The sequence below is a fragment of the Microchirus variegatus genome (assembly GCF_963457635.1).
Source record: "Microchirus variegatus genome assembly, chromosome: 1".
Lineage (NCBI taxonomy): Eukaryota > Metazoa > Chordata > Actinopteri > Pleuronectiformes > Soleidae > Microchirus > Microchirus variegatus.
Window position 1 is genome coordinate 12,155,507 of NC_139802.1, and position 58,877 is coordinate 12,214,383.

The 58,877-nt window shown below is 40.0% G+C and overlaps 3 protein-coding genes across 3 annotated transcripts; all 3 read right to left on the reverse strand.

Annotated features, from left to right (window-relative positions):
* Positions 1–3,222: 3,222 nt before the first annotated feature.
* sult2st3 (sulfotransferase family 2, cytosolic sulfotransferase 3) lies at positions 3,223–8,155 on the reverse strand (the record flags this gene model as incomplete). The annotated part of the gene is made up of 6 exons (XM_083892056.1): positions 3,223–3,338; positions 3,584–3,764; positions 3,940–4,034; positions 4,892–5,018; positions 5,127–5,335; positions 8,020–8,155. 6 exons carry the CDS (start codon positions 8,153–8,155, stop codon positions 3,223–3,225), a joined length of 864 nt encoding a protein of 287 aa, XP_083748182.1.
* A 2,581-nt stretch (positions 8,156–10,736) lies between these two features.
* Positions 10,737–14,948, reverse strand: tmem147 (transmembrane protein 147). The gene is made up of 8 exons (XM_083890856.1): positions 14,871–14,948; positions 13,711–13,812; positions 13,230–13,299; positions 12,757–12,822; positions 12,503–12,639; positions 12,323–12,407; positions 11,943–12,064; positions 10,737–11,307 (listed from the first exon to the last, which is right to left on the reverse strand). Exons 2-8 carry the CDS (start codon positions 13,785–13,787, stop codon positions 11,187–11,189), a joined length of 678 nt encoding a protein of 225 aa, XP_083746982.1. The 5' UTR covers positions 13,788–13,812; positions 14,871–14,948; the 3' UTR covers positions 10,737–11,186.
* Positions 14,949–20,704: 5,756 nt separating this feature from the next.
* Positions 20,705–32,425, reverse strand: gapdhs (glyceraldehyde-3-phosphate dehydrogenase, spermatogenic). Its single transcript, XM_083887846.1, has 11 exons — positions 32,405–32,425; positions 24,972–25,034; positions 24,093–24,189; positions 23,820–23,926; positions 22,907–22,997; positions 22,686–22,804; positions 22,106–22,187; positions 21,843–21,994; positions 21,592–21,754; positions 21,291–21,388; positions 20,705–21,170 (listed from the first exon to the last, which is right to left on the reverse strand). Exons 2-11 carry the CDS (start codon positions 24,998–25,000, stop codon positions 21,101–21,103), a joined length of 1,008 nt encoding a protein of 335 aa, XP_083743972.1. The 5' UTR covers positions 25,001–25,034; positions 32,405–32,425; the 3' UTR covers positions 20,705–21,100.
* Between the last annotated feature and the right edge of the window lie 26,452 nt (positions 32,426–58,877).

Below are 58,877 nucleotides of genomic sequence, written 5' to 3' on the forward strand. Positions count from 1 at the left end.
TGTACGAGGGCGCTGGTGCGTCGCTGCTCCTGACGACTATGTAAAGGGAGGAGGGGATGTTTACATGTGGTACTGTATGTTATCACTGGTCTATCAGCAAATGTCTACAGCTGGCTATATGACCCTGGAGACTGTCCAACACAGACATCAAGCATGGACAATTTAACTACGCAAATGACACAGAAGCATGATGGATAAAAAAAAGTTACTCTTAACTCTTGCTACAAGTTTAAGGAGAGACGATGGATCATATATTGATACCTTACATGAACTATATTACATACAGTTATACAAGGTGTTTTGTGCTGTGCAGGTACTTTGTTACAAGCAACACAGACATGAGAAACTCTATTTCTATGTCCACATTACCGTAAAGGCCCACTGTGTATGGATTAGTGAAATCTGATGGTGAGACTGCAGATAACTCCATTCACCACTCCCTTTCCCATCTGTGGCTGGTTTGGCCTGCTGTAAAATCAAAGAGGTAATAAATGGCAGCCTCCAAAACACTAGATCCTTGCCTAAAGTACGTACAAAAGGCTTAATCGGATGAAAGGAAGCAAAATGTTTCTCTATTAAAGCAAGAAAGCATATCAGTGTGGACTAATCTTATGTCTTTAATCCAAAGAGAGGACATGTGGAAAGAGATCACTTCACAAACGAAAAAAAAGAACATAGGTTCACACGATTGGTGGAGTGCAGGGTTTCTCACTCCTGGTCCTGGGGAGCCAGCGCCCCCCGAGACCTTCATGTGGAGGATGAAGCTGCAGAAGATAAGGGTTTATGACGCAGCCCATGGGTTTACTTTCAAGTGGGAGCTGACCTTAACTGCTTCAAATCCAGTCCAAAATGGACTACATTGTCAAAAGAACTAAATTAGGTTAGCGGATAAAGAGGCCAAATAGAGATGCTCCCAGGTTGGAATTCATGTGGTAGAAAATGTCGGATATCCTTTCCCCTTCCTGCCTGGTCCTAAGCAGCTAATTACAAACATTGCAACTGACCAAAAACATTTCAATGAGGCTTCATCGGATAAATGTGGGCATTGGTCTGGGAAAAGGAAGTCTACGGACTCGAGAAGACTTGGCTCACTGAATGTTGCACACTTTAGAAAGATTACAGGATCTTCTGAGGAGTTATTGGCATATCTAAATGTGTGTGTGTGTGTCCCTCCCATGCCTCCATCCCCCTGAGTTCTGACACTAGTCCAATTATACGGTGGCCTCTTGTGCCCAGAGGAGCGTATATGTATATGTGTGTGTGTGTGTGTGTGTGTGTGTGTGTGTGTATCAGTGCAGGCAGACGATGTGGTGCCTGCTCCAGGACACCCACCTCGTTGCTGTCTTGTGCCCATTGGTCCTGCCCTGGGCTGCCCACAGGATGCTAGTCTGCTTTGATGCACTCCTCTGGTCAACATTCTGTAGACACACACACGCACATGCACACGCACATGCACACGCACGAACATGCACACACGCACACGCACAAACACACACACACACACACACACACACACGTTTCTGCAGCTATTCTTAGGTCACCTAACCACAATTCACATCTGAACCCTAAACTCAGAAACCAGGTTTTGGTCCCCATGAGGACTACTGTTCCTGACAAGGTCCGTGTTTATGAAAGAAAGGGACCTAAAGAGAGGTTACAATAACTAACAAACACACAGACACTTGCCTTAGCGTCTTCAACATTAATCGGTGAAGTTTAAAATTCATGAACATGATGTTTTATTCAAATTTATAATCAGTGAAATGTATCTTTAAATCCACAGCTTTTCCCAACTCCTCAAATATCAGAGTGTGAGTACAGGGCACAAATTAATTTACAATTCAATTTTAGTATGAATGAGTTTCGTTTTGTCTTACTAGGCTGAATCTGCAAAATAGTTAGATGTTGATGCAGTTTAATTGGAATTCAAGAGCAAAATGTTGTTCAAATTGGGAGATGCAATCAGACTAAATTATTATTTATTCATCCCCCTTCTGTATCAATGAGCGAGCCCTGCCAGTACAGTCTGTATCTGCTGGCCTGTCTTTATCCTGTCCTGAGATGACTATGTTTGTGTTGGCGATGGAAAGTGAAGCACAGTCGAGATGAAATTTTGCTGCCACCTAATGGTTGAATAAATCATATCAACTTCAAGATCCTCAGGTTTTTTCAGCCACTTCCCCATTCCTGTCTGCAGGGAAGACAGAGAGCGAGGTTACATGTTTGAACATATCATATACACATACCTCGTCTGAACGTGCCCTGTTCAAAGACAGAGGAATGATCCGGCTCCACAATCGTTCATGTAACAACCGCTGCAAATTTGTGTCTCCAAAGGAATTCTGTTTTCTTAGACCGCCGAGGGCCATAAAAACAACACTTCAGCTGATGTATCATCGTCATTAAATTCTTATTCTCTTTTATTAATTTTTTTTTTAGGTAGATGTGTTATTAGAATGCCATTGTTATGCAACAAAATCTATCAGCACTGCATCTGATAACAGTGTCAAGTATTCAAAAAGACAATATAATTAGTAATAAGTACCAAAAACACCTAAAACTATAATAAGTACTCGCAAGGCAGTCATGCAGCAGGTGATTAGTCATTTTCAAAAGCATGTAGAGAACATATTTTTCCGGCCTTTCTGCAACAGCAGGAATGTAAAAATGAGCATGAGGTAAAAATCAAAAGAGGATCAAAATGTATAAGGCTGAATGTTTGTGGAAACAGCATCCACTATCTGGGTAAACCAAATATTAAACAGTATCTAATCAATACCTTTAAAAAATTATCTGTTATATAAAAAAATTAACATTTTATATATTAATACATAACGAGTTAATGCCTCGAATTGCTAACTGGCTTTGAGGATGTCGTGTATGTCAGAAAAGGCACCAGCCTCAAGGTCACACTCTCCCCTCCCAAAACAAAAGGTACTTCTGGTCTCTGGGTGATCAAGGTACCGAACCCCCACCGCTCACAAGCACAGATGTATGCTATGTTTATTTATTCCCATATGGTGTGTGTAAAGACGGGTTACGTGGTTTACGTAAATTCACTATCGGTCAATGATTGGTGTGTGTGCAAAGATAAGAAATTTTAAGTGCTTTGTAGTTATATGATTTAAAGGTCCAGGACCTTTTAAAATTTCACAAATATTGATTGAATTAGCACCAGTTGCCACCATCTTTCAGCCTCTCTGTATTTCCTCAGGTCGTTGGTCAGTCCAGACTCCACGGCAGAGAGAAGCTCTCACCCTCCATCTCTTTGCGAATGACGGATGTGAATCCGGCGAGTTGCTCTGAGGTGAAATGGTTTTTCCAGTCTCCAGAAACACCTGTCATCACAACACACACACACACCAAGGTATTTTGGAACCTGATTATAGGAGATCAACCTCAACCAGGTTGACATTTAAATACGATATAAAGCAATCTGTAGATACATTTCTGTTGATGCAGTTTATATTTCCAGATTTAACCCAGAAAAGTATCAGGGACCAGTCATAGTGTTTACATCAACACAAGCACAAATAGAAAAATGATTATCATTATTAAATCCAAAGCTGCCCTACGGCCCTACCTTTCCTCAAGAAGGGAGATTTGGTTGAGTCCATGTACTGCTTCGGGACCAGACTGAAGTTGGACATGTTGTTGGCCTTCATGCTCTTCAGCGAGCAATGCTCGGCTATCTTCTGAATAGTTTCTTTGTTCAGGTTACAGCCAAGGAAATCTGAAAATCGTCTGAGAACTGCGGGCAGGTCCTAGAAGTTAACACCAACAAATAAAAAACACCATGAACCAAGGAGCCTCTAATTTTTCCCAAACACATGGTTTATTTGAACATTTAATGTTTAGAGTAAACCAGTGAATGCTAAAACAGTAATATATCACCATTAACATTACTTGCAAGAGTCCAAGGACGGGCCTTTTTTTTACCTGAGCCATTTCTTCATATGTGATGTACATGATTCTGTCTCCAAGCTCTGTGTGTCTCCAGCTCTTCACATGGTCTGTCCATTTTCCAAACATCACTGCAAATGACACAGACTTTGGAATACAGTGGGCTATATAAATACAGTAGGCTACATAAATACAGTAGGCTATATAAATACAGTAGGTTACGTAAATACAGTGGGCTAAATAAATACAGTAGGCTACATAAATACAGTATGCTATATAAATACAGTAGGCTACATAAATACAGTAGGCTACGTAAATACAGTGGGCTACATAAATACAGTAGGCTACATAAATACAGTAGGCTACATAAATACAGTGGGCTACGTAAATACAGTAGGCTACGTAAATACAGTAGGCTACATAAATACAGTAGGCTACATAAATACAGTGGGCTATATAAATACAGTAGGCTACATAAATACAGTGGGCTATATAAAGACAGTAGACTACATAAATACAGTGGGCTACATACATACAGTGGGCTATATAAATACAGTAGGCTACATAAATACAGTAGGCTACATAAATACAGTGGGCAACACAAATACAGTAGGCTACATAAATACAGTGGGCTATATAAATACAGTATGCACAATAAATGCAGTAGGCTAGATAAATATAGTGGGCTGTATAAATACTGTAGGCTACATAAATACAGTAGGCTACATAAATACAGTGGGCTATATAAATAGAGTGGGCTATATAAATACAGTGGGCTATATAAATACTGTAGGTTATATAAATATAGTGGGCTATATGAATACAGTAGGCAACATAAATACAGTGGGCTATATAAATACAGTGGGCTATATAGAGAAGAGCAGTATGTGTGTGTGTGTGTGTGTCACTTAACGTTAACACGTGTTTTCAGTAAGGTGGTGGAGTAAGTTGCATTTAAAATGTACACTTCTCTTGGTAATACTCTGACCTTTGCCTGTCAGGAATTTCTCCATGAACTCATCAAAAGTTCCTGGATCCTCGAGGAATGCGGCCATCTGGTGAAAGTAGTACGATGAAACCATGACATCCTTTGGGTTCCTTAAGACATTGATGACCTATAGAGCAGGCGCACAAGTCAGACAATAACATGATGTTTATTACATGTTTATTAGATAATAACTGTAAGGGATGCACACATGGGAATATAGCACACACTTATTTACCTTGGCCTTGGACTTGAGAAAGGACAGGGGCATGAGGTGGTAGGGGAAATGGGTGACTAACGCTCGCGGAGATGTCAACTGATCCACGACTACCGCTAATCTTTTCTCCTCCAGCCAGGGAACCCGGTCCCAGTTAGGAATGGTTTGGATTGGCGTCAGATCGCCGCCATTCAGCACCAGTGGGAGGATCTCCTGCATCCAGACTGTACCTGTGGAAAAACAAATTACATATCACAACAATAACTCCCATTGACTTCCCTTGAATGACAATGACCTCAGTAATCCATAATATGGGCCTAAACTAAGATAATACAATGGTTTTCATCATTTTTATATCTCTATTAACAACGAAAATACTTAATTTGTATCGCACTCGCTTCGCTGCTTTCGACGCCAACTTTCTTACGTGAAAACACGCAATGCATTCTGGGTAGCCCTTGCTCCCAAGGGTGGTCTCGGAAAATCTCAATATTGAGGGCGATACAGCCCTTAAACTCGCCCCTCAACTTAAATTTTCTGAGAATCGGGACAGCACTTGCACTAGAGGGAGCGTGCATTTTTGAGATTGAGGGTTAAGCAAGGAATTGGAATTCACCCTTGCAGTCTGCAAAATATTTTTTTAATGCAAACATTTTTGGCTGTACTGTTGTTGTTGGTGAGTTCAGTATGTTATATAAAGATTATTCCTGAGTCTCTGTGACATATTAGGAGGACTTTATGGCCAGTTGCTCTAGATGTATTACATAATGCACCTTTGAATTTTATAAGTTCAGTGACATATATACATACACATATAAAATAAGTATAAAAGAAGAAAAAAACAGCTTCTACAGGTTACAGTGTCAAGTTTTCTGTCTCTAATCTGAAGAACCCTGTTTGATGTGATCCTGTTTGTCCTGTGAAAAAGGTGTATTACACCAGGTTTAGTCAAGAACTAATTGAACTCATTTGCTCGTTTTCTACTTCCTCATACTTTCAGTCACATCATTCAAATCCAAACACCAAAGCAGGTACCTGAGCTCACGATTACACTACACATTAATACTGTGTCAAATACACACTCTCGCACAGTCCAACAACGACTGCACCTTCTTATAAACAAATCTGTACCTTTGTTTGCCTTTTTTAAGTTGAATTTATGTGTTCAGTGTTGTTGTTTAAGCAGTTTCAAAGTCCCGTGACTCATGTGTGGTCAGTGTAAAGCCGATCCTGCTCCAGACGCAGAGCACAGTGCGCGAGTGTACAATAAACAAGTCCGGCCTCTGCAGGACAGACATTCAAATAGCAATCGCAACTTTGATTGATATTCGGCGAAGCGTGTGGCTCGTGAAGTTCAGAGACACCGACCTGACTTTGGGTACGTGACAGCTACGACGTCATCGTCTTGGAAAGCGAACTCCTGCGCAAACTTGAAGCTCTCTGCGCCGTGAGTCTCCGTGGGAAACAGCAATCCACGATCGAGAAGGTACAGCTCTTTAATGGCAGGCATTGCGCTGAGGATTCGAGGCGGTTTCGAGGTCTGTTTGTGCAGATGAGGTCACTCCGCCAGTGTATGGAGGACCAAAGAGGCTCCGATCACTGTGTGCACTGTGTGGATGACGCTGCAACACTGGTCTGTCTCCACCAGGGGCGTTTCATATAGCAGGAGGTTTGATATTCGCTGGATATTCGTTTTCAAAAAACATTTTCTCAATCAACAAATAGACATTTTCCCATTCTGATTACTGTAGTAGATGCCAATGGTAGACAGCTAGTTACTACAGGTGGTTTTGTTGATATGTGCCATTATTGTGAAACAGTATGAAATTAAATATTTAAAAAAATCAACAAAAATCTACAAAAAGACATTTTCTCATTCTGATCGCTGTAGTAGTTGCCAATGGTAGGAAACTATTCAACGAAATTACATTTCCATTGTAGCCGGCTTGTTGCCAATGGTAGGCTGCTACTTAAGGTGACTTTCAGTGAATAATTCTGAAAAACACACCAAAGGCATCGTCAACAAGTATTTTTTTTCCATTACAGAGTATTTCAGAAGAATAATATTTATAATAATTAATTTCATACCGTTTCACAATAATGGCACATATCAACAAAACTTCACCTCTTGTAAGTAGCTGCCTACCATTGCATTGGCAACTACTACAGAAATCAGAATGAGAAAAAAATATTTTTGTAGATTTTGGTGATTTTTAAAAATATTTTATTTCATACCGTTTCACAATAATGGCAGATATCCACAAAACTTCACCTGTAGTAACTACCTGCCTACCATTGGCAACTACTACAGCAATCAGAATGGGAACATTTCTATTTGTTGATTGAGAAAATGTCTTTCGAAAACGAATATCCAGCGAATATCAAACCTCCTGCTAACTTATTGGCACTCTTACTTTTTCGACAACCTGAAGTATGAGAGTGAAGAGCCCCTAAAGACCTGGAGGGGGTTCTTTATTTATTTATTTAGTAATTAATTCATTCAAATCTTGTGCACACCATGCCTAATGGTAAAGCAATAAAAACAACAACAAAAAAGGAGTTGAGTAGTCTGTCTTTTTTTTTTTAAATGGTAAATTATTTGTTTTTATATAGAGCTTTTCTAGTCATGATGACCACATAAAACGCATGGCTTTACACTGCAGTGTCACCATTCACTCACACTTTCACACCCATTCACATGCTGTAAAAAAACTGCTTCTTTTTTTTCTTTTACTAAAGATAATAATTTAAAAATACGTAAAATACAGTTAAAACATGGTAATGACTGTAGGCTACCACCAGTGAATCAATATTGATAATGAACGTGAAATTCAGCCTCCCTAATGTCTCGACATTATTATCAAAACTGTTACCATATTGTTGCTGTAAAGTGTTACCTTAGAATTGACTTTACCTGATTTGGGGTAAGTCACGGCAAACACATCCGTGTCCTTGACAGGGAAATTTTGGGCAAACTCCAGGCTCTCCGGTGAGTGAGCCTCAGGCGGCAGGAGAAGGTCGTGGTAGTGGATGTACTCGGGGGAGGCCATGGTCGGTGTGTAAAGCTGTGACCGGAGACAGACAGAATGTACAGTGCTCCTACCTAACTGGTCTTCTTATCAGCTAGACTGCAAGTCTCTCCTGTTGTCTGTGTGGCGCCTTTTCCCTGAGCTCTTGATTTGCCACTCGAGATGGCAGGACTGACCCACTTCCTTTGTATGTATGCATGGTTTATGAATGGCAACTCATCCATTCTTTTCCAATTAAGGGTTTGCAACCTCCAGGGAACCGGTCAGATTAGTGTTAAAAGGGTCTGTTTACACACATCCACCTCTTTCCCATGCAGATAGATTGCTCTGGTTTTACTTTGTTATAAACCGTTATTATAAAAACCACAAAGCGTCATGCAGGATGCCAACAGCGGGATCTGATAGGAAATTAAATATGCCCTCCAGAATCTGCTGTGTCCTTCCATGACTTCACCAGGTGCTGAGAACCTTATGTGCATGTGTAACTTGATACTTATATTGTCGTGATTCCATATTAGTACAGTCCTCGCCTGAATAGAACAACTCGACCAAAGTCCTGCTCACACCAGGATCATTACTACCACGAAAGTAGAGTCACATTTCAAGTCACACCATTCTAATTCTCACTGCAGTCCACGAGATTTAGCTCATGTCTGTGCGCCACTGCATTCTCCTTGAATGAATGAGATTGTTTAATTCGACCACGCAGTCAGCGATAGTGTGTATTCCCAGAGTAAAAGTATTAGGTAACAGCGAACCCCATTGTGAAGTTCAAATAATGAGGGCATTGTTGGACTCCATAGACCACTGCTGAGAGAGGAAGAACGAGAGGCAGAGAAAAAACCCCAGCCTGTTGAACCAGCAGGAGGAGAGTGGCAGATGTGAGGACTTTTGCTCTGTGAAAAGACTGTAAAATCAATGTGCAGGGAAGACACTCTCGGTCTTATTCTGAGCTCACCATTTCATTCAGGAAAGCACAACAAAAACTTTGCCGAGCTAAGTTGGCAAGGCTTGCTGAAAGGAAAGAGAAAGAAAGACAGACAGCAATTACAGATTCCAACCAAAAATGGCCAGAACCAAGTTTTGGATCAATATCGAATTCTTTCCTTCTTTGGCCATATCCTCCATCCCAGAGAAATGTAATCAAAATCCATCCTTCACTTTTTGGGTTATGCTGGACTTAGTCATACAGATGGGACAAATGCGACAAAAAAGATAACTTGATTTAAACTAGAAAAGAACTCGGAGAGCGCAGACCTCCACAAAGGCAGCTCAGATATGTTCTATATGTATGTATAGATATGTTCATATCTGCCCTGTATAGATGTGTTCATATCTATACAGGGTTTTATGGTTGCTACTCGCAATCATTTTCAATGACCAAAAACCAGTGAATGAAAACTTAAAGCGGAACTCGACCGGAAGTTCCTATTAACGCTGTTGTTTGGTGTGTATCTGCGTCATTACCTTGTTTATGAAGCCCTGAAGGTTCGAAAAAAACAGTTCAGCCACTGCTGAGAACGATGTGTTTATTGTAATCTCGGGGCTCAACAAGATCTCTGAAAATCCCGTAATAGTTACGTAAACAGCGGTTCTCCTGAACAGCAGATCGTCCTGCTCCGGGCACTAGTCCGGGCACATCCGGTTGCGTACATTGAACTGCAGAAGAAGAATAACGTCCGTTGTGGAGGTGTTTCACGAGCGATAGTGTCTTCTGACTCTGGGTCTGACTCGGGGTCAAAGTCATAAAAGGGACTGCGGCGGGGAGTCGTGAAGAAGCCATTTAAAAACACTGTTAAAACAATGTTTTGATAATGAGTAGCAGTGCATCCACCGTTCCGGGGGGGGGGAGCTACGCTTCTGAGAGCTGAGAGAATTATCTTGTGATTGGCCAGAATAGTACTGGCCAATCACAAGACTCTGTCTTCTGGGGGTGAAAGTTCACGCTGAAACATCGCGGGAGATGAACAGCGTCAGAAAAGAGTTTTTCAATCGGCTCGTTTACAGCAACTAGGAGGTTTTTGACCATAAAAACAAGTTAATATATGTAAGTAGACCTCCATAACTAACATTTATGTGCAACAAGACCACTCTGTGACCTTTAATAGGGGCTATGATCTAGCAAATACCCTCCCTCTTTGACTTTCTTCTTTTTTTTTTTAAATTTCCTGTCTTCATCTCCAGTCTTAAAGCCATTTCCATTCCAAAATCTTGCATCCTCTGTCTCCAGTATCTCACTTATCATCCCCTTTCTCCTCCCTCAGCCCCCCTGCTCAGGAATCAAAATCAGCCACTCCACTGTGAAGTGTAATAGTCACAGTCATGTGAGGACAGTCAGCCACTTATTAAACTTAGCTGCTGCAGTTAGCCACTCTTTTCAAGATACTGAGAGCAAGGAAAGACGAGACGGCCATTAAGATCACAATCACAGATGTTTACACTTTAACATCCTTTTATTGAAACTGCTGATGCTCTTAATTTGAGTTCAACTTAAAATCTTTCACACAATTTCCTCGATTAGAACACTCATTCTACAACTGAATTTGAACTTTCTTCATATTTATTTATATATAAATAAATCAATACACATAACTGACTGCCAAAGAACGATCACGGTCATCCATCTATTCTAAGCATTAACACTGGCTCATTTGTCAACACATACTAAGAAAAAGTGTTATTTATAAAGTCTAATTTAATTTGTGGTCATTAAGATACAAAATTCCCCTTTTAACAAGCCAGAACAGGTTACTGAGAGGACACAGAGATAGACATCGAATGCTTGTTCTCCATTAAGGGACCAAACAGGCAGATCAAATCGAACTGGAAGAACCGGTTACATCATCAGTTGTCAACTTGAACGAGGCCTGCTTTCAGTACATCAGATTAGTCCAACTATCAAATAACAAGCATTTTATAGCAGTCTTGAGTACAGCATGATAACACTAAGACTGATATGGTGTCAGTGGTCAACTCCTGGTCTATGACCACCCACAGTCCACTCTGGACCACAAAGACTGTTGAAGGCTTATCTCAGGCTGTAGCGTGTTATTTAGCTGCTGTGGACCAGAGTGACAAAGAGAAACAGCGAGCAGAGAGAGATGGCACCGGTCAACACAGCTTTGACCAATAACACTGTCCAACTGCCCAAGAGGAAGATGTGGACAAACAACCTGCAGGCACAAACAAAAACATAATGGAACCAACAATTTCACAGAGAACTTTCCACTTCCTCATACATTTAAATTTAAAATCCATTAATCCTACACAGCATTCATTGGTCTCTTTTTCTTCATATAAAACAACACTTTACAGTATGTATGTTAATACTACTTTTGTCATCAAGCAACTGACATACATACAAATTTAAATTTTAAGCACATAGAGCAAGCAAAAAGCAAAATGTTTATGTATTTATATTTAACCACAGAGTGTCGCCCTGTCAGCTGAGATCACAGCACCCCAGCGACCCTCATGTGGAGGATAAAGCGGTAGAAGATGGATGGATTATTGCTCCTATTTTTGCTGTGAAATAGTGCCACCCTGTAGTTTACAAAGGTAAGTGCAGCCTTTAGGTAGATGGGACAAACATCAAGGATGCAATACCTTTACTTACCATAGGGACTTCTAAACAATGCTTCTAAATTTTAATTGATGAACATATCTTCTTTTGCTGTCATACCTCATACAAATAAAATGAAATGTCACAAAATGACTCTCAATGTATATATTTTACAACAGTTATCTAAAATCCCTGACAATGCTGAAACAGTGTGTCTGCATGTTAATGTTCAGTTTAAGTACTTACTCCATAAGGAAGGTCTTGTAGACACAAAGAGCCAACAACACCGTGACCGGCAGTCTGAAGCTCTTAGGAAGGTCATATCGTGTAAACATCCACACCACTGCCGCCGTGGCAATATAATGGACCTATATAGAGGCATAACAATCACAGATCTTCAGCATTCTTCAGACCTTTTTCCTCAACATGCCATTACTGAAATATTTTCAGTGGGTATTTGCTATCAATGTGTAGAAAGAAATATTAAAACAGAAAAGGGAACAACTTAATCATGATGGTATCTTTGTAAATACAACGGAAGGATGTAGTGACTACCAAAATGCAGACACAATGGATAAAGGTCACTGACAGCAACCACAAATGAGGAGTAGACAACAGCTACTAACCAAACTGATATTGGAGTCAAAGCTCATCTGGATGTACTTCCAGTCAAACTCAATCCCTCTGGCTCCCACCCAAAGAGGGAGACACCTGAATAAAAACATGGCAAACACTGTCAGATTTGATACATACACATGTACAAATGAAGCCAATGTTTCCTCTGGACAATGAGTATAACTGCGCACCTGGACATGACAAGCTCTGCTGTTGCCCAGCCCATAGCAGCCACCATGATCTTGTACTCTCCTTTACCAGCATTACGAGACATCACAAGATGGAGGCCCAGCAGATCTGCCAGGTCCACTGTTGCCTTCATAAATTCCTGGAGGGCATACATGACAATATTTTAAGCCAACCTTCTTTTGCCTAAAACTGTGATAAGACAAATCTGACAGAAATGTAGACCTTTATTTCAGATGTGATTCAGCGAAACACTCACCCCTACAAAGTCATAAATTCCAGCTCCTCCTTCCCAAGTGGGGAAAAATGTTGCTAAGAACAGCATCTGAAACACAAGAGCAAAAGCCTGCTTACATACATATCCAAGGTAGCTAATGATATTATAGTTACCTCTGCCAGGGAGGGCTTTGCTTTCAGCAGCATTGCTTGTCTGTGTGTGTGTTCATGAGCAGTATAACTCAAAAAGTAATGTATGGATTATCTGGGAATGTAGGTTACGACTAAAGATGATTGACGTGTAAAGGTACTTGAGATAATGTACGTTACCTTGCAGTGTATTGGCACTGAGGGAAACTGAGTGACATTTGGCAGAGGTTTGTGCTCTCTGAATGCTTTCTCTGGTTTGTGCTTTATGAGTTACACTGTCTCCACTTTTTCCGTTTTATTCCAGACACTTTATGAGAAATTTAAATTAAAAGAAAAAAAAATGAAATGAAATGAAAGCTTACTCACCTTACAGAGCTGGACAAAGAGGTAGGTTGCACCTGCTTGGACACATCTCCAGAAGGCATTGTACTCTGATCTAAATGTTGAACATGAATACATAGAGGTCAATGGTAGGACTGCACAGTACGGAGGTAAAGAATGCACTTAAGACAAACATTTGCATGTGTGACAATATCAGAACCATATAATTCAAAGAAAAGTCCACATTGTTCCATTTAGTAAAAGCGCTGCCCAAATTCAAGATCACACTACGCAGTTCCAAGAGGATTATATGAACCACCCCCCCCCCCCACCCTAGATCTCGACCATACTAAGCAGATTATTAACTAATACTGTAGTTCGTCTCTAAGCATCTGTTACTTACTGCAACATGAGAATATAACATAAACCATAATCACAGCTATTTTCTTCCAGCCCATCCCTTCTGTCACAGTCACCCATTTTTACCACCAAGGTGGCACATCACCAGATTCAAACTGACACTTACAGGCCACTGCACTTATATGTTATGAAGTAAGGGAAATACGCCAGTGCAAAGCAGTTTCCAAAGTGAAAGAGGGTCATAATGCCTGGTCACTGAAGTCAGCTCCTGGAAGAGAGAGAGAGAAAAAAAAACTAATTATTTGTTATATTACTAACATTTGACTGGGCAATTTTTATTTTTTTTTACATTTTACTGGCTTACTAGATTCATTGACCATAACAATCATAAAATAAAAAAAACTGGTGTGTTGTAAAAATATGGCTGATTATCTCACAATAAAAAGCTTGAAATGATGCAGTTCATACATGAAAGAAACAATTGAAGTAGTTAGAAAAAGTACAAATAGACTAAAATTATACATGTATTACAATGGTGTTGAATCAAAACTACTTTTGTGGAATTTGTAGTATTTTTGTGGAATAATCCTTTATTAATTTAAGAACACAAATTAATGTTTTTGGGTTGAATGAAAACGTGGTACCTTTAAAACTATAGGTACTAAAACAGTAGTATTTTGGGTGCAATGTACCTTTAAAACCTATCCTCCGTTCACATTAATTAGCTGATATGAATCAGGTGTGTGTGGCAGAGCAGCCCCATTAAAAAATACAGTGAAACAGCTCTGATGCAGCGTCCAAATACGCTGACATGTCTTAACCGTGAGTATGAACACTTAAAACGTTTGACTATCTAAAAAAAATGCTTTTTGAGTTACGTGTCAAAAAAGGGAAGAGGAATATTTTTTTTATTGAAGAACATTACTGATAATAATGGTTAAGTCGCTTCTATCAGTGACGGTTAACTGCTGTACTTCCCCAGACAGTCACTAACGGGTCTGGAATTATATCAGACTAAATCCAATTTATGTTGATAATTCGGTGTAAATCCATAAGTTTTCTTTTTTCAATCCACAAACAAAGACATTGAACCGTACATTGTCATTATTAAGCAAATTAATGATTTGTACATTAGCTAGCTTGATTGCAATGTCGGTCGTCGGTGTGGACACAGGAGAACACGCCGCTCCAGCTAACTCCGCTAGCTCTTAGAATCGTGAGGACAGTTTATGTCCATGCGGAGATGAGCGACACGGCTCATCTTCACGGTAACATAAGAGCCACACGTTAACAGCTAAAACAGAGACTTTAAATGTCGACACTTACTGTATATGAGAAAAGCTGGAGAGACTCATACGATCCGGTTGAGTGACAATCGGAAGTGCGCCTTGCTCCACCTCGAAATACTTCCGAGTGGGACCGATTCAAAAACTGTTCCGCGTACCTGAACCTTGCACATTGTTATTTTTTATTCTTCATCATGTAACTATTTATATTCGGGTATTTAACATCCGCACTCATTATCAGCGTTATATAGTCTGGTTCACACGTGCTACGCATGCTACAGGACGCCCCTGATATTCGAAAACTGGTGTAAGTATGTGTGAAACACTGCATGAATGGGCCCTTTGCGCAGCAGCCATTTGGCAGCTCACTGTAGATGCATAACATGTGTAAATAATCAAATGATAGATGGCTGAGTTCCATTTAGCTTCATCAGTTACAGAGTGTATGCTGGCTCTGGTTCACTGTCACACGTCCTGACTTCTTCCATGAACTAAAGAGCCACCAGTAACCCAGTTTTTCCTGATTGAAATATGTCAAAAATCACTGCCGTGGAAAGAGCCCATATAGATTAGGGAGCTTGTAAATAGACCAGTCATTCTGACTTATTAGTAGCTCATCTGATCCTCCTACTGTAGGTGTAAGGAAAGTGATAAAACAAGACTGATATTTTGATGTAAAATTTTCAAGTGTAGCACACTAATTTTCCTCCTGTTGTATCTACAATATGTGCGACTATAACAACCAGAGGTGTTTGGACATTTTTATAGTGAAACTTGGATTTTCTTGTAGACTTAAAGCTCCCATAAAATGTTGCTTGTCGTTCCTTTTCATTTGTGTATGAAGCTTTTGCTTAAAAAATACAAAAGGCACTCTGGCTGGTTTGTCTGTTTGGGTGCTGCTGTAGAAACACATTTGTGCATGTCAGCCTCCATAAAACAAGACCCTTGCCTAATGTATATGAATTATTCTAAAGCTACAACAATCGGACCTTAATGTTACACACTGGGCCTTTAAGACATTACACATACTACCTTAACTGAAATTATCGGATTATAAACTGACAGTTACTGATAATATACAGTACATAGCCTTTTTTTGTGAAAATGTATTTGTTTATTTATACATTTTTGTAGTTATAACTTGGGCTGTGTGAAACTGAAGAACAAAACCATGAATAGCAATAATATAGGGGACTTAGGGGAGCAGCTGATTATTTATCACTGAGTGTAAATTAAAAGCAGGGTAAAGTGACAATTTTTCTTCCTTATTAGTCCTACCCGTAAACAAAATGTGAAATATCACAGAGCAAAAAAAAACATTGAGCTTTGTCACAAAAAGAAGTAAGAGTAGAAAAAAAGCTCAGTTGGCTACAGACGAAACAAATTCCAATAATATTGTGGAACCCTTAAAATCTCAAGAAACCCCATTCCACAGACCCTGTTTCAAGCAGACAAAGTTTCTTCTCTCTGTACAATCCCTGATGATCCAGTTGTTTGTATCATTTGTGTCATGTTTGGACAGGGCCCCACAGTGCGCCCTCTGGGATGGACACTGCGGCAGTGTCCCCTGGACATTCAACGTGTGCTCCGTCATCCACAACCACTGCCCTGCAAGGAAACGTAGGCCGATCCAAACCTGAGGCAAGACATGAGGCAAGTGTTACGTGTCACTGTCACACTTTCAGAACTTTAGATCGTCTTAGGCTTGCTTAAGTGAGAAACTGACACAATACAAAGTTCAGAGCAATAATGGACAATAAATAAGATATTTGAAAGACAAAATTACTTTTGCAAGACTTTGCTACATAATATAATAATAATAATAATAATAATAATAATAATAATGCATTATATTTGGAGGCGCCTTTCATGACACTCGAGGTCGCCGAATACAATAATACAATAATTTAAGCAAATTATACATGCAAAGGCATTGAATGAACTGCTTTTTTATTTATACAATATTTTCAGAAGTAAAGACGTTTTTTTCATTTTTCAGGCGATTACTTTTTTGTATTTGTAAATATGAAAACAAATTTTGTTTCACATTCACTACCATTAGGTAAAATGTATCCCTTAGTTGGTTATCTAAAAGCTTTCAGCTATAATTCTGCTCAATAATTCCAGAATGATAACACCACACGGGTCATCATTAACTGGACATGCGTGTATGTGCTGTATAATTTTAATTCTACGGGACTCTAAGAAATTTTAAGATACAAATTATGTGCTCGTAATCCAGCAGCTCCTTAGAGTATGTAGAGAGGAATATTTGTAGTACATAATGTTGAGCAAAAAAAGCATTAATGTGTAAACCCATCCCACTCCCATCATCCAACCTCGTCAGTTGTGGCTTTGTAGATCCTCTCTCTGACGTAGCTGGAGTCATACAAACTTTCGCCGGTGTACGAGAGCCCGCACTTGAGGCCATTTTTTACTTTGATGCCCTTGCAGTGAGTCAGGGCCTCCTCCCATGTTTTGTTCACATTCACAACCACCAGGCAGTCATCATAACATACAAAGCTCATGTTTTTTGAGCATTCGTTGCTGTGCCACTTAGAGTCACGATCAACAGAGCCACAGTCTTTGGTGAGTGGCTCACCTGGTGCCCAGTTTCTGTACATAGAGGACATATTATTTCCAATCCAGTTCCAGTTGTTCTCAGCCTGTCGGTACAGTCCAATCCAACCTTCCCCTTTTATCTTATGTTTGTTTGTTGTGGTGATGGTGACGAGGTTACCATTCTTTTTTTTGCTGCAGTAGTGAGATGCATTGTGCCAATTCATTTCATTTCCGAAAAGATGATTATGGTCATTTACTGAGCAGAAGACTTTAGATTCTGTTGAGCACAGGACACTGTGCCACATTTGATCATTTTTTATTACTGCACAGTGACCGCTCTGCTCTTTATCCCATTTGCTGCTTTTTGTGAGGTTGGCTCCTGAAAGCCCTTTTCCAGTTCTGGGGATAAACACAAAACAAACAAAATTATAACTTTCAGATACAAAAGGGTCCTTCACACTTCGTGGGTTTGGACCCTAAAAACCAAGTCAACAATATTTTGTGTACCAAAAGGATTTTACATTGTTGATATTCATTAAATAGAGGTTGCTGAGGTTTATTTTCCACAAATTTTCTTTTTTCTGAATTTCTAATGCCAATCTTTAGAAAGCAGTGCAGGCGATGGCTGATGTATGTTGCTGATATTTTTTGGGCAATTTTCTTATTTTTCATTTGTCTGATTTGCAAGTAATTTTGATTAAAATAAACAAACATTTATTGAACAAGACTGATGGTCTCGCTCTGCAACCTGCAAGTATCCTCTGAATTTAAAATCAGCTTAAATGTGATCTCAAACTGGCTACTCACATTACATTTATCCACTTCCAGACTGAGTCATCCTCAGGGTCCCGATGCAGACCAATCCACACTTGATTAGTATCACAATTCTCCAGCTGCTCTCTCAGCGAAGATCGGTTCAGTGTTTCCCAGGTGGCGAGGTCAATGTGATTCCTCTGACAGTGAAGTCTCGCCTCTGTCCATGTTTTTCTTCTTTCTAGGTAGTAAATGGAGTATTTCATGAGAAGAACCTCCAAGCAAAGAGCAGCTATGATCAGCAAGGTCAGTGTGAATCTGGAGCTGCTCTTTAACCCCATCACTGGTCTTGTTTTCACTTTAAATCAGTCACACAATTACAACCCCTGTTAACCCCGTCAGTTTGTAGTGTGGTCAGTGGCTGTGAGGACCTTCCACTCAGTTCCTTTAATAAATGCATATACCTGGTCCCTCCCACTTAGACACCTCAGCAAATCCAGACGACCTGTAGACCTGTGCACACCTGTGGCTGTGGATAGATTTCTGAATGTTGTATTGTATAAAGTTCTATTTTTATAGTCACTTAAACTTACTGTGTCCATTTTTTTTGTTATATTAATTATTCTACATTTTATGTTTGTACTAATCTAAACACTCACCTATGGTGAACCAGCTCAACATATTTATGTTGGGAGGTAAATAAACATGTGGATTTTCTTGCCATAACTAGTAATCTTCCAGCACAGAGGACATGCCTCAATATCTCTCCTGCAACATCATCAGTTGTTTCACCTTAATATAAAACCTGTCCTTAAGATTTCATCTGTGATTGATTTTTGGCAATCACCGTACAGTTGTCAGCAGGACAATTCACAGGGTTGGAAAATTAAGACACACATTCACAAAACTTCTGAAAAAAGGCCAAGACTTAAGAGCCCATATGTATTCTTGCACATGAACAATTCTACTAAGCCGTTCCATCCGCATGGTACTAATGGCACAAACGCACAGTAAACAATCAGACAATGGTTGGACAAACAAAATAGAGATTCGAAAAACAAAGCAGACCCAAATCCAGTCTAAGGTCTAGTGAAAGTCTCTGTTTCACTGCGTCTGCAAGATTGATGCAAATCTTCCAAGATTCAAAACCTTGTAGCATCCACGCTTGGATGGGAAAATCAGGCTTCAGGCAAATGACTTGGGATTTGAATCTTCTTTGTCCAGAGATGCAGATGACCGAGGCCTTAAGCTGAGCACTGTGTACCCAACTACTCCCTTTTTCTTCCAGTGGGATGTCATTCATTCAAATTGTATGCTTTAATTTTATTTGTGTAGTGCCAAATTATAACATACATTATCTCAAGGCATTGCACATAGCATTAATTTAAAAAGTTAGATCTTTCTGAATGTCATCTCCCTGGTTCAAACAGTAGTTTAGATTGATTATCTGATATCTCTTTGTTTAGTATATTTGTTTTTCCAGCTCATTTTAATTTTGAAATCACTGCCTTGCCTATAATCCACACTTGTCTTTAATATTGTGTTATTAACCCTTTTAACATCGAGTGTATCGCAGACGTCACGTTTTACCGTAATTATGCAACAGTTTGTGCTATCGGAAGAATTCCAATGGTTTCTGAAACCTGAGAAGTCAAAGGTAACGTGTGGTTATTACATCAATATGTTGCAGGAAGCCGACAAATCGGCGTCTTTGTCACCAGAGAGGAAAGAGTTGGAAAAACCCCTGTATATGTTTTTGGACAAACTCAAACATGTTATTTTAAATATGTTTTGTACTGTTAAGATTTAACATGCAAAATCTAGTGCACAACTGCAGTGTTTTTCTGAGTAAAACCTTTTGTTTTTCTTTTTTCAAATTGATAAGACACTGTTTAAATATGTAATTTGTAAATAACTGCAAGATATTGAAAGTTATTCTGGAAAACTGGGCAAAAACCCTTCCTCACAGGACATTTTCTGGCCCTTTTATGGTAAATGAGAAAAAAAAGACATTTTGAGGCTTAGGTGTTAAAGGGTTAAAAACAAGACTAGCAACAGGTATGTATGCGTGTGCGTGTGCGTGCGTGCGGAGTATGTCATCCTCATGTGGAGGACAAAGTGGTAGGATAAGATGGATGGAAGGAAGACTAACAGCTCAAGGGACCGTATATCCAAGTCAAATTTCACCCATGTTTACAGTATATTGCAGTAGGATCTACTAAACAGTAGGTGGCAGTGGAAAACAAATCTTTTCTCAAGTTCCTGGATACGTCTGCTTACTAGTGGGCTTTATCTAAAGTTGTCAAAACATTCACTAATTCCTTTAATATTGTAGAGAAGTAAAAGTAAAGTGCAAAATCATGACATTTACCTTAATGTTGGTATTCTAACTCTAATTAAACATACTTGGTTACAGTGCAGCATCTTCATGAGAAGCACCATAGAGGTGTCCTCTTCAAATAAATGTCTGGACTCCATGTCCCTTACCAACCATTGTATGCAGTTTTATTTTTGTCAGACACAAAACATGGACTCCAAAAACAATGAAACTGAGTTTGTAAAGTTTTTTTTATTTCTTTGTCTCATTACTCTTAAAGTGGAATTACAGTAGCTCTACCTCTCACATTCCTCCTTCCACTGGTGATTAATCCTGTCAAACACACCAACAGGGAGATGGATACAGTAGTTACCATAGTAAAGAGTCATAACGACACATCTAATGTTGCAAGGGGAGGTGGAGAGGGGCACACAGACACAAATACTGCCACTGACCGATATTGTCATCATTAAAGGATAAAAACAGAACACTTAAACACGCTGTTGCTGCTGACTACATATAATGTAGTAGAGCTAAAGGCCGTGATGCTATGACTTGGCTATGGGTGGGGCTTGTGTGTAAAAGAGGAGATGGTGGGGGTGGTCCCTATCTTGACTTCCTTTCTCATAAGGAAGCATCTACTCCTTGGAATGCATGTACAGCAGCAGGTCAGCGACACGGTGGCTGTAGCCAAACTCATTGTCATACCTGGAGAGAAAGGCAGAGTGGGAGGGAAGAGAAGATATAGTGGAAAAAAAGTGATTTAAACATTCAAAAAGTAAAAACGTGTGTACACATGGAACAGGCTAAAGAAAATGTTTAATTTACCAGGAAATGAGCTTGACAAAGTTGTCGTTGAGGGAGATGCCAGCACCAGCATCAAATATGGAGGAGTGGGTGTCACCAATGAAGTCAGAGGAAACCACCTTGCAAAAAAAAAAACATCCTGTATAAGTCAAATATTCTGCAGCCAGGCAATACAAGTACTGTTAAACTAGCCTAGGACGCATAGATCAAGATGCTGATGAAGATTTTTTTTAATCATGATGATTTTAGTCTTTGCATCACTTGCAGCCATTTACTGCATTTGCTTTTCCGTGTGTGCATGTGTGAATCATTTGCATGTTACCTGGTCCTCGGTGTAACCCAGCACTCCCTTCATGGGCCCTTGTGAGGCCTTCTTGACAGCTTCCTTGATCTGAGCATAAGATCCAGGCCTGGACAGACGGCATGTCAGGTCAACCACTGACACATCAGCTACTGGCACCCTGAAGGCCATTCCTGTCAGCTTACTACAGGACAAAAGAGAAGACCATGTTTGGTTTTTCTCCACTTCCTTGCCACAGTTCAGGTGCTGATAACAAATGTGCTCATCTTTACCCATTGAGCTCAGGAATGACTTTGCCCACTGCCTTAGCAGCACCAGTGGAGGCTGGAATGATGTTCTGGTGGGCACCACGGCCGTCACGCCAGGCCTTGGAGCTGGGCCCATCTACTGTCTTCTGGGTGGCTGTATATGCGTGGACTGTGGTCTACAGGAGTGTCATATATCACATTAAAAAACATAGCTCATGTAACTATAAGAATAATTTCCAAATCTTTTTTTTTTTTATAACACAAAAAAAAAAACATTGTTAACTTACCATGAGAGCCTCCTCAATGCCGAAGTTATCCTGGATGACTTTGGCCAGGGGGGCGAGGCAGTTGGTGGTGCAGGAGGCATTGCTAAAAATGACAGACACACTCCGTAAATGTCTGCTCGTGTTTGGTTTTTCAGACATTAGACACAGTTGGAGAATTATGTCTTTGAAATGACTCAGCAAAAATGTGTTAACGACTTCATTCATAAATGAACAAAAAAAGTTCATAAATGGTCTAAAATGACTGTATGGGACCAAGATCGGTATCGCTAGATACTCAAGTTTGGGATGTTAGTATCGGACACAAAAAAGTGTTATCGTCCCTTCCCTGCCAATGGACCATGACTCTGCTCATTGCTGTTTGCTGTGGTTCCTGGCACCAAAGTTCTCCCAATCAAGCATTTATGCATGGGGGAAGCAAACAAGGCAAAAAGACATAATCCCACAGTGGGTCGTAAAGTCATTAAACTGGATCTTTTATCGTTTTGATTGATTGATAGAAATGACAAGCTGGTTTAAAACCATTTAAACTTATTTATACTGAGTACAATGTAAAAATGCCGCCTTAGACAATATGTCTCACCTGACAATGGTCATGGTGGAGGGGTCGTATTTGTCCTCATTGACTCCCATGACAAACATTGGTGCATCAGGTGAGGGAGCAGACACAACCACACGCGTGGCTCCACCCTTGAGGTGAGTCTGCAATTGGAACGAGAAAGAAAGGGGGAAGCACAGGTTAGACACAGTCAGTGTCACTTTGTGTTGATTAATGTACATGCGTTTGTGTGCATATGGACATACAGAGGCCTTCTCGACACTGAGGAAGACTCCAGTGGACTCTACAACGTACTTGGCTCCAGCGTTGCCCCAGGGGATCTCCTGTGGCTTCATACTAGAGTCGAACAAAGATCAGAGTCAGTTTAGGATGAAATAATTATAGTTTATTGTAATGTTAAAGCGAAACAATGTAGGATTTTAACCTTCAAATAATCTCTTAAATTAGTGAGCTACGCAAACTAAAGCACTATCGTTCTTTTGTCACATTTTAGAGGTTAGTTTTCGTTTCTAATATCTAAAAATAAATCACATTTGTATATAATGCTACAACATAGGCTACTGTACCCAGAGACATAGTTGTTTGCACATTAGAAGTCCTGCTTTAGAGTTCAGTGGTATCGTTGGCTTGTCAATAAATGCACATTAACGCAACATATCTCTAACCACAGCTATACCAACTGTAAAAAGAAACCAGGAGCAAATCCTACAGTGTGTTACTTTAAAGGGACACTGTGTAGTATTTATGGGTTTATATAACCCAAAATCCACTTTTGTATACATATTATGTGCTCCTGCATTGTCTAGTCGCTGTATAATAGTTTTTGTTTCATTTTCGTAGTGTTTCAAAAAGTCATGTAAAATAACATGGTCGCGGGCCGCGGTTGCATTGCCACTGTTAGCAGCGAGACGCCATGTTTCTACCGAAACCTGTAAGGACAAACGCAACAGGCAACAGACAGCCTCATTCCACTGCCAGCAATGCACTCAGGAAATGGCTAATGATATTATATACATCACCTTGACGATGGAAAATTTAGGATGCAATCATTTTTTATGAACTCCTGCATGGCCGGTGGCCGACTCACAGCTAATTTTAATATACTACTAATACCTTGATCTGTGCGCAGTGTGCAGCAGCATTATTATTATCACTTACCACTGGAAAACAGAGATGTGACTGCCATCAACGATGAGCTTTCCATCATCATGGGACACCTCACCCTTGAAACGGCCATGGGTAGAGTCATACTTGAACATGTAGACCTATATGACAGGTGAATCGTGGGTTATTAGCCAGAAAACTTTATATCTTGCTATTATTTGATACATGAAGAGAAAAACACATTTGACATGATACAACAACAGTTTCAATAGTGTTTTCTTTCACAATGTCAATCTAAATTGTGAGTATATGCAAGCAGGTTCTCACCATGTACTCCAAGTCAATGAAGGGGTCATTGATGGCCACAACCTTGATGCCTTTCTCAAGGCATGCCCTCAGGACCAGACGGCCGATACGACCGAATCTGCAGTGAGGGGGAACAAAAAGAGAGAGAAAATAGATTTTCTAAAAATGGCAGGAAATGGATGTCTAATATAGGAAAGGCATGTCCACTATAAATATACTAAAATAAAATCGCAACTTCCTCAACGCTCTTATTACCACAGCTTTCCTGCTGTACTACCATTATACTTCTATTTATTAATGCAAAACAGCAGGTTCATACTAAAAAGCCCATCAGATTATTTTAATGCCTAACCAGGAAGAAACGGTACAAGAATTTTTAACGACATGTCAAAATCATTAACTAGGGATGGGAATTGCCAGAGACTCCACAATACAATCACAGCTCTAGCGAGAGTGAGCACTTGTCACCACCTAGTGGACTGAAATGTCAATTGATGCTAATCCACAAAAAGTTTAATTATTTGTCACATCAGTTAAAGAATCAAATGCCAAAGAAAATCGATATTTGATGTCTCAAAAGTGATATCGCCCACACAAAGTATTGCGATATTTCATATTGATATTTCTCCTCCACTTCTATCGTTAACATATCTCGGTAAACTACATGTTTTACTGTGCTATTAGGGCTGTTTTATATCACAGTGAGACAAAGTACTCTTTATCACATTCGTCAAACTGTATTAAGTTGATTCTGTGAACATTGATTTGCCACCGTTCAACTCTAATATGACATGCATTTCCCCTTTCATACAAGTTACTAATGCCTGCCTGCCACTACAACACTATTTACCATCCTGAAATCAGTCTGAACCATCATGTCTATTTGTGTTTCTCACTCACCCATTGATTCCAACATGGGGCTTTGACATGGCTGCTGCTGCTGCTTTGGGGGTGTGGAGTTACCTGGGAGACAAACACAAAACAATACAATGACATTAAATACTTGAATGTCCAAATAAATGCATTTGTAGAAATAACTGCAGCATCACTCAGTGTGTGTAGGTTTCTTTGAGGTATACCATTTTACTTTAGTGAATTTTTCCAATCATCTATTACATAACACCACACATTGTGAGAACAAGCTCATAACTAACTCATTTAGATCTTTAAATACATGTTTTTTTAGTGTCGGTTTTGTGATTGCAGAACTGCAATCACAAAACCTAAACCATCAGGTGGTCTTTTAACAACTGCCCATTACACTGTTATTGTATGATCCCCTCCTTCCCTCTCCACATGTCTTCACCTCTGCCTTTACTCTTACATCATTTGTTCTGTTTATGCACATTCTAGCAGGAAACCCTCTTGAGGCTTTTGTTTGCAGTGTCAGCTGTAAAAACTCTATGGACACTGGTGGTACTGGATGTAACATCATGGTGGTGCTGTATGTGGGCATAAGATTATAAAAAAGTTAGTGTACTATTTGCTGTATGAATCAATCACTGACACTGTGGCTGAAAGTAAGAATAGCAAACTCCTCAGCATGAAAGAAAAATGTGCTGCAAAAAGAACGTCTTATTTAATCTGCTGCAGGAGCAGGGATGTGCTTCATCATGCACGGGCGTGTTTAGAAAACAGAGGGGAAACCAAGGAGAAAAAAATGGCAGACGTGCGATGCAACAAACAGAGACTTGTCTGGTGACTTAACAAAGAGGAAATCTGGCCTTGACTCAACTATGTGACTGCCTTTCTCCTCCGCTTTGCTCTCTTTTTCATTATGTACAGTCGCCTTGTTTCTACTCTTCACACTCTCCCGTCTTTTCAATTGTTGTCCAACTTGTTTCCTTCCTCTATTTATGTCTTGAACTCCACCACCTCCTCTCCTCTGCTGTTCATGGTCTATCTTCACAGATAAACACATTAATTTATCCAAATTAATCCTAACTCTTTCAGACTTTTTCCATCTAATGTTGCTTTTGCTGACTGTCACCACCATGATCAAATAGGACTAAAAGTCAGTTCTTTCTATTTAAAAAAAAAAAAAACATAAAAAACAACAACAACAAAAAACATTTATAATAAACAGGTGGCATGCGGTTGTGTGACAGTCAAATAAAAAGTGTGCTCACAGACATTTTGCTAAAATATCCTCTGCAATCAATATGTAATACTTGTATACAGATGCATACAGTAAACACATATGTTGACTCAGCAGTAGTGAGTGGTTTGTGTGTGTTTGTATGAGACAGTATAGTAAATAAGGGCAGTGTGGATTGTCCTTCAAAGTAGTTTGTCGTCATTTAAGACTAATGTAATCTCCTTATCTGTTTTGTGTGTGTATGTGTGTGAGCGCATGCATGAAATGTAGCCTGCCAACCCAGTGAAATGCATTGTGGGAGCACACTTCAAATAGACTTAAGGGACAACCAGATTAGGAAAAAAATTACCTCAGAATGCTCACACACGAACAATGGCAAATAATAAACCTACATTTGTTCACTTGTCCTGTCTTGCTGTAACTCCAACACTGCCAGAATCAATGCATCGAACAGTCTGCCACAGTTTCATTTGTCTAATCTATGAACTGGTTTTTAACTCTGTTGTGTAGTGTGTACTTCATGGGAGTGATTTAATGTAGTATAGATTGTTGTGCATCTCTTTGTATTTCCTTTTTAATTCAGGGCAAACGGCTGGATTTGTGTTCTGCTGAGGGAGAGCGAGAGAAAAACCGTTTAAAATGCTCTCACATGTCTTTCCTGTTCTTTATCCTTGGTTCCCACTGTTGCCTTTTGTGTATTCACAAAACTCTGCATTGACCCCTGCAGTCCCTGTGCACTTTTCCCCCAACCTCACTCAGTCTGCTCTCTCTCTGAACCTCACCATTTTGTCTAAATAGAAGTGTTGCCCTGGGTTTTCTAACACAAAATGGCTCCTCTTTTGCCAGATGAAATGTAAAATGGGGCTGGGTCAAAATTAGTAAAGCCACATAAGGGACCTCCAGTGTTCAGGTTCCACTCGTCGAGCGGCTGTGACGCACATCTTGAACACTGTTCTGTCAGGGCAGGTGCATGTGTGAGTGTACACTATGTACTTTCTGACACGACCCCTTGCACGTCCATTACTGCTGCCACAGCACTGTGATGGTTTGGCCAATCAATAAGAGCCTCCCTCTCTCAGTTACAGTGGGTAAAGTATGGGTCTCTAATCGTAATAGTAAGGCTTGAAGCACAACCACAAACCACTTGCATTCAATTGAATACCGTAGGGCTGTAATCAACCAAAGAAACTCTTGGTCGAATAAAGCCCTGAAATTTCTACCAAAAATCGACTTTGCGGGTGCGGCTCCAAAACCAATCAACGATTAATAGACTAAAACATGGAAATATGCTAATAATTCTGATATGTTCATACTCAAAACGGACGGCACAACCTTAGCTTAGCGTTTTTAAATGATATGTCATGTTTGGCAACACTAATCAGTCTGTCGCTCATGAGCCACGGAGCGACAACAACCCACTGGGCTGGACTAAACCAAAATAGTGGTAAACAAGGGGGGTGTTCTCTGAAGACAGGCTGTTACCTGTGAAGCACGGGTGCTGTAAAACACCCCTATTAGCATGTGGTACTTTCCTCCTAATGTACCTTCATGTACCTTTACTATGATTTTAAAATTACACTACTCCGTTGTGTGTTGAACTGTGCTGAGAGTGTGTCGACTACACAATCCTGCCTCTTTTAACTGTCCACCAATCGGCTCTAGAATTCATGGCGGTCTATGTAATGACAGCTCACAGAGGAGGCACTGAGCAGAGCAGAGAAGTTGCACGTTGACAACATCTGCTGACACTCATTAAAATGTAGGAAGAAGAGGCAGGCAGACGGTCAGACATATGATCATATGATATGAGGAGTATCATGTGATCATGGCAATTATAGTGCATTTAATTTAGCCGTAAAGAGTTAACTGAGAGGGCCCACGGTTGGTGTAGTGGTTAGCACTCTTGCCTTTGCAGCAAGAAGACCCGGGTTCCTGGGTTCGAGCCCCGTTTGGAACAACTTTGGAACAAGGGTCTTTCTGAATTGACCACTCTAAATTGACCGTAGGTGTGTGAGTGTGAGTGAATGGTTGTTTGTCTATATGTGGCCCTGCGATGGACTGGCGAACTGTCCAGGGCGTACCCCGCCCATCGCCCAATGTCTGCTGAGATAGGCACAACCCCCCCCGTGACCCTCTGGTGGAGGAAAAGGCGGTGGATAATGGATGGATGGATGGATGGATGGAGTTAACTGAGATTTTGTATTCGTGCGACATGATGCGAGTACCACTTGCACCAATGTGAGCTAATACATTACTCAGATTGCTACCATGTAGATCTCCATTCTCAGCAAAATGAAGAACCAGCCAATCATAGAGTGAATAATGCAGTTCAACTTGCGACAAACTTTCTCCAGAACCTTTATTTTCTCCTTTTTTGCTCTTATTTATATGATGTGTATCAGTGCCTTCTCCTATGTGGGTATTCTGCTCCATTAGTATAAGCCTTGCCATTTTCCCCACCACCACCCTAACTAATCGTTAAGCTGCATGACCCTATTTTTCTGTCCTCTATGCCCTTTCACTGTCTGCCCCCCCCCCCCCCCCAATTTACCGCAGCTGTGACCCCCCTTTTTTCAAGTTTGGCCCATTTCCCTCACAAACACTGCCTTTCACCAGTGTGGGTGCAGGACAGCATCACCATGCTTAAATCAATATGGAGGGGCGGGTTACTGGGGGAGAGATTCCTTATTATCAGCAGACCAGAAAAGGACTAAGACAACAGGCTGCATCAAGTGAAAATAAGACAAAATCTGATTTTCTGCTTTTTGCTGTAATAATAATAATAATGATGTAATAATCAGTAGACGGCCACATACCTAAACAATAGAACATGAGTAACAACTGCCCTTATTTCTTACACACACCACAGCAGGGTAGCTACATTTAGCTTGCACACACATGATTTCGTTTTCCTGCATTTGTGTATGGATAGGAAGCTCATGAGTGAATAATTCTGGCCTAACTTTTTCATGTTCACTATGCAACTCCTCCAGCCTTCCAACTTCCTGTGTTGTTTTCACCCTTGGTTGCTACATTCAAACTGTCCTCTGTCACACCCTCTTTCTCTCCTGTGTTTTTCCATTGCAGCAAGTTTATTGGCAAGAGGCCAGACAAACCAAATTGGTGCGTTCTTTTCTTAAACCACCTCAAGGTGAATCAGAGGCAGGATACCTCTTCCTTTTTATTGTCTTGCCACTGAGGCAATGTCACTTTGCTGCCGATAACTAGTCGGTTATAATGTCCTAAACCATCACATCACCAGCGCACCCACATAAGACCACAGGTGTCATCTTACTAAGCACACATGGCCTCCTCTACTGACAGGGAAAGTCAGACAAAAAGCATAGTAAAAACAAGATCGGTGTATGTATTCCCCCAGCTAAATACACCAACACATACCTGAGGTATCTCACCTAAACCTAACCTCACCCTAAATGTAACTGTGTCCACACTTTAAAATGTATTTTAATATGGCTTCAGGTCCCCACAACATGAGAAAAAGTGAACCACCACACATCATGAATTAATAAAAGGTGCACTGTATCAAACTGCAGAGACGTGACCACTCTGCAAAGGTAATAGTGAACCAAGCGCACACCCTGCAGTCTGATGACAGATATACTGCCAATCCCTCCTCTCTTCTCTCAGGTTATAAAGCTACAGTTACATGCTTTGCATGCTGCCTCCCTGCATGTTATGTCCTGCTTATATCATTCCCTATTGAAGGGTGTTTTTCCCCTTGAATTACGGTGATTTTATGCAGTGCTGCTGAGTCATTCTGAAGTCTCCTCTCTCTTACACACATCCCGTGCAAAAGATGGCTGGTGATTAAGTCAGCAGCAGGGAAGGCCACTCATAATGGAAAAAGTCACATTCCCTTTTAGACTCGTCACAATTCATAAAAACCTCAAGAGGTACACATTACACCTGTGTGTTGATTATTATCCTGGCAGAACAAGAATCATATTTCTACTGAAAAATCTGTGTTACTTTTGAACCCAGACAGGCACCAGAGCAACACATTTCTCACTTTAAGAACATGAGCATCAAGTCCACATCTATGACTAATGTCATTGCCAAGTCCATGTTAGGGTGGAATGAATTACCCTGTATGTTGTTCATGTCCTGTGAGATCCAGCTAATGCCATCAGCTAATACTTTCCCCCATATGCAGCTAATCGGTAGCATGTTTGGCCCTCACGGTCACTGACATTTAACTGACACCTGACCTGCAGCACTAACAGGAGTGTAAGACAAAATCATTATTATAGACACAACAAGCCATTAACTTTGCCTTATGTGGAAGTAAAACACCTATGAAAATAAATTATGACAATGAATAAACTGCACCAACAAAACCTGAAAACTAATTTAAATTAATCACAGCAACTTCTCAGTGACGAGACTGGCTATTGGGCAAAGACACCCTTTTCTATACTTGTAGTAACACATGTGTGCTATGGACACTTATATTTCATAAACTATTATGTTCTGTCAGCGTGCAAAATTCGAATCTGCTGATTCATGGTATGCGACAGGTTTAAGCTGTGAGGAGCCATATTTACACCACAGTAATGAGTGGACATGAAATACTAATCACAAAAAATAAACCCTCGTCCCTAATTTTACCTTCCTGAATCAAACTCTATGTTCAGATAATCACCAACATCCAATCCTTTCTTCTTAGGGTGATAACTTACATCTTTAAAATAAAAAAATAATCAACATATGCGTTATAATATTCACAGACAGGAAAAAAAATGACAAGAGAGTAAACTGGAAACATAATGTGAGATATTAAAGATGAGGAGCATCACAGGAGCAGCTCTGGGCCTGCATGTGACCTTCCTCAGCTAGAGTGATGACCTTCAACAGAGACAAGGCCCGACATGGCTGCATCACACCACACCTACATGAAAGTGCACCATTTCTTTTGTTTTTTTAAATTATTATTAATATGACTATGTAGTTCACAGGCTTTGTGAATTTTACTTTGCAATATAGCTTTGTTAAAACCCACTTAATGTTTTTTTCCCTTTACTGAACACAGGGAAGTAACCATTGCAGCCGTTCACCTTTTCCACGTTGGTATAATAATGCATGACAGATTAGTGTTGTATTTATTTAAAAACAAAAAAAAAGACAGGCTTCTTAAACCGCATCAACAGGTCCCAGGAGTCTGCAGGATCATGCGACTCCTCGCGGCCTGTCTCTGCCCTTGAGATGCGTCACAGACAGGAAGAACATCTACACGTCTCCTCTCTCATTTGTCGACATTTTAAAAAAAAAGAAAATACACAATCTACATCACTCTGCACCAGTCTGTCACCTATGTAATCTAGTGGCGCTACTTGCGGACTGCAGACTTCATGATGAGGACGAGAGGAGGCACGTACGTTTGTTCACGCGGTGTAACACCGCCTCATCACACTGCGGAACATCAGTCTTTCATTTAAAAAAAAAACTCCACTTGGAATTAAACTCTACCCTTCTTTTACTTAACTTAATACGTTCTCTTCTGCTGTGATTATTGCGGTAATATAACGTCCATCTGTACATGTCTGTGTGACGTTACGTAACATGGAGACTAATCCACTTCCGCAAAGATGCAGCAAAGGCGGCTGCCGAAGTCACGTCCCCCCGCCTCCCCGCTCACAGGGAGACGTTTAAGCTTCCAAAATGAATGAATTATACACCACGAATGACTTTTTATTCAAATGTGTCTTTACACCGCCGTCCGTTTTCTTTAGCTTAAACGCATTTCGGTTTAAAAGTAAAATGATGCCAGGCGGAGGCGGAGCACATTATTACAGTATATTACACAACAGCCAATCCCTCTTCACACAGCAAGGCCATGGCCGCATCCCCTCCCATCCTCTCTGCTGTACACGCAGATCATGTATCCTGCTGCTGCTGAAGGGACTACTTTATCAAACCTGACGTTTTCTGTAGGCTCTTCTCTCCTAATCTTGATTTTATGCCATTAAATTGGTGTCAAATTAACCCAATCTTCATTGTGGCCACTGATCACTGCTTAAAGTAAGGGTAGCATCATACACTGTGATCGTTTTACACATCAATGATGTAATAAGTGTAAATGTAATGTGTGTATTCTTTGTGCATAGACAGAAAACTGGAGTAAAAGCTCAACAGAGTGAAGCACTCGTCATATTCTTTAGTTTAGATAAGTTATGGTTAAACGGCGTGAACAAATGAAAAGGCTGCGGAAGCTTACCTCGAGACTGATGCTTCTGGAGTCGGTGTGCGCAGCTCTCTGTTCAGTCTTCCGCTTTTATACAGGCCAAGTGCCTCCGGGTCCGGGAGCACGGTCGCCATAGCGACGTGACGTCATGGTGTCCTTTGCAGAGAGGAGCCATTCCGAACGAGGAAACTGTCACGGTGTCTCCACAGAGCAGAGAAATGGAGGATGAAACGGTGGACTGTGCAGCATCTCCTCCTCACACTTCGTTCTTACGATGGAGCCGTGATTATACCTATGTTTTATGTTTTTTAAAGAGGAGAAAGGAGACAGAGTGAGTGGCAGACTATAGCTGTGTTCAGACTGCATAATCTGACATTTTTCTCGTCCAAGGTCCTTGTTCGGTCACACATCCTGCGCAAGATGGCTGGTGAATAAGTCAGCAGCAGAGAAAGGTTAAAAAGGGCAATTGTGACTAAATGTAGTCACAATTGATAACAACCTCATCCAAGAGATGCAAAATACTTGTCTCAGATATTGTCTTAAAAATGTATTACTGGTCTGCAAATATACTAATATTTGCCAATATATGACTACTGACTACAACAGTAGGTTATATAATCTGATACCTCCTTGACGTCTATGCTGGTGCCCTCTACAGTTATTTTTTTTTTAGGTTTATTTATTTTTCTTATTAGACTAAATGATGTCTGCAGTCTTGTAAAAGGTACCTTAAAGGGATACTTGAGTATAAGTATCTTACCACATAATTACAAATAACTTTAGTAGAAGTCACTTTTTCATAATACTACTTAAGTAAAAGTCTAAAAGTATATGACATTTACTGTACTTAAGTATCAAAAGGAATTTTCTCAGCTCAGTGGCACGGCAAGTTGTCTTTCCACTGTAATGTTGTGGGTTCATTTTTGACATTTAGACACCTGATTATCTGCAGCACTAACGCGGGTGAAAGTCAGAATCATTGTAAGAGACATAACAAGGCAACAGCAGTGTCTAAATAATGATAAAATAATAATGGCCAAATCTCCTCCATTTCTCTTCCAATGCCTGAATAAAACTAACAAAAACACATTAATTCAGATTTGTTTTTACAAATCACATTGAAGCCACATTTGGAGGTGGTTTGTAATCAGATTTCTACAGAACCAGCGCTTGAGTCGCTGCACAGTAAAAGCATGATGTGACCAGACTCCTCCTTTGCTGAGTTCTGCACCATGACTTGACAGATGATGGTGTTTGGAGAGTGATATTTATCCCACGATCCATTTCTCCTGCATTCTATTATAAAACTGCATAGGTGTGGGTTCATAGGTGTGCCACAAATGTTGTTACCACAGCATTATTAGGTTGGTTATGTCTGTACAAACAAGTCTCACTTGATCGTACAGTGCAGACGGTCTGTCTGAAAAGATCTGTGAGAAAAAGACATTGCCTGCATTCTCCGACAATCAGCATCCACACAGCCCTGAAAAATGTCAATTTCTATCAGATATGTGCCTTTCGCTCTTTGTTATGAAGGGAAGAAACGGTCTCTTGAGCCTGTAGTTTGATGCCTGGGAGGCAGTGGCAGGATGCCAATGAGGAAGTGGTCTGGAATGACGAAGCAGTGTAGTTCCCACATACCATATATGCATGGAACAGACACATGCATCAAGACAAACATGTACATGTTTATATATAAACATAACAAATGGGAAGACATTCTATGTAAACCAATGTTACAGTGACGGATCACGATAACTAATAGTGATTATTCTGGTTGGACGGTCATTCTGAATGTGGCGTGTTGGACTGTATGCTGCACGCATGCAAATGCTCTATAGGCAGTCTGCCAGTGCGCAGGGATACATGTATACATGCACACATATGGACCACTGCAGCACTGTTATGTAAGAGGCCATAAATCGACCAAGTCACGTACCCATGGAGACGGTCTCCTCTGCTGCTGAGCGGGTATTGTAGCACAGCCGCAGTATAAAATAAACCAGATACATAGGAACACTTATTGAAAGACCCATACTGAATTTCTGTTTGTTGTATACCTCTCCTCTACGACTCTGTGACTCACAGAGAAACAAAGTGTACGTGACAGATGTGTGCAGTAGTGTAACAAGGGAAATCCCTGTAAGTGAAGCACATGTGCACATGACTAAATTTGGCCATAAACGTTTTCTGTCAGAAAGCTTTTTGCCTGTGGTTGGGAAAGTGTCTGTTTCGAGCAAAACCGCAGCATTTCGATAAACCCAACCAGTGAGTTTTGTTGCTTCAGTTGAATCAAATTGCAACTGAAAAGTGAAGCCAGAAAGCCTTGAAGACAAACCTCTAACAAACAATCTGCAAGTAGGAAGGAGAAGTCATTGACCGACATTTGCACACACTTCCCCTCGTGCATTTCAGTACCTCCAAACAGATCTACCTATATTACCTACCTAAGTGAGTGGGCACATTTTTGTGATTCCTAACAGGTTCATATTGTAGCAACACCAGGACCTACTCCAGAAGTTAAACTCTAGCGCCCTGTGGTGGAAGAACTCCTGTACTACACATCAAGATCTCTCTGAATTCACTTCAATTCAAAATGCTTTATTGGCATGGGAAACATATGACATAACATGTATATACATATATATATATATATATATATATATATATATATATATATATATATATATATATATATATGTGTTTATATATATATATATACACACACACACACATATATATATGTATATATATGTGTATATATGTGTGTATATATATATGTATATATATATATGTGTGTATATATATATATGTGTGTATACATATGTATATATATGTGTGTATACATATGTATATATATATATGTGTATATATATATATATATGTATATGTGTATATATATATATGTATATGTGTATATATATATATATGTGTGTGTATATGTGTATATATATATGTGTGTATATATGCATATATATATATATGTGTGTATATATATATATACATATATGTATATATGTGTGTGTATATATATGTGTATATATATATATACATATATATATATGTATATATATATATATACATATACATATATACATATATACACATATACATATACATTAGTAGCTCAGTTTAACCTGAAGATATGAACAGAAGAATAAATAAATGCATATAAAAGTGTCCGGCTTCTTGTTTTTGTGATGGTTTTAGACAGTTGGACGTCCTTCTCTTGCCACAACAGTTCACAAACCTTGCTGCTGTGTTTGCACATTTCTGTACGTCCCCTCCCTCCCAGCACGTATGGATGTTTTTCCAGATTGTCCGTGCTCTTAATGTGTCTTTGGGTGTTTGTGATTTGTGGGAAGCATGTGTCTCTGGTGTCTTGGTACAGCTGGCAGGTGGTTAGAAAGTGCCGCTCTATCTCCACCTCATGTTGTGTGCAGATGTTGCACAGCCTGTCTTCTCTGGGGAGACTCTCTCTCTCGCTTTGTCTCGATAAATAAGAACTGAAATGTTGTTCTTGATTTTGAAACACATTTAAAAATGAAGTCCCTCATTCCTCATATGTGTTTGGCTCCCCTACAATAGCAGTAAAAACATGAAGATTTTTTTTTTTTTTTTTTGTAAATGGTTGGTTAAATGAAGCAGCTACTGCATGTTTTCGTGTTTTCGGAATGGAACTCTCCTCTAAGTTTGTGCTCCCTGTTGCAGAAAAAACAAATATCATAAATGTAGGAAACGGTCCAGATTGGCTTAGACAGCGAGTTGTTACATGTTGAACCTATCATTATGTGTGATGTGACCCTGCAGTGGAGGCCGTACTCTAACACGACTCCGCTCTGGACCGGTTGAAGGAGGTGAAAGTAACACAGTGAAAGTGCAGGACAGTGTGACAAAGTAATGATACAGCAGTATCTGGTGGATGCTGTAGTGCCATGTCGATATACATTTGACTGTAAACCACAAATAACATCAGGGCCCACTATCTATTTATGTATCCAATAATCCCTATTTAACCTGGTTCCTAAATAAGAAACATTACTGACACCTTGAGGGTCATTTTGTTTCTGTCTCTGTAACTTCTTCTTTGTGCACCAGAGGGCGACCTTGTCTTTACAGTGGTCAAATTGGAGGCGTCCAGTGTTCACTTTTCAGCTGGATCAAATTTTACATGAATCACTCTTCAGTGGTGCAAATGAGAACAAATCTTACAATAAATAAATGTGTCAATAATAAACACAATACAGACACACAACTAAGAATACATTAGAAAAGATTAATCAGGTTTGATGTAACAATAACAGATGCTGTGTATAATGTATAGACCATATCTGCTACACGCTGCCAAACAAGAACAAAGTACACCATATTTATACAAAAGATAAAAAAATATATATTATTATAATATTTGTGTTGTGCAATAAGTCATACATAATAGGAATACTTTTTATCACTTTTTATATTCTTACTTACTTACTTAAGTAAAAGTCTTAAAGTATGACATTTACTGTACTTTACTGCACTGTACAGTTTTATATCAGAAAATGACTTTTGATATTTCCGTTTTAAAAGTATTCAAAAAGTGAGGAGTTAGGATTGAGCCATGGTAGCTCAGTGGTAGGGCGAGTTGTCTTTCAACTGGAAGGTTGTGGGTTCTATTCCTGGCTCTGCTCGTCTATATGTGTCCTTGAGCAAGACATTTAACCTCATGTTGAATGAAGCGTGTGAATGGGTTAGGGTAGTAACAAAGCTAGTTAGAGGAAATAAGAGTAAAAGTAAAATTTGCTGTTTCATTCTTGTAACGCCGCATAACCTTAACCCTATAACCCTTAAAACATCATGTGATGTGACGGAGCAGAAACTAGGAAGACTCATACGGCGCAGACTTGAACACTTTGAATACTCAAGTCAGAGTACTTTGTCTCTTTGTATAGAACAATTCTATCAAGAAACAGACATTAGGATGTTTATTTATTGTTTATTAAACGGTCACACAAAGAGGAACCCGTATGACCTTTTGTAAAACACAGGTCATGTTGTGGTGCAGCCGTGTTCGCCATCCGTTGTAATGTCAACTTTTCTTGGATATATTTTTTCATTATTTCAGTCAACCTACACACCATCAATCACATTTTAAAACCAGAAAGCACCTGTGTAGCAGAACAACGTATTTATTGATATTTAAACTTCCTTATATAAACTGTTAGCTGAAATGAGCCACTAGCCAAATGACACATCTTTCATGTACACCTCCTACCACAACGTAACAGGAAATTTAGGTCTGAGCAGAAGAGTGAGTGTGTGTGTGTGTGTGTGTGTGTGTGTGTGTGTGTGTGTGTGTGTGTGTGTGTGTGTGTGTGTGTGTGTGTGTGTGTGTGTGTGTGTGTGTGTGTGTGTGTGTGTGTGTGTATGTGTGGATGTGTGGATGTGAACACATGAGAATCCAGGCTTTTCTTCATACACAACGCTGGAAAAACAAACCGTTTGTCATTATAATTCAGACTTTTCAAATAATTTCCACATGTTCCAGTTATGTCAGGGTTTTAATAGCCAGAGCATTATGCCTAATTTTCACGTTTACATTACTCCACACATATATGATTCTATCTTATATGGTTTTTCTTCACGTTCTCAACGCACTGCGAGTGATTTAAGACAACTCTAATGCTGTATGCTTGAATAGTTCAACACACTGAGCCCATGGTACCATTAAAACAACCTCCTGACCCCCTCAGGCAGAGAGCTGGCCCTCTCTGATAATATTTTCATAGGCTGTGAATTATAAGTGTTTAAAGGGGCACTAATCGCAGAGTAACACTCATGCCAAGAGCTGCTTAGCATCAGTAAACCACAAAGTCTGGATCGAGGGCCTTCAGGGCCAGGTTTTAGCCAGAGTTAAAACATTCATTCTAACAATTATTTTTTATGGCATATCTGACTTTTTAGAAAGTATACAGTGGAAAATAAAAGGAAAGATTGGGATGAAATACAGCAAAGCCATCTTTACTCTTATTCAAACCCATGATATCACTCGTACGTAGCGTGTGCCGAGGGCCGCTGTGTTTCCACAATTTTCCAAACGCTCTAGTTGAGAGAAAAAAAAAATAGTGAAAGGTACATTGGCGTAAAGGTGAGGAGACCACTTAGAGGTAAAAGGGTCTTGGCTTGAATCCTTGTGCTGGCTGAACAGATCCTTTTTTTTTTAAGGAAATATGTGATTTTCTTCTTCTGAGCTACAAAGACATGAGCATTATCAGGATTCCCTTCATGACACTGTTCACCTGCCAGCACGGACCAACAGGAAACGATGATTACTGTTGGGGGGGGCAGGAAAAAGAAGATGTGAAAGTTTTGGGTCAGGATAAATTATGAAACACATATCGGGTTGCTCTCAGTGGTATAATATACACTTTTAATGCCACATCAGAGGCAGATTACATCAACTTTAGCTCCACCAAATGTCCAAAATTCCTGTGGAAAATAAACCTCATTGCAAATTGAATTAGTTAATAAAAAGCTATAAAACTCTCAGTGGGGATTTTAAATCATTATGCTGAGGCTGTTCTTACACTTATTTTGGTGTTAAAAATAACGCACGGCTCGTAAATAAGCAATCCTCTTGACGGTAATTATTTAATTTGTGTCGTAATTACGTGAAGCAGTTACAGCAACAACACGCATGAATCTGTCTCGTTACCCGGACACATTTACAGCTCTTTTGTCAGTCAAACGTTGCCCGCCCTCATCCTAACCTACCTACCGTCCTTCCTTCCGGTCTCTCTCTACTGTACACAGTCGATCTCTTCCGCTTCCTCTGCAGCCTCTCCCACTCCGCCATGTTTTCTTTGGCCTGCCACTGAGGGACTGGAAGTGTCACCTCATCACAGCAGAGGTTTGTTTCCCTTGGAGGTGGCAGTAGGATGTCTGTTAATCTGATCTGAAATCCTCGACCTGGATTTGGCAACGTGTTGCAAACTGCGCTGGCTATGTGGAGCACTTCTTACAGCGCGGTCTATCTGAGATACAGGCTGTCTGTAATAACTCCTCAATCAGGCTCAACTGAGTGTGCCAGTTTTTTTACCTTTTTCCTTACTTTGGCTTGTTTTTGTGTGTGGAAGTAAATCGAGGTATTGTGCAACACAATTGTTCGATTCCAGTGAGCTGTCGAAGAGATCGATTAGATGTTATAATAAAAAAAACACCAAACATTTGAAACGTTAAAATGTCTTTTCTGCACACGCACTGCAGCTGCTAAATCTAAGGCAGCAGTCGATTAGATCTAAGTGCACAATATTAAAATCCACTCTCACTGTCAAAACCACAATATGAATATTGGCTCAAAAATTCTGCTGTTCATTCAAAGGATTTAAAAAATAATAATAATAATGCTGCCACAAACATTGTTTTACTTGTTCTGGTTATATTTTCAATTTGTTTTGCAATAACATTTCCCCCCTATGAGATTTAAGAGACAGTGATTTAAATTGAGGTGAGCATCGCTGACCTTAAGTGATGTTAGCTGGAATTAAAGCAGACTCTGTCAAAGTTGGCTGAACAAAGTTTCATATAAAGCCTCTTTGTGCCTTCACGGTGCAACTTTTAACTGAAGTGACTGCAACTGGATGTTAACAAAAGCAAATAACACCAGAAAACAATAGGTACAAATAGAATCAATGAAGAACAGAGCACGTAGCAGCAACAGTTAAGCATTCATGTATGAATTACTTAAAGCAGCTGTGACTTACAGTAACTCCTTTCTTTATCCTATGTTTAAATCACTTAAGGGGATGAGGGTTTCGAGTCGGACTGACGATGTTTCTTGAACCTTTGACCAAAGCAGGAAAGGCCTGATTTGCCCGTCGCTATTCTAACAAAGGGCTGAAGCCGATTGTGAGACCTGTCATTATGACTTATGCCTTATAAGAATTAAAACTCAAGTAAGAGGTATAATTGTCTGACATGAAAATTGATCAAATTTTAAACGTCTGCAAAATGAGAAATGTCAAGCCTTCATGTATAAAGTACAGTAATTGACTCTAACAGCAGAGGCCAAGTTATAATCTGGGTCATGTTTGGACAAAGTGGACAGTGCGGAATACAACTTAGTGTACTTCTATTTTACCCCTATTGCAATGAATAATAATAATAATGCTTTTTGTCCACTGTCCACCTTAATCTTCTCTTTCATGTTACTCGTCTTACTTGACTTTCTTGCTCACGTTCCTTATTTTTTCTTTCGTCTTTTTCAGGCCGAACAATTTTAAATCAAAATCATGATGTGAAACAATACAAATTAGGATCTAGGTAATGCAGAAAATCTGATTTTGGGTTTATTCTTCACAGTTAATGGTTTTAGCAATGGTAATTTATACCTTTTAAGGTCTCATTCTAGCACTAGAACTAAGTACAGTACATTCACAATAAATTACTGGCTATTGCTTGTATCACAACAAATTACTGTGTATATGTTCAAGATACTGCACTTTCACGGTCGGCATGAGTTTATAGTCAATTATTTTAAATTGACAGCTGTTTTCATACAGTTATCACAGTTGTGATTAAATTATATGACTGGACTGTATAAACACTATTTAACTGTAAAAATTGAATCGAGTAATTTCTCATTGAAACACAAAAATGAAAAACAAAAAAAATTCCAGAAATAATTTCCAGTGTACTGTAAGTAGTTCATATTTTTAATATCATGAGGTAAAGCTCCATCAACAAAACCACATTGACATACTAGTAGATTGTGACATGCGGTGTATATTTTTAGTTCATGTACAACATCGAACTCATTTTCCAGTTGCTGAGCTGATGCACACACAACGTTTGTGTATTGTGTTTCCGTTCGCGTGTGTCTTCAGGTATGTTCAACCACTTGCTGCGGTTTGAATCCAGCGCAAGAGCATAAGTTCATTCATATAGTGGTTTGGGTGAGAATCAAGGTGAAGTTTTGAAGAATGGACCGAGTCAAATAGACGGCCCTGGTTCGAGAGAGTGAAATGTGATAAGTTTGTGTGTGTGTGTGTGCGAGTAAGATGTGGTATGGCAGGGTTAAGATGACATTCTTGGGAGTACAACGTGTCTCTTCTCTTTTGCTCACCTTCTGTCAGAAACATCAGGTGGGTCTCTGGAGGGATGAGGAAACGTTTCTTGGAGGAGCAGAGCGTGAGGCGCAGAGAGGGAGGCAGTGAGGGAGAGAGCGAGCGAGATGAGCAAACCCTTACCAGAATAGATAATGACTCTGTTTCTGTGTAACGGCTAATTTTAGATAGAAATGGACAAGTCGATTACTAATACAAACACAGTGAGTGGAATCAGTTCAGTTGACGTGTTTTTGTTTTTTTTAACTACTACAGCCAAAACCAGCATGACTAACAACATGATGTGACAAAGGCCAGAAACAATGACTTTATTAATGTCAAAATAAGTTTGCATTCACAATCTTTTCTTCACTCTTTTTAATACAGGGATTAACGCTACACAATAAAGTCTAACACACACACACACACACACACACACACACAATAATATACACTTAAAGTGTTATTATACTCAAGGAAAAAGTATAAAATATGGAATAAAATTTTTTTTAGGTATCCACATAATTACTTCATACACATGCCCTAAAGCTTTCTTGCCCTTGTGTATTTTCTTCGGCTGTGAAAATATTGCGTGCAATGATGCACTGCATATGGAATAGTCACTACAGCAGCAGAGTGGGGAATATACTGTACAGTAAAAGTGTATTCCTGCATTTTTCCATAAAACAAACCACCAAAGGAAGCCCAGTTTGCTCCAAAGGATGGAATCTTCAAAAGCACTTTGTAGAGGCCAACAAATAAAGTATATATTTTAGCTCAAACAGTAAGCATTCTATAAAGAAAATGTATACAGGGGCTTATTATACATTCAAATGACATGCTACAGACCAAAATATATACGCTTCTTCTTTCAGAGAAAAAAGTTCTTCATACTTTTGCATATGTTGCTGCTGTGTAATGAGTTGAATATTGTCTTCATAGCAGAGTTGCATGATACCGCTCACAGGATGGCATACTGACAAAATATAACATTTAACAGTGACTGTAACTGTACACACATATAGTTTGTAACCTTCACCGAGTATGTGAAGAAATCATTTTAACAGCTGCAAATTCAAAAATCCTTCTCTGTATACAACTGTCTTCTCCTCTTTGCTGACCTCTACACTGTCCTCTTGTCTTTCAGTATAAATACATGTGATATTTCAAATACCTTTTATTTTACTTATCTCATATCCTCCCTTTTCTGCTGCTCTCACCTCCTTGCGTCAACACTCAGGACTGCATGGACCTCCTTTGTTTCACTCTTCGTCTCCCCCCCTCTTCCCTCTCTCATCACGATTACATCTTCCACTTTGTATTAAACACATTGTGCAGCAGCGGGCCACCCGTGAAACGTATCAAATACCCTGTGTTTTCTGTTTTTTTTTTATTTTCTGTCTCGTTCTCATTATTTCTGAGTGTCTCTTTCATCATTTCCCCCCCATCCTCCTTTTCTCTTTCACTTAATTCTGCCTATTTATTTTTACTGCCTTTCTGTGCCCGCTTGTCTCACACTTCATCTCTCAGTCTCTCCCTCTCAGTGTTGGTTTCTGTATGTCTGTGTGTATGTCTCTGTGTGTGCTGATGTAATGTGTTTGCCTTGGGGTGCTCTGCACTCTTTGACACGCACCGCATATAGACCCAAAACATGTGATAATTGTTACCCACACTCGCCCTTTAATTGGCTGTTTGCATGTCCACATACAGTAATTCACACGTCAAGCAGGAGAGTGAGAGCTAAAAGGTCTACGTCTCAGGAAAACTGCACTTCAAACAAAACTTGAGCACTGTGTACACTATTCAGCCATCTGTCAGATGAGATGTCAAATGAGTTCACACAGATCGGCTCCACACAGTCTTGTAAAAACCTAAAATAATACTTGAGTAAAAGTACAATTATCTTACCAGAAAATGACTTTGGTAGAAGTTGAAGTCACTTTTTATAATATTACTTAAGTCTTAAGTCTTATGACATTGACTGTACTTAAGTGTCAAAAGTAATTTTCTGATATAAATTGTACTTACATTTCCGAAGTAAAAGCATTAAAAAAGGCAGGAGTTAGGATTGAGCTGAATGGAAGCTCAGTGGTAGGGCAAATTGTCTTTCAACTGGAAGGTTGTGCGTTTAATTCCAGGCCCTGCTAGTCTATGTGTGTCCTTGAGGAAGACCCTTAACCCCATGTTGCAGTGTGTGAATGAGTATGAAAAATCATCAAGACTCGAAAAGCTCTATATAAATACAGACCATTACCAACTATTCTTCTGATTTTATTTGGTTGTAATGACAAAAGATAGTTTGAGGAAATGTAGTGGAGTAAAAGTTGCTAGAAAAATAAATAAGTAAAGTACATATATGTGATTTATTTACTTAAGTACAGTAACAAAGTATTTGTACTACATTACATCACTGGCTCCACAAAACTCTTTTTGTGTGTTTCTTAGTATTGAGGTATTTAGATCTCACACTGCACACAAGAAGTGATTAGGTTTATATCAAGACAGATGGAGGCAACAGCAACAACGTGCTAGTAAAGCATGATGGTGGCAAAACGGGTTCAAATATGACTAAAATTACAAAGAAGTGTTCACAAAAACGTCTCAGACGTGAATTCTACTGCTTCGAAAAATCCCGGACGTTTGACAGGATAAATATGCTTCTCGCGCCCACCTGCGTCTGCGCTGCTGCTGTATACACACAAACACTCCCTCAGTCTGATCTGATAGCATCTGGTGAAGGACACAGCAGACAAATAATGTCAGACAAACAGAGGCAGAACATTAACAACAACAATCACCAAAAGTTGTGCCCTGCAGCCTTAAGATTCATAGAAATAATTTAATAATGCATATAGTGAGTGCTACTTCAAAGCTGCACGTTTCTTTGCATTAAATCACTGAGAGGTTCACCTCCCTCCTTCCTCCTTTCCTCCTTTCCTCCTCCTGTAAAGTGTTGAACCTGACCTGCACTGACACAGTCAGGGAATCTTCTTCCCTGCTGCTCAGGCTGATCTACAGTGTGTTCAGCAAAGAAACTGATTTTTTATGGGCAAATGCTGTACAGTGCTATGCCATATTTATCATGGATCTTGGAAACACGTTTTCTCAAGCTTTCTCTCTCCCTCTCTCTCTCTCTCTCTCACACACACACACACACACACACACACACACACACACACACACACACACACACACACACACACACACACACACACACACACTCCAGTCAATCTGTTCTGGTGTGATGGAGGTTGACATGGTTGTTGTGTCAGTGTCGGACAGGAATCAGACCTTGACCGCCACACGTAGCTTTCTGCCTTTGAACCACCAACAGTAACCATACATGTTGGAAACAAGTGAATTGTTTACGATTACGGCTGCATGATTTAAAAAATAATAATAAAAAAAAAACGTTTGCACAGGACATAGAACAATCAAAAATAGAACATTTAAAGTGCAGCTCTTGTAATATGCTAATTGTGTTGCAAATTGCAATTTTGATATGACAATGGTTGACTTTTCTGCTCTCTGACACTCATTGTACATACAGTATCTTCCAAATTATCTATGTATGTGTGTGGAATCTATACAATTTCTTTCTTAGTGATGTACATGTGTAAACTATAAGCAAATACACCTAACACTTTACAATTAATTAATTTGAAAAGACAAACATACACATAAATACAAGAGTTTCTTATTTAAGCTCTTAGAAATAGAGGGTGCACAGTGAAGTCACATTAACTCATATCACCAGTACATGTCCTCAGCCTGCACTGCCACAGATCACCTTGTTACACCTGATTTCAGATGTTGTCTCAAACCTGGAAGTTCCATCTGTGTGATTCACTTCAAGGTCGACTGGATCAGGTTGCCCATCCTGTGTGTGTGTGTGTGTGTGTAAGTGTGTGTGTGTGTGTTTTAGACTGCACCTGGCTTTGTATTTGTACACGTGCGCATGCGGATATCTACTGTACGTGTGCATGCATGTCCGTGTACGAGTGTGCTTGTGTTTGCGCGCTGAATAAGGGCCAGGCTTGGGTTGAGGAGAAGGATTGATGGTCCTGGTGGGAACTCGGCAGCTGGAAGAGAGCGCACCAGACAGACAGACGGATGGATTTAGAGAAACGGGGGAATAAATCACAAACGAGAGGAGAAAAGGAAGGTGACTGGAAGTGAGTGTGGAGGACGAGGAGGAGAGGAGAGAAAAGAGGAACGGAGAGGTGGAGAGGTGGGGGGGTGGGGGGGGGGATTAGAATCATAAAAAAGACATTTGTCCGGCCAAACAAATTCTTCAGAAATGATGTGATGTAATATTTCAATAATAGCCCAGTAAGCTGCAATATGTGCCATCATTCAGAAATGCCAGGAGACCATAGGAAATATCATATAATACTAATGTATCTGACCACAACCATTCTTGACTCTGTGCAGATGCAGACAGATACACGCGCACGCACTCACACACACACACACACACACGCACACACACACACACACACACACACACACACACACACACACACACACACACACACACACACACACACACACACACACACACATAGGCTATATGCCTCTCTCTCTTCTGACCACATCCCCTCCTCTCTCCTCTCCTCCCAACCTCAGGTCGTGTGGTAATGAGTATGTGATGGAGCCTCGTGGCTACCAGACTGGCAGAGGTATTTTTAGCTCTTCTGGTGGTTTCCATCACTAAATATGCTCCAACTTCATACTTCAAATTTGAAACCAACCTCAAAGGAGAGAAAATGATAGTTTGTTGCAGTTAGTTTAAGCTTATTTGGACGCCTTTAGGAAGTGTGGAGATTTGTGGACTCGTCGCAAGGTAACTGGTGATAACTGAATAAAAACAAGATTAAATTGGGTTAGGATTATTGAAGAAAAGTAGCAGCAGAAAGTTACATTACCTCAGTGCTACAGTTACGTACTTCAGGGGGAAATAATGAGTGGAAAAGTTCGTCACATCCAATCAGTCAAAGCAGAGACTTTGCCTAAAAGTGGCAACTTTTAGAAACTTAAAACAGATGAAGTAACTGTAATTCTGGCACAACCGCTTCACCTGATCACATTTAATCAGAACGTGACACTGTGCTGAATGTGGAGTCACCTTTAAGAAGTGGCGACCACTCATGACAAGGACTAACAGAAAAATAAATAACTGGGAACTGTCTGCTGAAGGTTTGGCACCGTTTCTCCAGACGTTCCAGGGAACAATAGACAGTGATTTGACCGATTTTATTTTTTATGAGAAAGAATAACAACAGTAATCCGGGGAAATCCTGGTAAAATTATTACCTGACTTGATGGAAACATTATGGTGTAAGGCATCAGAAGGTTCAAAAGTTTGGTCAGGACTATGAGCTGCTTTGAAATAAGTACTGGTTTAAATTAGAAGCTGACATCTGTCCTGAGTTATGCCACACAGATATTGTTGCGTGTGGTTTAGCCATATAGGCAACACACACAAGAGCCATGACACATGTGTGCTACACACACACGCAATAATAAAAAAATACTGACTTCACCAAGGACGTCACCAAGTATCATCAGTTTTCCTGGAATGACGGCTGATCTAATTGTAATAGTTGTAAAGTCGCTGTTGTTTGCTGTCTTTGTTGAAAAAAAAGTGCTGCTTCGACTATTTTTTGTGCTGACAAAAAAACTTTGTCATACCTTGTCATCTGAATGGTGTATTAAAGTCAAGTACAGTCAGTTTTATTTATACAGCCCAACATCACAAATACAATTCACCTCAAAGGGCTTTACAGTCTGTACAGCAAGTGACAGCCTCTGTCCTTAGACCCTCACATCCAGTGTGGAAAAACTCCACAAAAAAACGCTTGTACAGGGGGAAAAAAATGAGAAAAACATCAGGAGGAGCCACAGAGAAGGGTTCCCTCTCCCCAGGATGGACAGACATGCAGCATGTGTCACATGTATAGAAACAAAACGTCACATTTACAAAGAGAGGAAAGTCAAAGTCAAAGAAAACCACTTATTAAACCCACTGAATTCAGCAGTTTTTCATGTTAATGTTAATGCGAATAGAAGAGAGGCAGATGGTACTAACAACCTTAACATCAACTGGTATTAATATTAATATCAATATTGGTGTTAATGAAGATGGCATGGCCACAAGGCGGCGGGTGGTTCACGGTTACAGATCCATCCTAGGGAAATGAAAACAAACTGGTAAAGTTTTTGCCAGATTTTGGTCACATCTGAAGAATTTGGCAGCCCAAGATTCTGCCAAACAGCTTATCCAGAGCTTATCACAACCTCAACTTATATAAGTCAACTTGTCACCATAATGCTCACCATAAGTTACCAACTACTACTGTAAATTGCCATCAAAAAGTATTTTGTGCCCAGTGATAATTGTGTTAAAACCATGTTGACTAGCAGGGGATGGTTATGTTGGGGAGCCTTGTCCAATTTATTCAAATTTAAATGGAGATTTCAGACTTTATAATAGAAACAACTTTTCAAAAACCATTGTCAGAAGAATCCACACAATGCTGATTGATTTTTTTATGTAAAGACTGACAGTAGTAAAACACAACCACACACGTGGTAATGCAAATTCCTCTGTTGTGGTATTACCAACAGATTATTTTAAGGGTTATCTTAAATCTCTAACATCCTCACTGTTGGGGGTAAAACAATATCGTGACTGTCTGCAGATAAAAACAACAGTTGGACATGTTCATGATGATGATGAAAAACTTAAAAATTCTATAACATACATTAACTTATTCAATGCTGATTTAAATATTGTGTTTTTCTAGCAAAAACCACAGCCTTCTGAATTGATGGATACCTCACAGTCGAGCAAAGATCTTTCTAATAAGCTACAAAGTTTTTACAGAGTACTCCGTCCCCTCCATCTTTATTTCTGTTGGCATGCCCGTCTCATTCTCCATGAACATCTTCCCTCTCTCACAAGGAGGCTCATTGTCCACAGAGGAGAAGGTTGGTTTTATGATCCATACAGAGGCAAGTGGCAGAAGTACATTCCATAATTTAGGACTCCTAATCCTATCACTCCTCATCTGCCACAGTGTGTTCGACTGCTGGGGTCGGCTCAGTTCAGTCTGTACAACGTGTAAACAGAAGCTGTTATTTTGGTTCAGTACACATTTTCAGTGTATTCTCATATTCCTAAACATAAATGCATGAACAGCATGTAATAAGCCCTTGTGGTGCACATTCATCCTGTGCCAAAGCCAAACGCTGAAGAAAAAGCGCTGTAGAAAATGAAATGAAAATCCATAGACTGTGACTTTAGTGAGTTACTACAGGACGAGCCATCGCCTGTGTCTAAGGTGAAAGTATCTTCTATTCATTATGTCTGTCTGTGTTGTTCTGGTTTTACTATCTGTCCATCTGGCTTTACATCAGTTTCCCCCGCTGTCTTTTCTGTTTTATCATTTGAGTTTGTGCAGGAGCTCCTCGAATCAATATAGGCCTTCTGGGAATTAGAAGCCTTTAATCCTTTCTGCTTGATCCACAGCTTTGTTTTGTATGTGTCTCTTTGTGTTTTCAAGCTGTGACTACATGATGATGATTAATGGTTTAACTGTGATAAAAAAGAGGGTAAAAAAATAACCAAACCTTGTAAAATAAATGAAGTCTATACAGCAGCTGGAAGCTCCTCTGTCCTGTAATGGCGTTTTTCCACTACACAGTCCCAGCACAACTCGACTCGACACAGTTTGGTCGGTTTTCCATTGCTGTAGTATCTCCTCAATGTGGGCGGAGTTATCATAGCACGGCTGCATGAAACTGCCGTGACTTTGTTTTATGCGACACACACAAACTAGTGACTAGAAAAGCAGTTATTCGGTGTACTGAATCGTTAGTCTCAGTTAATTAAAACGATTTGTTCACAGAATCGTTCAGTACTTCCTGCATGACCGGAGCACAGACTCCGTCTAACACAGTCACTGAACTGGGAGGCAAAATTTCTCTGTTAAATGTTGAGATTTTTCCTAGATTAATGCACGTCTTCAGGATTTTTCATTTTTCATTTGATCTACAGTTTCGGCATTGTTCGGTTTGATTCTTGGACCGGACTCATCCAGTTACGACACTCTCTGCCAATCAGTGTACAAGAGCAACACTACTGAAAACTATAACGGAATATTAGGGTCACACATGGGAAAAAAAAATACTTTTGTTGACTTTAAACTCGACATGTCGAGATTAAACCCTAACTTTGCAGAATTAAGTTGGTAATACATTGTGGAAATTTAAGGTGACATCGAATTTAATCTCAACATTTTGTCTCAACAAATAGAATTACTAAAAATCAGCCAAAGTGATTTCATCACCTGGCAACCCAAAAGTCTTGGCATTAGCCTGATCCTAAAGCATCAAAATTAATTTGAAAACCTTGAGCAAAGCCATTAACTACCAAATTAAATGTAAATGTTTTCTATGATAAAGACATTTGATATGTTTCAGAGGATTCTAACTCTTATTCAGTCATTGTGAGAGTTGTCCTCTGTTCCCTGCTCTGTAGGGAAGACCAGTGTGCTCTGACCTACGCCCTGACCACAAAACCTTGCAGTGACTGCCTCGGTAAACTGCTTCTGGAAGTGGCTACAAATCTGTGGCACCCAAATTCCACAGGGTGTATCCTTCTCATACAGCTTTCTACTTTAGTGCAGCACAGCTTTCTCTTCCCATCATCTACGGTGCATCATCTTCCTGGAGTAAAATGAGTTTTGCCAGGTAACAGAGAGTGCAGGGTAACGGATACTACAACAATAGATCATGTTTCTGGCAGATGCTGCTGCCCTGCAGAATTTTAATTTGTTCATTGTCTTGGACTTTGAATTTCACAAAGATGTTTAGCATCTTTTCCACTCTGGTGGGCTCCTGGTTTCAACCCTCAGGGTTTTGGAATTATTTTGTAGGATCTGGAGGAAATTCAGCTTCTTTCCTTGTCTTTGGACCATTTTTGGATGACCCTCACTATCTTTTGTTTCTCTCCGACGTGTACTTTTTATGCGGGTGATTTATTGGATTTGACATTTCAAATGAGTGCTGGTAAAGTAGCCTGCAGCTTCTCAGGACTATCGTTATTTTTCAATTTAAGTGATAACTCTTGAGAGTCTTTGAAGGTAAATGTCTGCCTTCTTTCAGCGTTGTTGACGAGAGTGAATATGTGATTTTTTACAACGAAATCCATACAGAGCCCTACATCGGTGCATGAGTCTCAGGAGCAGTTGACATGCAGTGTCTTTTGTGTGCAAAAATACATTATTTTCTATGGAGACACACCCATAAACACGGGTGACGCAGTCACGAAGCACATCTGTTACAACTTGACTGTTTATAGGGGCTCATTCGCATCACGTTGACATAAAATCATCAGTTGGTGAAGGAGAGGATTTATGCAGACACAGCAAGGTTTTGGCAAATGCAGCACTGATAATTGTATGTGTAAATTAGTTCAGTGAGGCTGCATGGTCATCTCTGCTGCTCCCAGGTTTGGGTTGTTTAGTAACAATGGACGGACGACACACAAGTGTTGTGACATTTGACAGATTGAAACTGTGGTAAAAGGTAATTTATTTTCACTGAAAGTGTTGGCTGTGAACGGTGCCCAGCTTGTGGAAAAATAGGCAAGAGCTCTATCCTCAAGAAGAACAGCGTGGCTCTCTGACTTTGCCAGAAGCAAAAACATTTCTTATGAATTTTCATAAAATAGATGCATTTACTCACGCAAATGCGTTGCGGTGTTCGAAAGAAAATATGAATAATACAGTTTCCTTCGAATTGGGAAACACAAATCCTGGCATTTCTCATTGCTGTTGCACCACTCACAGCTGTAGCACATTCCAAACAATTTTCCTTTAAATCACCAGCTATGAAATCAGATACTGCACTAACCTGACCTAACAAATGCCTCCAATTTGTGTCCATGACACATTAATCTCACGCACAAACACACACGAATGTGGTCCGGCTAAAGTGCAAAGAGGGATGGAAACCAGGTTAAAACTTTGACAACAATGAAATGTAACCTCTGCTATCCACACGTGAGATGACCAATGTCGTCAGTCAGTTGCAATGTGCAGACTCTCCTGTATGTTCAATTTCCAACCACACAACTTGTGACTGATGCCCCTTTTTCCATTTGAGCCACTGCCAGTGTACAATCCTGCACTTATTACAAACACTATGCCAAGATGCCAGAGCAATTCGCTTCTATGCTAAAAAATGGGACACGTAGAGTAAACTCTTGAGAGAGAGATTGAGACACAGGCCTCCTGCATTTAAACCGTACATCAAGGGACAAATCACTCATTTATACACTGATTTCGCCGTAAGGGGTTGTAAAAATAGTCATTACAGACTTTCATACCATAGTTCAAGTATTTATTGAATTTTTGACACAGCCATTGATTTATTTTGGCCTTCTTTGACCTGGCATGTCACATGGTTTGTTACACAGAACTGTAGATCTGTTTGAAACAGGTTGGAAAAGAGCAGGCAAATTCAAAGATAATCCTAGCATGTGATTGGATGAACCATTGCTATAACATGGGTCCTTGTTTCATTTTCTTTTTTTTTGCTCTTTCTTTCATAAAGATTTAAAATATATATATATATATATAAAGATATTTGTACAACACTGATTCATTACACACATCTATCTATAAAGCAAGTTTCCTCTGTGTGTGTGTTTGCTGTGACAGGCATATCTCGCTGACCGTTAGTCAGATCGCCCTAAGGTTTTGGATATGGGTTGAGCATGGCCCGATGGTTTGCATCTGTGATTTTCAAATGTACACATTAATTTTGATTTATGCTGATTTATCACGCTACACCAGGCTGGCAGCGGCTCATCAGCAGCAGCTGCGATGTCTGGAGAAGGGAGGTGGCAGTGAAGAGGCTGTCCTCGCGGTGGGTGAGACATTTTCACACGGTTCACCGCAGAACATGGTGTAATACTGAAACGGCGAGGTGTCCATTCACCAATACGCAAGCACATATTTATTTTTTCATTAGCATGCTGCTACTTTGCGGCTAACTTGGGGAACCTGTTTCCAAAGGTAAGCTAGCGAGGCTACGATTAGCAATAGCAGGCAGCAGTCAGAGAAGAAAACTCTTTTTAACAGTAAGAAATCTCTGGCAGAACCAAGACTTGGAGTGTGCCTCCGCCGAAATATGATTGTTGATAATATTTTTTTATTATTTTTTTTTTATTTAAAAGATGCATTCTTCTGGTTTCCTCCTGAAGACAACCAGGAAATAAGAATTAATTGAACAGCCATTGGGAGTGACTTCGCTGATTGCAAAAAATCATACTTCATAAAAAAAATCATACTATTACTTTACTAACTTCTCCATTGCTAGTGTCAGGTCCTCTTTAATAGAACATGCGTCTTTTTGTGTGTAAAACATCAGTATGGTGCTGGTCAAATCACGATTTCTGAGGCTTCAGAATGGGAGTTCATATTCTTATGGGTGAAGTCACGACCGAATGTCACTTGGTTGTAATAGAACTGATGCAAACCTCTGTGAGAGCCACCTTGGCTTCACATATATACGACAACTGCTGTTGCCAGTATTTCCTACCTTTCATGCTGATCGGTTGAGTTCTTGCTGTTTAAAAGTCTCACAAAGTCTTGGTTTTTTTTTTCAAAGAAACATAATAATAATTTTAGAATTCCTAATTGAATAAAACTGCAAATGTGTATGCCCTCCAACACTGTTGCACTGGAAAAAATGCATTATTTGAATGTAGATTAAAACAATTGAAAATAACATTAAATCAACATAAATATTAAAAGCCTTGACTAATACTAACATGGTTGTGTGCCCATTTGGTTTTCTGTTATTGTTGTTTTGTCTTTTTGGGGCTGAGAGGGTTGTCTTTCAACCAAAGTGTCATGGGTTCGATCCATGGCTCCACTCGTCTACATGCCAATGTGTCCCTGGGTAAAACACCTAACTCCCCCAAGTTTCACCTGAGTGTGGTGTCTGCAGCGTGTGTGTGGTTATGACAGATTATGATCGATGTGGGACAGAAAATGTGCTGCACACTGATGTGTGAATGAGTGAATGTAGTTCAAACTGTGGTGTAAAGCAGTTTGAGTGCTCATCAACACTAGAAAAGTACCATATTATGTGGTGTGTTTGTTTGTCTACATGTATTTGAGTCTGATGTTACATGAGATGAAGTCATGAACATTTAATTTATGTATGAATTATATTTATTTAGATTTAACGCTTTTCAAGGCACTGAGCTGGTTGTTTTTTTTTCATGAATAGAGCTATGTTGTATTTGGGTCAATGCTTTGTCGTGTGATATGTGTGTATTTTATAGATAAAAAAGAATCTAAATGAAACATGAGAGTGTTATCTTTAAAAATAGAGTTAAAACATCTGTGTGACCACTGTGTAAACTATATAAAAGCTCAATGGTGACAGCATCCTCTTGCTGGTGGCGGCACAGTTTCTCTTTAAATTGAAAATGAATGTGAAGGGGGAAAAAAAAAAAACCTGTTGCAGAGAACCGATCCTTATACAGGGCACTGACCCCAAAACACAGAGCCAAACCCCAGCCCGAGGCCAAACCTCAGCTGAACTGAGAAAGTGGACGAGGCCTTGACAGTTTCATTTAGCTCATTTTTCCCACTCTGTGAGATGGAGCTGGCGCAATTTTACAAAGATTGGAATAAAAATTGCAGTGTCCAGATGTGCAGAGATTAACATTGGCTTACAGCTGTAATTGCTACCAAAGGGGCCTACCAATTTTCTTATCAAGTTCTTCTGGCTGGGGCATTTATACAAATGCATAATCTGCATTACAATGTCTGTAAGAGCACAGTTCAGGCTTCCTAGAGTCGGGGAACCGCTTCAACTGTCACGCTTTGTCTGTCACAGAAACTTACCGCCAACAGAGTCGTTCTCCACAGGCTCTGCGAGGCCTGTTAGTGTCAGTTACTGCACTGTTTAATTATAGAGCACACTTCCATTAAAGTAAGTAAATAAAACAACACAAAGCCACAGTTACATGAATGTAGCTGCTAAAAATGCCCAAGTAGTTTTTCTCAGGATTTGGTGGAGAACGAAACAGAACTAAAAGTGAAAGCAGGGTTAAATGTATGCGTGCAAAGGGATCGCAACACTTTAGGATCAGAGCGGCGTGTCACCAGCATTCTGGTTGCTTACATCAAAGAGTTCAGTGTTTTTACATTTGTTGTCTCCCTGGAGGGATCACACGATAAGTCAAGTGTCTAGCATTGTTGCCTCACAGCAAGAAGGTCACCGGTTTGGATACTGGTGTGGAGTTTACATGTCCTCCCACAGTTCAAGCACACGGTTGACCGTAGTGTGAGAGGTTGAATGGTTGTTGGTCCTGCGATGGACTGGTGACCTGTTCAGGGTGTGACCCCCTGCCTTTTTCACCTGGGATTGGCTCGAGCCTCCCACAACCCTCATTCATTGGTAGACTATGAATGAATGAATGAATGAATGAATGAATGAACGTCCCTCAGGAGAATTTCCCCCCAGTGATGCTGCAGTAAAAGCAAACTGCCTTGACACTGATGATTTTGTCTTGTCCCTTTTTTATTGGCTCCACGCTAGCACCAGTCGGAGGACTTTACACACGTGTGCGGACAAGTCTGCGCTTGTAGCCAAACGTTGACAGTAGTGATGGGTGGGGTTAATATAGAACATATTGTCGTTATGGGCGATGGACGCTCTCCAGCTGCCTGCAGGGCAAGAAATGCACAGAACCATTTGCTGTAAAACTCTGTCTGTCTGTCTGTCTCGCACACACATGACAAATCTTTTACATAAACAAGCAGATGCACACAATGACACCCACCAGGCACACAAGCACCCACAGCACACTTACTCACATGCACACACATTTAATGCTGATATAAATCAACTGCCCTTTTTTTTCTTTCTTTCTTTCTCCAGAATTCCACAAACTGATCTGCAGTAATTTACGGTGTGTTTTCCACCGAGGGGAGTGATACTGGGTTCTGGGCTGTAAACGTTGCTCTGCCATGTTTATTTTCATTTCATTTTGTTCTGCCTCTACTAACACTTTACCTTGGTGATTTAGGGAGGCCGAGAGTGGTTTTGGAATACAACCAGCTGGCACTGTGCAAGTGTGTGCGTGTGTGTGTGTTGTTCTATGTTTACTCCTAATCACAGTGCGTTTGTAAGAAGGTGAGGTCACCTGATGCTCTACCGCACCTGTCACCTTAGCATCTGGTCTGAAAACTACAGTCATGAAGGTTTGAGTAGTTTAGTATTATTATTAATTGTAAGGCATAATGTAAAAATAATCACTATGACCAGAATTTACTGCATTTTGTTGTTGGAACATTATTTGTTCAAGTTGGACACGTAAGAGTGACCTTGGGATCATATCTAATCTGCTTATTTTTACCTCAATCCTGTTTTCGTTTCAAGTGAAAGTGTAAAAGGGAGAGACCCTTTACTTTAAATACCTTTACAATTATTTACTTTTAAAGGTGCCATATGTAAGAATGTGGCCAAAAACGGTAACTACATTCATATTCAAAATACCGAGGTATTTTGAATTTTTCGAGGTTTCGTTTTCTGACGTAACTGGCAACCCATGGTTGCTCGGCAGCTGAGACTCTACTGACTGCAATGATTGGTAGATGGCGGTAGGTGGCGCCACATGCCAAAACATGATTTAAAAACATAAACATGATTTGCAGTCTGCAAAAGATTTTTTTTAATGCAAATATGTTGGCTGTTCTGTTGTTGTTGGTGAGTTCAGTTTGTTATATGAACATTATTCCTGAGTCTCTGTGACATATTAGGAGTTTTTTATGGCCAGTTGCTTTAGATTTATTACATAATGCACCTTTAAGTAGTAGACTGGTGTTATATTTGTTTTTCTGCAGTTGCTCTCAGCCCTAAGCTACATGTCGTTTCTCTCTTGTACCTCGTGAAGCAGCTCACATGCAAACAGCCTGACCAAAAACCTTTGAGTATAGGAACAGAGTTTGAGTTTATATTCAGGGCAAAAGATAACACTCTAGGTTATGTCACAATGAATATGGCACCCTTTTAATTGTAATTATAAAATAATATAAATATAGAATATTCCATAAACGTGCTTTGGCATATTAAACTTCATACACAATATCATAGCGATATTAAAATATGCACTCGGTCACAAATTCTCCTGATTGACAATTTATTATAAACTACTGTGTTCCATGTGCATTACATTGCCTGCACGTTTCATCCACTCGAATAGCCTGGCTCGCCAATGTGTTATTGATGGTTGTAGGACATGATCCGTGTTGTATATTTGACAATAAGAAAAATGTAGAGGATCACCAGACATCCTGTATTTGACAAGATGTAAAGTGTGTAGATTAATGGCTGACGGGGTAGAGGTCATATCCTGTGATGAGAAGTTGCCTTAAAGATTTAAAGTCAACATGGCGGCCGACTGAGTTCGCTCAGATCTAAAATCCATAAGTCAAGCGATGCTTCTTGGATCGGTTGAAGAAGGAGCTCATTAATCGTGCACATCCTGTGTGTTGCAGCTGCCACTCAGTCAGTCAGTGAGAGTGGCTCCTCAGTCGGACAGTCAATCCCTCATCCTGACGGCCATGTTAGCCGACTTGTCAGCACCCAACCAGCCAATGGGGTGGTGAGTTAACCAAACAACCATTAAAAGAAACACCCAGACACCCAGTCAGTCAGTCAGTCAGCCAAATCAGATCTCATCATGCAGGTTAAGACTGGTTTTCCTTGAGGAAATCTGATTAAGCGTGGAATAGAAAACAGGAGAAACAGCGGGGTGAATGAACCATGTCAGGAGTGTAGCTACACACACAGTTGTGTGTGTGTGCGTGAATAATGGAAGATATGTATCTCTGTCTGTGTGTGTGTGTGTGTGTGCAGGCAGATCCTGGAGTTATTTTCTGTAATACCCCCAGTTTCATTTCAGGTTTGGTATGGGTCCAGGTGGTTGGCTCTAATGTAGTCCAGATGTGAGACGTACAGCAGAGAGTGGCCAGATTTTTCCAGGGTTTCGGTCGAACCAGGGCTTTGCTAATAAAAGCAGAGGAGATTTTCACAGTTCCGCAGACAAAACCTTGCATTCTAATTCTCGGGGGGGAACGGAGAGCGAGCGAGACCGCAATGTTATACTTTGTTTTTATTAAAGTGGGTGATTGACAGCTTGGAGGGAATTTTCCAGCTTTAAACCAGGGGTCTTATTGGAGAGGACAGAGCAGAGAGCACAGGGACCTGGCGAAGCAAAGCAACACTCTGGCAAGCTGCTACTGACTGAAGGCTTGGCTTCTCTTCTCATTCTCTCCCTCTCATCATCTCCTTCTTTCTATTTCTTTTTTTTTTGTTGAGAGGATTGCTTCAATCTGTACCTACTACTCCTTTTCGCCCCTCCCAAACCTCTCCTCTCAAAGTCAGCGTCATATTAATGTGGGCTGGAAACACCAATTTGCCGTCACTTAAGTTTGAATGAAACCTGTTATTTTTAGTCTTTCTTTTGATTTCTTGTCTTGCGCCAATAACTTTGTCCAAGCGATCCCAGGTTTTCACTTAGGGCAGGGCGGCATGTGTTCACAGTTGGATTGGTACACTACACGCCCACTTTGAGGCTAATAAAATCCAAAGTGTCTCCTGATTCACAAATCCTATAAAATGAAATAATGTGCGCGTGTGTCTCAACCTCCACCTATGTGGAGAGGTTGGTGTCAGTGACCCAGTGTTTTCTCTTAGTTGACATTTCAATAGAGTAAAGGAGGAAGAGCTCAACATGGCCATGCTGAAAGTGTTCTGTTTTCCTTTGGTTACTGAGATTTCATACATCTCCACTGATTGTCAGCTGGCGGTCACCGAGACTGTTGGTTGGCTCCGTTTTACATTTGTGGCACCAAGCCGGAAACATAAATCGCTGCAGCACTTAACTATTGTTTTAGCGTATTATGTGTTAAACATTTCTGACGTTCAAAATAGCTTTGCTTATTTTTGCATTAGAGTTCTGTCCGTGTTCTGAGGTTTTGTGAAGCTTGAATGTTCAGATCCAGTTTGTTGTCTCTTTTTTTTCTCCCTCTGAGCACCTTTTTGTTTTCATATTTAATTTGAACATGTGATGGGGAGGTGTTGGGTTGGTATGGGGTTAAGGAGAGAACTGTGGATGGACAGTGGAAGATCGTGGTTTTTGCAAAAAGGATGAAAATAACTGTGGTCAATTCATATTTCAGGAAAAGGAAGGAGCAGGTTGACCTGCTCACAGATAGACTATATACTATCCAGAAGATGCAATCTGAAGGAGATGGGAGACTGCAAGTAGTCTGTAGTAGGATGACTTTGGAAACTTTTTGGAAACAGTTCAGCGAGGACTTGTG

Bases quoted from the DNA above. Each gene is read 5' to 3' on its own strand.
- gapdhs (XM_083887846.1), bottom strand. From the start codon at position 25,000: ATGTCAAAGCCCCATGTTGGAATCAATGG. The intron at 23,927-24,092 runs GTGAGAACCTGC...CCTGTCATATAG, and splicing joins TCATTGACTTGGAGTACATG to GTCTACATGTTCAAGTATGA. The intron at 21,171-21,290 runs GTAAATTAAACA...CTTTCTCTCCAG, and splicing joins TTTGTCAAGCTCATTTCCTG to GTATGACAATGAGTTTGGCT.
- tmem147 (XM_083890856.1), bottom strand. From the start codon at position 13,787: ATGACCCTCTTTCACTTTGGAAACTGCTTTGCACTGGCGTATTTCCCT. The intron at 12,408-12,502 runs GTGCGCAGTTAT...GTTTTTATTCAG, and splicing joins GCAGAGCTTGTCATGTCCAG to GTGTCTCCCTCTTTGGGTGG. The intron at 12,065-12,322 runs GTTAGTAGCTGT...GCCTCTATATAG, and splicing joins TTGACTCCAATATCAGTTTG to GTCCATTATATTGCCACGGC.